We start from the raw sequence: 72089 nt of genomic DNA, 5'->3' as shown, positions 1-72089 counted from the left end.
TTGATGTGGAATTTTAGAAGAGTTCATTGTATGTTTATTGTACTGTATGTGTGGGAGTGAAGTCTTCTGTCCTTGAGAGAAACAGTTTCACACCTTGAGCATTACATTATGAAGTACACTTAAATATATACTTCTAAGGGTTTGTTGAGAACTGGTACTTGAATCACAGTGGGGCAGGGGCGGACTGGCCATCGGGACGTTCGGGACGAATCCCGATGGGCCGGTACTGAAGTGGGCCGGTCGGACGATGTGGGCCGGTCGGATAAGTCACTAGCACCCCCCCGTTGATAATTTACTAGTGGCAATTACTTGCGGTACCGAGGTGGGCCGGCGGTACCGAAGTGGGCCGGTCGAGAGTCCCGGGCTGATTTGTAGTCCCAATCCGCCCCTGCAGTGGGGGTTGAATATATGTTAGGGTTACATGTTGAGGACGACATAGCATTTTTATTGATTTTAAATTATCCGATTGCTTCTGCTGAGAAAATAGTCCACTGCGTAACAACAGCTGGAACTTGAAAAGAATGACCACAGCACTGATCGAGGTTTTCTGAAAGTGTAACATTTTCTTTGCCATTTACCAGTCTTTAATCACTACCAGAGCCCATACTGCTCTTATATTTTCTTTTTACTGGGGACAGATTAGCCATCATAAATCTGAAGTTTTGTAATCTCCACAAATATACAAATAAATATTCCAAAGGTATTCCACCGTGTTTTCAGATAGATGAAAACTAGTTTTTTGACATCCACAGTTCACGTCCAATGCATATAGTCCCTTGCGATGCTCCATAGGTCTGTTCTCCTTAGCAACGGTCAGTTAGGGAAAAATAGCAGACCTCTGGAATGTCCAAATCGACCAATCAGAATCCAGTATCCAACTAAGCCATGTAATAATTGTCATGATCTCAGTCAGTCTTCATCTGGTCTAATTAGCAATCATTTAACTGACCTTATTTTGTGATTAAAATGTGTATAAAAGCAACAGAAGTAAGATGAGGAAGTTTGTGGACATGAGTTCCTCTTGTAATTTTCCACTTGTCTCCATGCCATGACAGAATCACACCTGGCTCCACAACACCGTGAAGAGAGCAGAAAGTAGCAGAAATAACCGGTGTGTGTCGGCAAACTGGAACAATGTGACTGACTTTGTTCATTTTGCATCATGCAGGATATGGAGCTAGCACTGAGGATGATAAACTGTCAGTGATATGGGAAGTTTGGTTTAATATGTGACCAATGAAACTGTTCCCTCTGCACTGTGCCCCCTGATAGCTTCACTAAACACATACACCAGAAAACCATTCAAGAGGAAACTGATCTCACAAAATCACTAAAAGAAAATACATTAGATGACTACTTTATTAGGGGATGCCTATGAAGTCAAGCTTTGAAACCATCCCTATCAATATATTATATGTTTAATTACTAAGGTCATAGTAGGAGATGTTATTATACCAAACTATGTTACCTTTAGGTTTGGTGTAATAACATTATGCTCATTTTCAGGTTCATATGTATTTTGTGCCAAGTGTTTTATACTCAGATTAGGTTACTGATTAAAATATTTTACCGGTAACTTGTAATTGTAACGTAATACATTTTAAAAGTAACCCTCCTAACACTGGTCCTAGAAAACAACAGCTTTAAATATGACCTCAATATGAAAAAGCATATAATTGAAACTGTAAATCTCTGAAAATTGTCAGATGTCACTTAAAAAACTGAACATTACACAATTTGTAAAGGTGTATTTTATGGCAGAAGAGTTGTATTGACTTGCAGTATATATAATACACGTGACCTGAATTAGCTTGAAGGAAAAAATAACTGCTGCCATACAAGATACATTTTCTGATGTGGAAACAGACAGCTGTGTGCTGGATTACCAAAGCCATGTGTGTAGTTCCACATTTAATGTTTTCAACTTGAGAGATTTAAACCAATAGCCAACTCAAAAGCATGAATAATGGCAAATCAACACAACACAATAGAAACATGACAGTGCCTTGCACCCTGTGTCCTTCCTTGGTGTGAGCAAATGCAAATCCAGGTAATAATTGACAAGAAAACTTCTCTTCCCAGCTTGATTTTTACTGGAGCTACTGGAGCACAGCCCATAGTGTGTCAGTCGGTCCAACATGTGCACGTAACAGCACTGGTGAACCGTCATGGCCTTCAAGGTATTCAGAGAATACCCTGGAACACTCAGATAAAACAAAAATTATCGAATTAATTATATAAATAAAATGTAATAAAATGTAAATAAAAAGATAAATGAGAATCGTATCTGTGTTGTTGATCTGTAATATTACAGTGTTACGTTGATTTCAACTAAGGTATCCTATATCCTTGATAGAAGGCCCTGGCCCTACCTACTGCTACGCCTACGTATACAGCAATTCATTTGAAGTTTTATTGGTTTTTTTCGTCGACATGGCAACAGGTGAAGATGATGTTGTTGCGGAATTGTTATCAGTACCCTTTTTTCAAGACGACAATTCAGTGAAAAGATGGACATTATAAAAAAAGGCCGTCCAACACAAAGAGACACGGTTCGCCACTGCGTTACAGAAAACCTTGATTAGTGCTTTCATCATTTCAAGTTATGTTGTTGTCGACCGCAGTTATAGCAATACAACCTTTTTTAAATCAATAAAATCATTTAAAATCAATATTGTGAGTCAAGTAGTAGCTTTGTTTAGTATGTAGCCACCCTGTTGGTGTTGTTTTTTCATGAATGACATCCTCACTGCACATTTTCCCTTACTTCAAACTTTTAAGACTCACCAAAGTTAGCCACATTGAGTACAGTTCTCCGGTCACTATGATAAACCCCATAAAATAAATCTGTTTTATTGTGTTGCACTGTTGGAGGAGCCTGTGACCTAAGATTTTCATCGACATAACTACACTCTAGCTATGCACGAATGACAATAAAAGCCTTGAATCTGAATCTTGAATCTTGAAAACCCAACTTCCCTACCACTACTACTACTACCGCTACTGTCGACTTTTGTTACTGTCGTGTTTTGTGGAGAAATTTTTATAGATAGGAATTGCTGTCCCCCTGGCATGGGAGGAATTGTTGGAGTGGTACATGTGTTGAATCCTCCTTTGCCTCAGCCTGTTGTGCGAGGAGTTCTTTATGTGTATCTTTTATTGGTAAATATGTGCTCTTGACAATCCAAATACATACAGTAAGGTAAGTCCTTAGCCTGCATTGTGCTTGTCCCGTCATATTACATAGGCTACCTTGTAATACCTTGAGTTATTGTTATTACAACGTGACTTCACTATTATTGAACAACTCTTTTTATTGGGTTCTTTTATTTGGGGTTAAATACATTGTCAGAATAAGTGAGACATGGATTTAACTTCTGTTAGACAGCTATATGCCATACATTTTTGCATACAATCAGAGTAAATATTTATTCAGTATGATAGCTGTCTAACAGAAGTTAAATCCATGTCTCACTTGTTCTGACAATGTACTTAACCCCAAATAAAAGAACCCAATAAAAAGAGTTGTTAAATAATAGTGAAGTCACGTTGTAATAACAATAATCTCTCTCGGTTCTTTTTCTGCTTTGCCAAAAGCCACTGTGTCAAGTGTCCTAGTAGAGTTGCCGTATGTAGTTGTCCAATATGGCGGACCATCTCGCACATGCGCAGTACAGATCGGGCAGGGGGACAGATCGGGTAGTGACACTCCCGATGGCCAGTCCGGGCCTGCCGGTGAGCGTGGAAGTGTGGTCTGCCACAAGCGGGCGGCAGGAGCGGGGCTGTCAGCATCAGCTTGTAGATGGTATTTTAAACTCGATGCGCTCTGAAACTACGGGGCGGCCGAGGACAAAAATGCACATGCGTTAATCGCGTTAAAATAATTAGTGGCGTTAATTTTTTTTTGCGTTAACGTGTTATTAACGCGTTAACTTGACAGCCCTAGTAAATAAATACACAAGCAAAAGTACCTTCAAGAAAGACCTTGTGTCATATCAAGGGTTTTCTTAAAGCAACAGTACAAAGAATTCAGCATCATTTATGGCAAGGTATGAGTGTATGTAACCGAATGTGCTAAATGTGCTGTTCATTTGTGGTCAGTAGCATTTTTACCGTGTACTAGCAGTGTATCTTTGACCTTATCTCTATACGACTGATGCCCTGGCGACTCCAGCAATACTCTTGGATGATAAATTACTTGTGTGTCAGTGAAGAGGAAGTCATGTGTGAAACCCTAGTTGTGCTGTACAATAGATAAAGGACATGTCTCCATGCTTTAATGTTGAAAAAGCTCTTTATTTTTCTCATACTGCCTGTGCTGCAGCACCTCTTTTCACCCTCTGTCTGAAACCAGAGCCCAGTCTGCTTTGATTGGTTAGCTGGCCGGCTCTGTTGTGATTGGTCAACAGCTTAGAGATGTCCCGCCCCTTAGCCTATCACGTACAATGTGTTTGAGCGCTAGCCAATAGGAGCGCGAGTGTTAAAAAGTGATGTCATTATGTTCAGGAAGTAAACAAAGGAGTCTAATGGAGGCGTTTCAGGAAGACATTTTGGGATTTGAGCAATTTTCAGACCATGTACATGCACCAAAACCTATATACCACACTACAGGAGAGGGAAACCCCCAATAGGGCCTCTTAAAGTGACTGTATGGGATGCTTGAACAACATCAGGTAGATCTTCTGTCTGATGCTGAATGGTCAGCTGATCTTAATGGAGGTTCATTTAGTGTTTTAATCTCAGGCTGTCAGAAATGAGACATCTAAGAAGCCAGAAGAGCACAACAAAGAGACATCATGTAGCGTCAAAGAAAGCATGTACATGTAAAAAAAAAGAACATTAAGTATTCTCGTTCATGTGTGTGTGTGTGTCAGAGAGAGAATAAAAAGAGATGAATAGAAAATGAGAGACATTAGTTTGAAAGCGGAAGAAAAGTGGAATAAAGGGAAAAGGGTAAAAGAGAAAAAAGGGTAGATGGAGAGAACAAAAAAAAAGGAGAAGTGTAGAAAAGGGTTTTGTAATCTCAGTATAGTGGTGTTGTGCCGTCTCCATGGCGACAGGCACAAAGGCCCGTGGTTGGCCATTGATGGCTAATTGTATTCTTCACAGCTCTTTTGTTAATTGTTGTCTGCCCAGCTCCCACTTCCTGCTGGGCCACGGCACAAAGCCACGAACAGGAGGGATTAGAAATGGCACATCAGCTCTCTCTCCCCTCTCTCTCTTTTTCATTCTCTCCCCCTTCTCTTTGTCCCTCTTTCTTTCTCTATCACTCTGTCCCCATAGCGCCTCGCCTCCTTTTATCTCCCCCTTCGCCGTGTGCACTCCCATGACCTCGCAGATTCTTTCTTTCCCTTCCTTTATTTCATTCTTGATATGAGGTCTTCACTTTCTTTTCTGACACATTTTTGTGACGTACTGTCAGCTTCTGCTTTGCCTTTCTTCACTGCCTGCATTATTTACACAGATGCAGATCAGACCGCTTACTGTACAACATTGTGTCTTGATATGTGTCTGTTGATGTTACACATGGAGCTGCTGTGATGCAAGTCAAATTTCAGACTTGATCTGACCATTAAAGTATTATCGTATCGTAACAAGCCCACACTAAAGCAGATTAAAAGAGGTACATTATATATTTTTTTAAGTACTGGCTTCTCTTATCTTAGTTTTCAATACTTGATCTTTTTGGAAACACTGACTTATTCTTTTACAGTCATGTACAGTACTACTCAGTGTGCAGCAACGTAAACAAACAAGGAGTTGACATTGTCATGTATGAAAATAAATGTGATAAAGATAAATTACTATTCTATAATCTCTTTCCTCTAACATTTGAAAGAGCAATCATCAATGACAGTAACTTCTGTTCGATCAGGTATGGAGTAGTGCAGTAACAAATCCTAAGACCTGGAAAAAGACTTCACATTTACTGCTTCCTGTTCCCTTGTCTGGAAGTCAATCATTTTTTAAACATGTGTGTGGTCAGAGAACCTGAAAAAGGGTCTATAGTTAAAACAGGGTGAAGACATTTTTCACCTTTTGTCCTACAACCTAACATTACCCCACCTGTGATGGTAAATACCGCAGTTACATCACCACTCAACGGGTAGGAGGAAGGACACGAAATCTAAAGGAACCATTAAATGAGTTACCTAAAAGAGAAAAAACGTTTATTTAAGCTTATGGTGTATTACTAGATTGGAGGATCACTATGCTTTAGTGGGCTGTAAAAGATGGGCTTAGTTCTCTATTAAAGGTCCCCTATTCTACTGTTTTTCATCAATGTATCATAGGTCTCAGATCTATACAAAACATGTCTCTGAAGTGTTTGGCTCCAAACACCAAACAGATCATTGCAGCATCCCATAATCCCCTCTGTTTCAGCCCTGTTTCAAAAGTGCAGATTCTCTGTCTGTTACTTTAGATGAAAATAAGGAGCCCCTCCCCACGCCCCTCTGAGAGATATTTGGTTAAAAAGAACACAATGGTGCTCTAGGAGGAGATTCAGGTGATAAGGGGGGGGGGTTACCTTGGTTGGTGATTGGCTAATGGTTACACAAGCCGTTATGACATCATAAAGTGGCCAAAATCTGATCAGCTCATTTTCAGACAGGTTTTTATATAAATGGATCAGGACAAAAAGAGAGAGAATCTTTTTTCCTGAAACTTTCAGAGTCTCTTTCCACAGAGGGGACACATGTTGATGTAGAAGAGACATGAAGAAATGGATTTTGCATAATAGGTGACCTTTAAAATCTGTTGAAAGTTATACAACCAGTGTATTCACGGATGCATTTCCTGTCCGATGGCAGAGTTTGGAGTACAGGCGCCAGTATAATCCATCAGACTTTCTCTTCAGATAATCAAAACAGCTTTTAAAGGTGCCATGCGATTGCTCCCAAGGTCCATTTTTTGGAAACCCCAATAGTCTGAAAAATGTCCCATTGGACCGAAAGCACTTTTTTCTGACAGTTCCCTAAAACAAACATTGCTTTAAACAAGTGATTTGACCCTACACAAAAATGACCCGTATTAGAATAATGTGCACACACACACACACACACACACACACACACCACACACACACACACACCACACACACACACACACACACACACATACACACACACCACACACACCACACACACACACACACACACACACACACACACACACACAGACCACACACACAGACACACACACACACACACACACACACACACACACACACACACACACACACACGCGCACACACAGACACACGCACACACAGACGCAAACAGTACATACAGAAATGTTAGATAGCTAGTTTTAGCTAACTATAAACTAAGTAAGCTAATTTGTTGATACATCATAACAACATATTCTTTCACACAAGAGTCATTAATGGCACGAAAACACATGAATGTGAAAGTTTGTTGTTAAAATATATCATCTCTTCTCCTCTCTCCACTCACTTCCATAGAAAATGCATGTAGGTCATTTTTGACCCACTTATGGAAGCTTGGGGTAGTAATACAAATACTACAATTTCTTAAAATATAAGTTGAACATTGTATGGCATGATATCAAAAACATGTTTTCTGAGGACTAGCTGGAATATGAAATGATACAAAAATGTAATTACGAAGATACTTCAAGAAAACCACCTCACCGGGTCATTTTTGACCCACTTATGAATCTACAGTAAGGGTTAAAGGCCAATTGCTGCGAAAATACAACAAACTGCAACAAAAAGTGATTATTTTGGATATTGGCTAAGTATGTGGAGGTTAGGAAGAAAGCTGGGTTTACATTTTACCACCTTTTTTTTACATTAATCACACCAATATTTCTTTGACTTTTGGTGTGAATATGAGTGCAACCCTATCAATGCCTTTCACAAGAGGCTGTCTGAAGATGTGTTAGTTTGGATTGATTTTTTCACCTCACTCCTCTCAAAGATGTTTGCCTTCTTACTTGGAGTGTGGCTATTGGGAAAAACTAACACATTTCACTTTCAACATAGTTAGATGAAAGTAGTGCGAAATACAAAATAGATTTCTGACATAACTCATCTTTAAGATTTCGGTTTTGTTTTACTTTTACCTGCAAGTTTAACCGGTCAATCCAATAGAAAGACTCATTCACAGTTCACCTTTAACACTCTTTAAATTATTGTAAGATAGATGGACACATTAATGAAGTAATGGTACAATTTCTGCCTGAGGTTTAGCCCTACTGTTTCCAGAGATACACCATATGAAATATCAAATGATGCGGCCATAAAGTGAAAGGATTTGGGGTTAAAAAACGCGTTCATTGTAATCATATAGAAATGAATGCGTGATACATATAGGGTGGATATATCGTGTGGATGTGTTTTGTTATATTTGTGGGGAATAGAAAGGAAATCAAATGAACAGATTAGAAGGTAATTTTCCCCCAAATCACACAAAAAGTTGTGAAGTCTAACCATGGTAATATATTTTTGTCGGTGAGAGTGTTGAGTCAACATTAATAAAATGAAAGTGAAATAGAACCATGCTTTGTTGTTCAAGGCGTAACAACTTTAAAATTATATTTTGAAAAGACTTGCCTTTGTGAGGAAAACTGATTTTTTTCGTGTCACAAAAGAATCTACAGTGGATTATTGCTGTTGAATTTTAGAAATGTAATTTATTTTGTTTGCTTTGAGAAGCACAAATACAATTTATTCTTCTCTTCTGTTCCATTATTATTATATTCATCTTATTTCATAGTATTCGGGTGATGGTAGATGTTTTGGTGAGCTATGGCGAATAAAACCAAAACTGGAAATACACATTTTGAAAAGATTGGAAAACTTTTTTTTTATAATTATATAAAACAGAATCTTAGAGAAGGAAACTTTTTGGTTGATTTATCCACTGGTTGATCGACAGAAAACAACATTGTTGTGATCCAATAATAGTTTGAGGCAATATTTCTGAGATGGGGCTGTTGGTAAGAAAATGTAAGGGACTGTATGAAAGAAACTCTGCATGTTGGGTGGACTTTTTTCAGTTTTTTAATGCAGCAAGATCCTTCCTAACTGTAATCATATCTTCTTTAGACCCTACCCTTGACCTAATCAAATCAAATCAAATCAAGTTTTATTTATATAGCACATTTATAAACGATTTTTGGTCGAGCCAAAGTGCTGTACAAATAGTAAAAATACCCTACAGTAAAGACATTTTACAGCTAATACAACAGCACAGTTAGTTCAGAATATCAGTATGAGAAAAAAAAAACACAGTTTAAAGGGAAAAAATGGGAGAAACCTCAGGGAGAGCAACAGAGGAGGGATCCCTCTCCCAGGACGGACAGACGTGCAATAGATGCTGTGTGTAAATCGAAGAGATAATACGTGTAAGACCTAAGGTGAAGCAAAAACCCTGGTAAACATATCTTTAAATGAATATGACAAGTTTGGACAAGAAGTGGATGTGGAATAACAGAGGATAGGGTGTGTGTTTAAATCACCTGAAAACATGAAAGTATAAATGGTCCTATTAGCCTTAGTCATTATGTTTCATCTCACGACACTAAGTAAAACAACTGGCAGTGTGTGATGACTAAATCTTATTATCTACAGAACGGTCAGAGATGCAATACCAGATATGACCCACATGTATTTTGTTTTCAAAGTATCTCAAAAAATTGGTCCTATTAGCTACTTATTTGATTAGTATGGGAACATAAACCCTGTTATAAAGACATACGAGCAAAGTAACACCTGTGGTGAACATGTTAGCTATTGTTTTGATGTGACTATTTTAGTGTATTCTTCTTTATATATAATTATTTTCCAGCTGGTCTAAAATGTGGTGATTCAAGAATGTCTTGAGCAAAAAACAAAAGTTGCACCCCAATAATGTTAGTACCTAAAAGGTCACAGTGGGCATCAAATGTAGTGATTAAAACATTTGATATAAAACTTTTCTGAAAACATCTGAATCTCTGACATCTGGCAAAGAAAGAAGAATTATAATAATTTAAAGATGTGTGTGGGATGTTGTTGTACTGAATAAACAACTAATGGATTAGTTGAAAAACTATCCATAGATTAGTCGATAACGGCAATAACACTTATTAGTTGCATGGGAAGTTGTGGTTTGTATATTGTTTTTACTATATGGCTGTTGTTTGTATTCTTGTTCATTTTGTATTTTTCTGTACAGCACTTTGGTCTGGAGGTATTAAAGTAAATAAAGTTGGATTTTATTGGTCTAAAATTGTGTGAGAAAATAAAGTGTAAAATAAAATAAATAAATATATAGAAAGACTTTGTAAAATCACCTGACTGGCTTCTTTAGGCAAAAAAACCCCCAAAAACCTGATGCCCACTTCGTACAGTCCCTTAGACATTTAAAGATGTCATTGGGATGTTGCTGTCCAGATAAAACAACTAATCGATTAGTCATTAACGAAGATAAGACGTATTAGTTGCATGAATAGTTGTTTATCCACGTTGGTAGCGGAGTGAATTGAACTAAACTAAGAAAAACAAATAGATATTGGATTGGATATGGATTTAAAGGAGGAAAAAAGCCTGTCAATTATCGGGAAATAACCCATCAATAGTCGGATCGATGCGTGTAAATGTGACAAGAAGAAGACAGTGGCAGATTAGATTTATTTCCCTGTCCACACACCGCCACCACCTGGAAATCAGTCCCTCTCCCTTTAAGTGGGAGGTGAGCGTTGTGGACGGTGAGTGTTTGGAGCAGAGACCGATTAGTCAGAAAGTCACCACTGCGCTCTATGTCTCCAAAACATTTACGCACGCCAGCTGAACACCTCGTTTCCCCGACATCCAACCACCAACACCCGGCTCTTCTCCACTGTGAAGGACCGGAGCCTCCGTCCCGAAATAAGAGCCCCGGTGCCGTGAATGCGCTGAGGAATTAAAGCGGGAGAGGACGGACGGAAGTTTTTTTTCTTCTTCCCCCGTGGAGAGTTCAGGGCACACCGGGACTGGTGAGTGAAGTCTTGATCACATTAAAACACGAAGCTTTGTCATTAACTAACAAACAAACCAACTGAGTGTGAGTGTCGCGCGGCGTTTGGGTTCAAAACTTCTCTGTGAAGTCAGGTGCAGAGGAGGAAGAAGTAACTTACATCCTTTATTTAATAAAAGTAGACATAGTTCGGTCTGAAAATACTTCACTACATGACTCCTTAATTCAAAATGTTACTTAGAAGATTAGAACAATGATCCCTTCTATATTGCTTGTTGTAGATTGTTCATATTAAGACCATTTACGATGTGTTTTTAATATAATGATACTGCATGATATCATATCAACATGTCATGTTTGTTTACATGTAGCCACCAGTAGCTGGTAACTATAAGTGTTAAATACATGTAGTGGAGTAAAAAGTACAATAAATGTTCCAAGAAGCACTGAAATACTCAAGTAAAGCACAAGTATGACAACATACTACTTCAGTACTTGAGTACATGTACATCCTTACTTCACACCCCTGGTCAGGTGTGTTTCTGTGGAATCATTAAATAGGATTTCTTAATAAAATTCCACCTTTTTAGGGATTTCCAACTCCTTAAAATGTGTATTTTTGCTTTTCTTCTTTTAAATTCAACAGTTTATTCTCACTTGCACTCCCTCTACTGTAACTCCTCTGGTGACATGTTTATTTATCCGCCTCTGAATGTGTCTGGTAGTACATATGATGATTAAGAGGAGGATGATGTCAGTTGTGTTGGCAGATGCAAATGAGCAGATATCAGCAGGTTCACCGAGAATAGTTTGAGGTGTCAACATTTCACAGTTTCAACACCTATATTTCTGCTTGTTAACTTTGGCTTTTACACTGCAATGGAAGAATTATGATTATTTTCTCCTGGCGATTAAAGCTGTGAATGTATGAGGCTAAGGTTGTCACAGCTGTGGAAGAAATACTCCGATCCTTTTCTTGAGTTAAAGTAGAAATGCTTTGGTTTTTAAATACTCCTTTACAAGTAAAAGTGCTGAACTCAAGTAGAAGTACAGACATATTATCAGCAAAATGTACTTTATGTAACCAAAGTAAGTAGTCAGTATGCAGAAGGGACTTTTCCCCATTATCTTAGAATATATTAATATAATATTCAGTTTGATCAGAAAATAATGTTGTCAATGTGGAGCCAATTTGAGTTCATTTGTAAAATACAGAGTGGATTAGTGGTGCAGTACTCCATCATATCATGAGTTGTGTAAAGTACACTATTTGACTGTGAAATGTAGAGAAGTAAAGTAGAATAACATGGAAATACTCAAGTGAAGTACAAGTATATGGGAATAGGACTTGTTCTTGTCAGTAATTGTACACATCCAGTGTTTGAAGCGCTGCCTGAGGTCTTACACAAGGGTCCTTTGAAAGAGTTTATTGGTCCCATCATGTGAAAAGGATCCAAATTAAGGGACTAATGTTTAATGGTGAGTTTAGTGTCACATCAGTTTGTGAAGTAATCAGATCATTTCAACTACTGATTTTACGATTGTCTCAGGATATAATCTAGAGGTTTATGAGTTACTGCTGTCATATCTTTTTTTTGCTTTGAGAAGCACAAATACATTCTTCTATTCTATAATTATACTATTCATCTCTTTTATAGCCTGGTGATTGTAGATGTTTTGGTAAACTATAGAACAAATAAGACAGTAGCGGTATAGTCTAGATCCAGGGTTTGAAGCATTGAGCGGTGTCCTTTAAAAGCGTTTAGGGTTACCATCATGTGAAAAGGGTCCAAATTAAGGCAGTAATGTTTACGATACAATCTAACCCAGTCTCAAAGCAGTTCTTGAAGTGGTCACGTGATTTAATCTACTGATTTCACAAACGTTTCACATAAAAAAATTGAGCGTTTTTGCCATTGAATTTTCAGAAAAGTGATTTATTTTTGTTGGCTTTCAAAACCACAAATAACTTGGAAGATGTTTTGGTCAACTGTGACAACAAGAACTGTCTGTAGGGAATACAAACTAATGCATAAATCATTGATTCATTGATTGATTGACAGGAAACTCATCTTGATAACCTATGGCTAGTTTGAGGCATTTATTGAGTAAAATAAGACATTTGCAAGTTAAGCTTCTACGATTATTGTTAGGTTTTGGGTTTAAGACAATATGAGGGACTGTCTGAAAGTAACTGGGGAGGGTGGATGGACTTTATGTATTGTTTTTCTTCACAAAGGACTTCGCAACTTTCTTGACTTAAGGAAAAACAGCAAAACCCTCGTATGGATATCAAGAAACGTTCACAAACTGCCGCGAGACAGGGTTGTACCGTCAGTGTGAAGTAGAAGTGAGTGTCAAATCTTATGGGCACTGCCACAATGGGCTGGTAGAACTTCTAGACGTGTGTGTAAGTGTGTGTAAGTGTGTGTGTGTGTGTGTGTGTGTGTGTGTGTGTCTTTACAGTGGCTGGCTGCGTACAAAGCTGTCCGTCAGTGGGGAGTCCCTGACCTTTTCTCACCGTCAATCTCCCTCGTTCGTTCCTTTCTCCCATCTCCTCACCCCCTGCTGCTGCCACCACTCCGAATCTTCTCTGTCTCTCTTTTGTTGCTTTTAAAAAAAATAAAAAAAATATATCGTAATGTTGCATCTGTTTATCCTACAAATCGAGTGCATACACGTTACCCATGATGCTCTCTGATCTCAGGACGGAGCAGTGCAGATGTAAAGCAAAGAGCCTCTCTGTCTTCACCTATCTCTTTTTTTCTCCTACACACACACACACTCACACACACACACAGGATAATCTCAAGGAGTGGTTTGGCATTTCACCTCTGCCCCCCCCCCCCCCCCCCCCTCCCCCTCCCTCTCCCTCATTCTCCCTCTTTTGGAGCGTTGTCTTCCCAGGTGAATGGGTTCATGGGAGGAAAGGTGACCCAGGTGCTCACTCTGCTCTCTTTCTGTCGCTCAGGTTGAATGTTTGTTCAAATCAAACATCAGCTCGTACTCCACTCACTCAGTAACTTTGAGAAGTGTCTGCCGCTCATGCGTTGCCAACTCAGTAAAGTCCCATGTCCATACATCCAAAATAGTTGAACAAATTCAATAAATGTAGCGCTCTCTGAAGATTTACCACAGGTTTAAAGGTATCAATCACATTCTTAAGGATAACATCCACTGTTTGATACAAATAAAACCTTTTTTAACCAGTTTACCTGCTTTTCTTAACATAATTATATATGGTAGCAGTTTTTTTACATACATTTTCATTTAAAACAATTTAAAACGTTTTTTTTTATGTAAAACAAATATTCTGACAGCTGATATATATTTAACAGAATTATTTTTTATATTTAGTGATCGCTATAATTCAGTCCACAGGGATCCATTATAGAAAAATAATGGACTTCACCGTACCATTATTTTTAATGATAGACACTTAGCCGTCTGTTATCTTTCACATATATTTAGATATTTGGGATTCTTTTCATTCTCTCCGAAATGATTTGTGTGTGTGTGTGTGTGTGTGCTGTTTCTTACACATCGGACGTCTCCATAAGGGCAGCAGAGCAGACAAAGGTTTTCTCCTCCTGACCTCCTATATCCTCTCCTCATTGTTCTCTGAATCCCATTGAACCAGAAGTGCTGTGTGTGTGTGTGTGTGTGGTGTGTGTGTGGTGTGTGTGTGTGTGTGGTGTGTGTGTGTGTGTGTGTGTGTGTGTGTGTGTGTGTGTGTGTGTGTGTGTGTGTGTGTGTGTGTGTGTGTGTGTGTGTGTGTGTGTGTGTGTGTGTGTGTGTGTGTGTGTGTGTGTGTGTGTGTGTGTGTGTGTGTGTGTGTGTGTGTGTGTGTGTGTGTGTGTGTGTGTGTGTGTGTGTGTGTGTGTGTGTGTGTGTGTGTGTGTGTGTGTGTGTGTGTGTGTGTGTGTGTGTGTGTGTGTGTGTGTGTGTGTGTGTGTGTGTGTGTGTGTGTGTGTGTGTGTGTGTGTGTGTGTGTGTGTGTGTGTGTTTTCGCGCAGTGTGAGGCCAAGCCAATCACACAGAACAATGGTGTGCTCGGGGAAGCCGTATGATCTCTTTAAATAAAACCCTCTGCTGCTTTGTCTCCTTTGGTGGAATCACAAGGAGTGTGAGCATTACAGCCCACACACACACACACACACACACACACACACACACACAGACTTCACAAGGAGTCAGAACATTAACACACTCCGCTGGTTGACTGACTGATAAACACACTGACAGTTTTATCCTCATTTGACATCTCTCACAGAAAACCTTTAGTCATTTTTCTCACGTGTTTAAAACTCTTTTCACCTTTTTAATAGCTAATCCATATCTATTCATTCCTTAAGTATTTTTTTTGACCCATTTCAAGCATCTGTCACCTCCCAAAATTACAAATGATTAGATAATAAGAAAAAAAAAGGGCTGCAACTAAAGATTATTTTTATTATTGAGTTATTTACCGATTATTTTCTCGAGTAATTGTTTGGTGAATTTGGTATTTAAGAGGCTGGAAATGGCACTTGCTTGAAAAATTACATTAAAGATTGTTTGATTATCAAAGTAGTTGAGTAATGGTTCCAGCTTTAACAAACAATTGTATTACTTTACAAGACATTTTGTAGACATGTGCCATGCTATGAACATTTGTATATTGTGATAAGTACTCCCTTTCAAATTGCTCAGATATATACATCTTAAAAAAGTCAAAACAACCATTAAGATACAAAAGCATTGATAAAAGTAATTGGACTGCATATGTATAGCTTTATTTCTGATTAAGTGACTTGAGCTTGTCTTTAAAATCCTTCACTGGTTTTGAAACATGAAACCTAGCGATTTCCTTTCACTTTTTACAATTGTTTGAATAAATATTTAGCTTTTTAGGTCCAAAAATACAGAAAATAAAGGGTGTGATTATATCAGGTTCAGCTCATTTTGTCCGCAGACCAGCAGCATCACTATTGAATTGGAAGTAGTTAATTTATTGATCAAGAGGAAAAGTAATCTGCAATATAGTTGGCAGTTTCAGTAGGTTTTCACGCCAAAATACCAAAAGGCTATCAGCTACTTCTGCTCTCTGTGTCTTCTACTTTTTTCACTCCACTACGCTTTTAAAAGGACAAAATAATTCAGAAATGCAGGTCATAATTGGCAGTCTTAAAAATTCACAATATTCTGTAACCAGTTAAACACGTCAGTAAGTTTTCTTTGCCTTATACTGAACAGAACATCTCTGTGTTTATTTAAATGTCACCTGTAGCTCTGGAAAATGTAGATGAACAATTCTCCCTGCCTTTTTTCACTCCACTACGCTTTTAAAAGGACAACATAATTCAGAAATGCAGGTCATAATTGGCAGTCTTAAAAATTCACAGTATTCTGTAACCAGTTCAGTGTTTCCATAGGATGGAGTCATAGCAGCGGTGCTAAGGCACGTGGGCCCAGAATAATGTGAGCGCTGCGCCGCCGCTATTTGTATATAGGGGAAACTAGGGCTGTGCGATTATGGCAAAAATCATAATCACGATTATTTTGGTCTAATTGATATCACGATTATTAAATACGATTATTCATTGACTTTGAAAACATCCATTTATTGAACTTTTAAATACAAATAATCATTTGAACAGTATCTTTTTAACTGTTGATTTCCCTGAGCGTATAATTCAACTGAAAAACCAATACAAAAATAAATTAAATGATACATTTATATCTACATTTATATAAATAATATCAAAATAATAAATACCAATAAACAAGATCAACAAATATTTTGGAGCGCACTTCAACAAGCTACTAAACATATATAAATATGATAAATACAAATACATTAGATCAAATATGTTGCAGTGCACTGTCACAACCTAGCAAAGCAAAATAATCGTTTTTTCCGATTATATTGTTTTCGTAATTGTGGCAGGCCAAAATCGTAATTGCGATTAAAATACGATTAATTGCACAGCCCTAGGGGAAACACTGCAGTTAAACACGTCAGTACGTTTTCTTTTGCCTTATACTGAACATGAATAATCTGTGTTTATTTCAATCTGTTCACCTTGGCTCTGGGAATAGACATTTCTTACTGTCTTTTACTGTAAAATAATTCAGATATAAGTGGAAGTTGTGCCTTGAAACGGTGACAGTGTCTTTCCTAGACTTACTGTGGGGTAAACCATGAATTCAAAGTCTATAAAATCACGTTTGTTATTCAGGCAAAGGTGTTTCTCCTCCACTCACTGACTCTGAAACGAGTATAAAGTGAGATAATTCAGGTTAATTCTTCACTGCATCCTTGATAAGCGCGTTCTCGCAGTCACTTTGTATGCCTCACAATGTTCCTCTTCTCTTTATGTAACAGCCCTGCTTTCCTTATGTCCTGACCCCTGAGTGTGAGTCTACATTAAAACACAAAGACAAAATCCAAGTGCTTCTGAGTCAGCCTCGCGTGGAGACGCACCTCGTCTGCATGTGTTTCTTTATCGTTAAGGGCGAGAAAGAGCAGTAGTTATGCACGGAGGAGCTCTTAACGAATACACGTCTTTGTGAAGGAAAAGCAAAAGTGGAAAGGTGCATTGAACATCTCCTACTCGAGACTTTTTAAAGACTTCCCACCTGTTGCATTGGAAAAAAGACGACTGTAGGAACTTCATATCTGTGACTAGAGGTGGAAGAAGTTATCATATTATTTACTTAATTAATGTTACAACACTACAGTGTAAAAATACTCAAAAATCCTGCATTCAAAATTCTACTTTGAGTTCCAAAAGTACTCGTTATGCAGAATGGCTCATTTAAGCACCACATTTTATGTCTTCTTATAATTATTGTTGCATTAATTTGTTCATCACTTCGTTGTGGCACTTGGTAAAAATTGGGTTTATTTGAAAACTTGATATACTACTGGGTAGCTTAACCCATAATAATGTATTTATATTGTGTATTACACATCTACATCTGCGAGGTAACTAACTACATCTATAAAATAAACCCTTAACCCTAACTACAACATTTGCCTCCAAAATGTAGTGAGTAAAAGTAGCATAAAGTACAAATACATATTTTACTTAAGTAGAGCACATCCTAGTACATGTTTTTAGTTAATTACACCACAGGTTGTGACACACTTCTACTGAATGTCATGTAGGGCGTGTGATGAAGCTTCATAATGATCATGATGTACTCTCACACACACACGTAGAGACACTGCAAGCATCTACACACACCTTCAGGTAAGATTGGATGACATTCAATGCATGTTTGTCAATGCTCTTGAGGTGCAACTAATGACTTTGTATACTGCAGGGTCGCTTGTGAATTTACTCCAGGTGGAACTAAAGATTTAAGAGTTGATTATATTTCACATCATTCATCCACATCTGTAAAGTAACTAAAGGTATTAAATAGTTGAGTACAAGTACACCATTTACCTCTGAATTGTAGTGGAGTACAAAGTAGCATACAATGGAGATACTCGATAACGACTTCCATTTTAATGTTTTTCTGAGGCACCTGACGGCAGCAGAGTAGTGTGCACAAGTAGTAAAGCTAAGGGGTTTTAAATGATATTTGGAGGATCTGTTTGGGTCCACTTTAAGTCGTGCCAGCTGCTCTCTGCATGTGCGCTCACTCGTCCGTGAATGCTGTCATAATCTCCCAGTAATGCCGCGGCGGGGCTATTTATCAGCAGCTGTAAATCAGTTTTTAAGAGAAGAAAAGAGCGGAAGCTGCCGTGCATTTCTCTAAACACTTTCTAATCCTTCAGAAAGAGGAACACTTGTGAACCTTTCCTCTGTGAGTGTGTGTGTCTGTGTGTGTGTGTGAACATTCGGCACGCGATGTCAGAAATGCAAGCTCCTACAGGACCAAGGTGTGTTTCATTAAACACGGCTTTTGTCGGGAAGTATGTGGGATTTTCTTTAATTCTGATGTTTGTTCATAACTACAGGTTGCCTTTGTCTCGCTGTTCTCCTTTATGCTCGTATTGTTGAGCGTTCGAGACAAGAATGAACATGTGTGACCGTTAATCGAAAGAGGAAAAACGGGAATAACAACTGTGATGTTACTACTTTAACAAGTAACAGATCTGAGTACTTTTATCATCAGCTGATCGTAACACAATTGAAGGAGAAACCACTCGCATAAAATCATTTCAAAAAAGTTTTAATGACTCCACTTCTATAAAACAAAGACTATGTGAAGAATGTAGAACTTTTTGCAAAAAATTCTAAAACAATGTTAATTTTTTTTTACTAGTTTTTAACAATAAAAAGCACAGAAATTGTAATATTTAAAAAGTAGAAATGTTAGTAAATACATTTTTCTTTTTTTGTGAATATATCTTAGAAGTTGCAACTGCTGGGGATCACATATCCTACTTAATTTTGTTTAATTATTTATAGATTTGAATGTTTCAGTCACACAAATAATAAGGATAATGAACTTTTATATTTGTTATTATTTGTTTATTTTACTAATTTAATTCAATATTAATTAATTAACTATTTTTAATCACATTTCTTTCAAGGTAAACCAATACACAAAGACAACAACTTTGGGGTAGCTTGTGACTTTACTCCAGGTGGAACTAAAGGCTGATTTAAGAGGTTTTAACTAAAGGTATTTAAGTCATTTAATGGACACCATTTACCTCTTAGTAGAGTAGAAGTACAAAGTAGCTCAAAATGGAAATCTCAAAATTGTACTTAGGTACTGTACTTCAGTAAATGTACTTAGTTACTTTACACCATTGATAACACCTGGGAGATTACGGTTAAATCCTTTCCATAATTTAAGGAATAATAAGGACTTAAAACCTGTGACAGATACATCATCTTAGTCTTTAAGTAGTTTCCTGAACTCTTGGGCGCTGTAGTAATTCATCAAACTTGACTGAAACAGGAGGAAACAGTGCATGTGTGACTGTTAAAGTTAATTTAAATCAAGAACAAAAGTCTCCAGAGAGTTTTCTGAGTAGCTGAGTGATGGAAAAAGCGCGTTAGATGGAGACATAATAAAAACAGTTTGACATGTCACTCAACAGCTTGGACAAAAAGGTCCTTTTACTACGTTTCCTTTATGACTTTTTCAGCAGCAAACCCGCAGATTTGCATCGCCATCAGAGACGAGAGCGAGCAAACAGACGTTTTGTTGTTCGCCGTGAAAGAGCATCCCTTTTTCGAGCCGATTTGTTTATTTCTGTGCAGATGATGAGAATTCACAAACACGCTATTGATCCGTTTTCACAAATAAAAACACATTTCCTGGTTCATTTACATGACTCCTTTCCCTCTGGAACAACGCCGCTCTGTTCTCTTATGAAACCGTATACTTTATTTCTTTAAAACACACTAGACTCCCACTCCACAGCAGTTTGTTATGACCAGAGACCGTTTGTTTGCTCCACACCATGCAGTCCAGTGGCAGCATTTGCATTTTTATTCAAAATCTGTGAAATCTAAAGCGACAGTAGGCCATTATGTGACGCTTTGTATAATGGCTGCTTTTTTAACATTATGATATGTGTACAATATACAAAACAGCTCTATGAGAATATGACTTATTATCAGCGGTGGAAAATAACTTGGTATACTTACTCAAGTCTTGTGCTTTTTGACATACAGTATGTAGTTTATTTACTGCAGGCAAATATCATACGTTATACTCCTTTGTTCATATAAGATCAACTTTTATTACTTCATCTATTATAAATCCCCTTAGTTTCCCAAATCTAGCCCCTGCATTTTAACCCAAATTAATACAACCACATAATATGCTGATATGTTTTAATGCAGTACTAATCAGTGGTGTAATGAAGTGAAGCACATTTACAGAAGTGATGGATTTAAGTTCAATTTTAGGGTTCTTTTACTTCTCCTCCAGTACAATTCGGAGAAACATATTGTGCTTTCCCATAAGTACTTTTACTGTTGATACCTGAAGTACATTTAGCTGATACTACTTTTTATAACTCTGAAATGGGCCATTGTGCAGAATGAGTACTTTTACTATTTGTACTTTAAGTATATTTTGGTGCTTTTGTACTTCGACTTTGGGACTTTAAGAGCATTGTATTTGTACTTTTACTTGAGTAAAGGATCTGAGCACTTCTTCGAACACTGCTCATTATCCTTAGTGCATTTAGGGTGTATTATAGTCCACAATAAATGGAACAAAAATACATTTTGTTAACATGTTTGTGTCAGACCTCAGAGGATATAACAGCAGCTTTTTTCTTCTACTTCTTTATCTCCCGCTCACCACATCTGCACGATAACTTCTTAAAAAAACATGCGCTCACTTCTTTACGTCCTGTTCAGTGAAACTGTGAGATATATCTCTGTCCTCGTCAGGTTTCCTCTGCCATTTTCAACATTTCAATTTAAATATCAAACCTGTAAAGTCAACAGAAAACAGAAAGGACGTGTATCTAACTTGTTCTTAAAAGTGAAAGATTTTCCCTGTGTTTTAATGCTTTTTCATGTGTCTTAGTTTACATGTACTAATTTAAGGTTTTTCTACTTGTGACTGAAATTAGAATTGGGAGGGATGAAACCCTCTTTTAATGGTCACACATGCAGAGCACACAGCACACACAGTGACATTTGTTCCCTGCTTTTAACCCATCCTAGTGCCAGGAGTCTAGTGCTAGGAGTACAGCGGATAAGCTCTCATATTATAACAATTGTGCATTTTATGAGAAAAGCATGACATTTCTTACATAGTTAGAGCATACCATAAGGTTTATTTTCAGATGTGGAGGGAAGTCAGATTTGACCTGTGAGGACCGTGAGAGGTCAAATCCAAGATTGCCGCCAGTCTCTCGGGCAAATGTTCAAACACGCTTAAAGAAAAACATTTAAGGTGTCATATCCAACTAAATTAGGGATGCCCAATCATTTGATGATACTTTTGAGATTGCCAGAATTCAAGAAAATGCATTTAGGTGAAGATAAAGGTAGAATTTGAACAAAAATAGTGTGTGTGTGTGGGTGTGTGTTGGTGTGTGGGTGTGTGTGTGTGTGGTGTGTGTGTGTGTGTGTGTTGTGGTGTGCTGTGTGTGTGTGTGGTGTGTGGTGGTGTGTGTGGGTGTGTGTGTGTGTGTGTGTGTGTGTGTGTGTGTGTGTGGTGTGTGTGTGTGTGTGTGTGTGTGTGTGTGTGTGTGTGTGTGTGTGTGTGTGTGTGTGTGTGTGTGTGTGTGTGTGTGTGTGTGTGTGTGTGTGTGTGTGTGTGGTATTTATTTTTTGTTGCACCTATCTATTTTCAAACGTTTTATTTAGCTATTGTTGCAAAATCGCTACTGTATATTTTTTACACGAAATATTGGAATATTTAGCATTTTTTTGTTATTTACTCTCTCATGATTTTAAGTTATTTCAGGTTGAAAATATCCCGGACAACCACAAATTAAAAAGGGCTTCGGTACAGGATTAGTGTAGCATCAGTGTGGACATTTATCATGTCTCTGCTGTTATGTATGGGTTGTAGATCTTAAGAGGATGACTACAAGGGATCCAAATTAAGTTTATTATCAGAGATATTTAAGTTAATTGATTTTCTACATAAAAGGAAGGCTCCTTGCACATTTGCTTGAGCTTGAATTTAGTTCACCTTATAGTATAGTCCCTGTTCATCCCTTTATAACCGTTTATTGCCACCACGACAACGAAATGGTGTGCATAATATATATTTTAAAAGTAATAATTCCAATATTATGTCCTGCTCGGATAAAACTTGTTATATCCTTAGAGTCATTTCAAATGAGTTTTGTTCTCCATACCATGGAGTCTAAATGGGTAAACCTTTGTATTTGTAATTGTACAGCCAGGCTAGGACAAACAAAACCCCTTTGCCCATGTTCTCTCTGCACTCTCTGTCACACACACAACATACATAACCCTTTCTTTGCATGACCTCTAAGTGTCCATGTGAGCCACTAAAGAACAGAAAAAAAGCTGCGCTACCTTGGCTTTATAGGTGGACAGGCAGGGAAACGAACCCCAACTCTCTATAAGTGGAAAGGGACAGCGGTGAACCTTTTAGTTGAGGGCAGCACTTTGTTAACAGCGAGGGTTAAGAGAGCTGTTTGTGCTCTACATGGAACTGTTTTCCATCTCGCTCTTTCAGCATGTTGTCCCTTTCTAAACCTGCATCATTATTTTATTATAGAGTTCCATCCATTTAGACATACTTCATCCTCCTGCCACGGAGTTCAAGCACTTAGACTTAGAGAGTTGGGCAGGGAACAAATATTATGCTAGTCACAATCATGTACGTATGTATTTGAAGACAAAAACAACCCAAAAACAAATGTTTGCTTCAGCATGCAGACTGTGCCAAGTAAAGCCATATTCCTCCAGTCTCTGTAGTAATGCTAGCGCTGGGTCACCATAAATCCACTGGAATATACTATACCACATCACTCACATACACACACACACACACACACACATTTAGCAAATTTCAACTGATTGACAGCTTATTTTTGGTCAATTTCTACCTTTATCTTCACCTAAATTCATTTTCTTGAATTCTGGCGATCTCAAAAGTATCACCAAATGATTGGGCATCCCTAATTTAGTTGGATATGACACCTTAAATGTTTTTCTACAATGTTTGGTTCCAAAATTAAGCGTGTTTGAACATTTGACCCGAGAGACTGGCGGCCATCTTGGATTTGACCTCTCACGGTCCTCACAGGTCAAATCTGACTTCCCTCCACATCTGAAAATAAACCTTATGGTATGCTCTGACTATGTTAGAAATGTCATGCTTTTCTCATAAAATGCACAATTGTTGTGCTTATCTGCTGTACTATAGGAGCAGTGGGCAGCTATTGTACAGCGCCCGGGGAGTGAGGGGGGAAGGGGGGGTGTCCAGTGCCTTGCTCAAGGGCACCACGGCAGGGCAGGAGGTGAACTCGGACCTCTCCAAGTAGCAGTCCACACTCCATATGTAGGTCTGGTTGGGGGCTTGGACCGGCGACCCTACAGTTCCCAGTCCAAGCCCCTACTGACTGAGCCACTGCCGGACGTACTGTGGTATCACTCCTTTAACAAGCTCAAGCATGAGTATAAGCTAATAGTGAGTATTAATGACAACAGGGCAGTGTGTTGGGTTGACAGGAAATACAATGCGTGTGTTCATTAATGAAGCTGTCACCTGTCATTGATGATAGTAGTGTTTGGGCTAGAATGCAGATCTGTAGCACACAGATTACGCAATACTGTAGTTGGATTTGTTGGTTTTGGTTGCTTTTTCAACAAGAAAATAAAATCAGCAGCCTTATTATTTCAAAGTTAGCTGTTTGGTTAGGGCTAGGGTCGCTAACCGATGCCTCCATATTTATAAAACAACACCAAAGACTACATGAGCTTTGTTTTTTCTGACCTTGATTGAGCAGCATGGTGAAACGTTTGGTTTGTAATTGGGTCGTTCATACTGTAGTGCAAATTACAACAGTGAGTTTTAACCCAATTATATCCTCTGGTACATGCCGATCACTACCGTAGGTTTCCGACTAAACTCCCATCACTTCCCTTGTTATACTGACACTCGGATGTCCTGCTTTTCTTACAGACATGTGAACTAACCACATGCCTTGATGTTGTACTGTCAGCAGTTTTCCAGACTATATAGAAACACTTGAATAGATATTATTTTGTCAGTTTTGTACAACACATCATTCATTTTGAGTAACATTCGTATCAATCCGACGACCTTAAGTCCAATATTTGGTGTCTTATTTTGTATGTTTTATCCTACCCTGAGGGACATATGTCTTCCTGTATGTCTTCCAGTCTCTATCTATGTCGTCTTTAGTGCTGCTGCAGCTTTTCAGAGCTTTTTGTTGAGTGCTCAGCGACTGTATATGTTCACGGCCCGTGCTTTCATCTTTCTTTCTCCTTCTTCAATGGCCTGGCTCTTGACATTGCCTCTTTTGTCAGGGTTTCTAAGCAGCACCAAAATATTCAATGGATTTCTTTTTTTTAACCCCCATCAGTCTTCTTCCTGTATTCATTTTTCATTTTATCTTCTGCACATTTCATCCCCTCTGTCCACCAGGCCTGTGTGTGTTGTGAACTGTTTGTACTTCAAGTCTACAGTATGTTGTATTTTTGCAGTGTAGTATTTCTACGTTAACATAAAAAAGGATCTGAGAAGTACTCAGATCCTTCACTTAGGTAATCTGCTGCACATGTCTTCCCCTCTGTCCACCAGGCCTGTGTGTTTTTGTACTTCAAGTCTACAGTATGTTGTATTTTTACACTGTAGTACTTTAACTTAAGTTAAGGAGTACTTCTTCCAACATTGCCTATTGTCCTGGGTAAGTCAAAGGTGTATTTTAGTCCATAGTAAATGGAACAAAAGGACATTTTCTAAAGTTAAGCAAAGACATGTTTCCGTCAGACCTCAGAGGATACACCAGCGCCTTTCTTTTTACATTTGTATCTCCTGCTGAGGTCTTCCTGTATTTATTTCTTATGTTATCTTCTGCACATTTCTTCCCCTCGGAGGACCAGTGTGTGTCGATCCAGGCAACGTGTCATTACCTGCACCTTCAGACATGATCTCCAGCTTATTGCAGCTGGTTAAGACCTATGGCACTAAGTTGTTTGTGGCATGAACAGCTACACACACACACACACACGCACACACACACACGCACACGCACACACAGCAGAGACCCCCTGCGGTGCCTCAATGCCGAGATGAACCGACCCGCAGCAGAATCACCTGTTGTGCTCCTTACTTTGCTCCAAGGCGTTTCCATAGAAACGCCTCAGAAGCCCTGGCCCCTTGGTCTTTAAGACCCTCGGCAAACATAGACCCCACTATACCGGTGTTACAAACTCCATCACACACACACACACACACACACACACACACACACACACACACACACACACACACACACACACACACACACACACACACATGTGGGTGCTCTCAAGAAGCAGCCGTGAATGGAGCGAGGATATAAAGTGTGCCGGGGTAAAAGGGGGGGACATTGTGCGAGTGAGAGTGAGGCCTCTTTTGTCTGCGCTAGCCTGAAGGAGTAAGGGGGAGGAAAAGGGAGTGGGTCTTTGTGAAGGAGGAGAAAAAAGGTGGCCTTCATACACATCCTTTCTTTCCGTTCTCTTGTTCTATCTCTTTATTGGGAGTGTGTTTTGTCTTCTCTCCCCCTCTTCCTCCCTCCTCCTCCTCCTCCTCCTCTCTGATAAATGCCACAGTAGCCTTTCGCCGGCCGCCACAATAGCCGACCTGTTTCAGAGAGGGGCAGATAGAGGGGGGAGAGAGAGAGAGAGAGAGAGGGATGAGAGCGAGGGAGGCAGGCATGAAAAGAAAAATGGCTGCTTTTTAACCTGTGCTTCTGAAAGGCAGGAGAAGAAAGCGGCCGTGACTAAAGCCGGAGTCCTGTTCCCCCCCCCCCCCCCCCCCCCCCCCCCCCCCCTCATTTATGTTCTTTCTCCTGCAATTCTTTGTGCAGGGCACGTTGTGTCATCGGCCTATTTATACATCTTATTTAGAAAGCCTTGAACAGAGAGAGAGAGAGAGAGAGAGAGAGAGAGAGAGATGAAGTGTATGAGGGCAGGATGGATTTGTAATAGTATGCCTCATTCATTTAGAAAAAATCTAGTTTTGATGTATTATTATTTGTATATTTCTTAATTTATTTTGACTGATATTGCAACAACAATATGTTAATCACAACATTAGGGGTAATAATATATATTTTTTATTCTCAATTTGAGTGAAGAAATATATTAAAATAATAATAATACAACATTTAAAATAATCTTTCTTTATATATAACATATGTATCAGTTTATATAACTTGTTGACTTATTGAACAAGCCCTACTTCAATCTATAGCAATGGCTTCTATTTCACAGGATGATCATGTTTTAATTAATAGACACACTTTTCTGTTCAAATCCATTATCTTGGTGGAGGTCTGCGCTCTCTCTTTAATTCTAGTTTAATGAATTGTCCAGCAGCGTCTCAACAAAGACTCCCTTTGCTAATCTTTGGCATGCAAACTTCTTCTCACTTTAATCTCTTTCCTCTCTATATATATCTTGATGTCCGTGGCTTATCATATCAGACGAGTAGCAACCAATCAGAAGAACAAATGACCATGTAACCGTATGTGTTTTTGTGTGCAGTTAAGAAAATAGGGCCGGTGTTAGAGCTGTTCTGACGGTTTCCAGTAACATTTTGTGTCCTTTAGAGTTTGTTTTCCAGGTTTAAGATATACTGTAGTTCAGGGTGGATGTACTGTAGCTAAGCAGGTAAATGGGTTTCTATCAATCAGAGGGTCAATGGTTAGGGTTATTTAAAGTATATGAAAAATGTATTGCACAGTAATGTAATTAACCCTCCTGTTGTCTTCGGGTCAAATCTGACCGATTTGCTACTTTCATCAATCATAACTTTTTTGTTTTACATTCGATTGCATTAAGGCTTTATGATATCCTTCACAGTAGACATGTGAACATATCAAATGGCTGATCACCACTTTCATTGAATTTTGGATGATTTAGTCAACTTTGTAACACCCATGGTGTTCCCGGTCAAAAATGACCGCCATAAAGAAAAGGAATTAGTAACCATCCGGATCAGATAAAACACACACACGCACTCACACTCACACTCACACTCACACTCTCACACACACACACACACACACTAGATGTGTGCCCATCCCCCCACATGGATCACACCTGGCTCAATACATGTTCAGTGTCTATTCTTTGTATATTTACTACAGTTGTTCATGTATACCAGTAGTCTGATACAATATTTACAGTTTGAAAGGGTGTTTAAAATATATTTGGTGATGATTAATGGTTTTTGTGTTAATGTAATAGCAGTTAAAACAGGACCGGTCAAATTTGACCGCGAACACCAAAGTAAGGGGGGGAAAGAAAAACAATAGGAGGGTTAAGTCATGTACAAAATACTTCCAACACATTTCATACCCATCACCAGCAATGATGACACTTTGCAGGGCCATAATGTTCACTATAGTTGTATACTGCTTTCATATCGTCTTATTTGGCTGATATTACAGCCTTTAGTTTGTCGGATAGATTATAAAAGTCATGTGTCTGATGTACAAGCAATGTGTCTGATGTCCTTTTATATTTTTAGCCAAAGGACCACATACTCACAACTCTATCTGCGGCTACAGAGGTACAACATTTGAGCCGTGTAACCGGTCCCTCCTGTTGTTTGTTGTCCTCTTGACACTGAAACACTCATTTTACTGAAAGTCACTTACAGTCTGAGCCTAAAAGCATCGGAGCAGCTGCTGTCTGGAGAGGCTGTGAACTCCGAACTGTGCACTTACCTCCAGTCGAACGCTGGGAAGATTATAGTCCACAGAGTCTTTTAGATATCACCCAGAAAGCCTCAGTTTATGATATTTCGGTGCTTCACAAACAGTTGTTTTGTTAGTATTGAAAAAGCACATTAAAACACAAAGACTGTTGCCCAAATGATTCACTGTGTTCATCTTTCTGCTTTGCTTAACGATGCTCCAAAATAATCTTTAAGCAAATTAGCTTTGAGCAAATGTTAATTACTTTCTAAACTGCTGCTGGATATTTTAACATTGAATTATGAGTCAATTATTTGTAACCCTAACCCTAACATGACAGGTTTAATTATATTATGTATTTGTTAACGCATATCTGTAAAGTTATATGTAATATTTTATTTAAAAGTAGGTAATTGGTTTCCAAAATGTCGGAGTAAAAGTATCAACAAATAAGTACAATACTTGAGTAAAGCACAAAACAAAACGCAACCATGCCACGTTTCTCCATCAGTAATCCACCCTGATTAGGATGCAAATTGTTATAAATGATGTTAATAATCAGTCATCATTTCATCAAAAGATTATATTTAGCTAACCCTAACCCGAGTGTCCAAATTCAAGTTATTAGGAGAACTTTGTGTGAGCGTCTGAAACAAAACCTGATTCATTCCTGTTCCTTTATCTAAATACAAATAATCTTCATTGATCTCCTGACAAGTCTTTGTGGTCGTTTATAAGAAAATGAGCCTATCTCTGAGGTCAGAGTCATGCACTCATTATAGGTCCTTGTTAAAATGTTAGCAGAGATAAAGTGGCAGAGAGGAAGAGTAAAAAAAGAAGAGAAAACGTGTGTTCTGTGAATAGATTATGGGTATGGCAGTTGACAAAAAACCAAGCCAAAAATATCCACCAGTTACGCAACACGTATCATAATGCTAACTTTGCATGTTGTCGGTTAATACATCCAGGATCAATCAAATCATTGTAATGCTAACTGTTAGCATCCATAGCGCTTATGTAGTTAACAAGAGTCTTTTAACTTGCAATGAAGAGAAGAGAGCATATATTCAGAAAGTCCTTAAGACATACACTTTTAGTAAAGGGGAGCTATAGCTATTAAATATGGGGGGCGTGTGGCGCAGTGGGTTAGTGCGTTGGTGTTCGGATCAGGGGAGCACAGGTTCAAACCCCATTGCAGTCAGCATGTCGTTGTGTCCCTGGGCAAGACACTTCACCCCAAATTGCTCCTGTGGGGATTGTCCACAGTATTGAGTATGTAAGTCGCTTTGGATAAAAGCGTCTAACAAGTGACATGTAATGTAAAATATCTATTGACAGAAAAAGACCCTTCATTTCGAAACCCCATTAGTCCAATGTGTATCCCTTTTTTTTGTGATTGATGCAGCCTTTACCCTCTTGAGTTATGTATGGTTGGTTGTTGGGGTACACAGTTATTTCTTTGTCCATCGAAGTTGCATAAAGTAACAGTCTCAGTAGCATTATTAGTAAAGGAGAGCTAGCTTTAAAAACATCTATTGATAAGAAAATATCCATTATTTGGAAACCCCATTGTCCCATTTGACTGAAAGCCTACATTTTTTGTAATATATGATGTAAAAAAAAATCTAAATTCATAACTTTCTGTTAATAAAGACTTACTGTAAATAATTTATCTACAAGAAAAACCGACTCACAATCCTCCAGTAAAAGCAGGACTTGAGTCCAACTTTCTTTTAAATGTTATTTTGCTGAATTCTCTTGATTTTTCTTAACAAGTCTTCCTCAGTTATTGTGTTTATTTGGAGTCAAACTACAGGTCCATAAATTACATCTCCACCCTAGTCTCTTCATAAAACACTTATTGTTGGCCTGTTTTGCAACGAGTCACGCATTAACACGTGTTTCTGCTGTTGGGTGCGTGGTGTGTTTTGAAGCTTACATTTACTACAGCTGCCATTTTACCCAAACAAATGGTCTTTTCATTAGAAACAGAAACTCTGTGATCACACGGCTTGAACGTCCGTTGTAAATAATTTGCTGCTGATAGATAGATAGATAGATCAAAGTAAGAATGTGTTGAGCGAATTGGTATGGCACTTCTTATTCCTTCATTATTCTCACTTCTTTATGTAACTTCTACCTCTTCTGGGTATGGGGGAGTACTGGGAATAGCTGAGTGTGTGTTCATGTGTGTGTTTTCAGTGGGCGGGCATCAATGGGGGCAGCCCCGGATCTCCAAATCGGAAAAGGGAGTAAAATGTAGTCTTTGTGATGTCTCTATCACTCGAGTTCCCAACACTGCTCTTTGTGTGATGATCTGTCCAATGAGCGCAGAACAACAGCACCTTATCAGGGCTTTTAGGTCTCTGTTTTCACACACACACATACACATACACATACACATACACATACACATACACATATACATACACACGCACCCACGCGCTCATTGCCAGGTAAAGAACAACAAGCTCACACACACTATTTTATGAACATATAGGTTCACAAGAAAGTGAAAACCATAAAGCAGATTCAGTAGAAGTAAAGTGTTTCAATAAACACTATATGCTCTTGTTAGATGTTTAGTAAACATTGTAATCCTGCTAGTAATCCCCAATTGTTTGAAATGTAACAGCAATCTGATATCTTTTATGTAAATGTGAGGGGATACAGTTACTAATTGTCTTATCTTGATTACATTATCCCTTTACATGTAATCCATTACTCCCCAAGCGTGGTGGGTTTGTAGAGAAGAAGCCTAACTTTGTGATTCTGTGTCATGACTTTAATTTATTCGTGCAGCTTTAAACACACACACACACACACACACACACACACACACACACACACACACACACACATACACACATACATACACAAGCATGAAGACAAGGTGCAGTAGAGACACAAAATACATATATGAACCTAGAAAATGTCCTCAAAATAATAACAGAATAATGATGTACTTCTGCAGACTTACTAGAGGGATAAGGCTGGATATTTATCTGAGTATCAGTGTATTGGAAACAACATTCAGATCGTGGGACAGATTCTTTTGTCTTTTTCAATTAAAATGTAGGATTTAAGAACAAGGTTTTGGCCCTGACACACACACATATGCATACGCATACGCATACGCATACACATACACATACACATACACATACACATACACATACACACACATACACATACACACACACATACATGCTCATTGCCAGGTAAAGAACAACAACAAAAAAGAGGGAACTAAGTGTATTCTTGATGAGCTTATTCTTTGGAGTGCGCACTATATGGCTCGGTACCCTTGACATCAAAAGGCCAAGAGAACAGAGGAGGAGAGGGGAAGGAAGGCAGAAGAGGGCGAAGGCTTTTGTGTCTCTGAGTCCTAAGAGCTCATTCACTCACTAATGAGGCCAAGTCCGCAACGCAAGGACGCTTTTTGTTCGAGGACTGTGTGTGTGTGTGTGTGTGTGTGTGTGTGTGTGTGTGTGTGTGTGTGTGTGTGTGTGTGTGTGTGTGTGTGTGTGTGTGTGTGTGTGTGTGTGTGTGTGTGTGTGTGGTGTGTGTGTGTGTGTGTGTGTGTGTGTGTGTGTGTGATGTGTGTGTGTGTGTGTGTGTGTGTGTGTGTTGTGTGTGTGTGTGTGTGTGTGTGTGGTGTGTGTGTGTGTGTGTGTGTGTGTGTGTGTGTGTGTGTGTGTGTGTGTGTGTGTGTGTGTGTGTGTGTGTGTGTGTGTGTGTGTGTGTGTGGGTGTGTGTGTGTGTGTGTGTGTGTGTGTGTGTGTGTGTGTGTGTGTGTGTGTGTGTGTGTGTGTGTGGTGTGTGTGTGTGTGTGTGTGTGTGTGTGTGTTGTGTGTGTGTGTGTGTGTGTGTGTGTGTGTGTGTGTGTGTGTGTGTGTGTGTGTGTGTGTGTGTGTGGGTGGACGTCTTTATCGACCTGTCCAATAAAACATTAAAAAAGACCCAAATCAATGCATTTCAATCTCAATCTTTATTTATTTATATAGCACATTTAAAACAACCTCAGTTGACCAAAGTGCTGTACAGGGAACCAATACAATATATAATAACATGATAGGAGTAAAACAATAACTAGAAACATATAGAAATGTCGTGGTCAACTCGTATTAAAAGCCAGGCGAAGAGGTTCTTTGATATGTCCGCTGTCGATGTGATCGTAAAAGTATTCTGTTAAAGGCTCTGTTTATTTTTATATTTTATTCATGTTATTGTAGATATGCAGTTTGTGTTTGGTTGTCGTCTACAGTCCTCTCTTCCCGAACATTTGATTGGATGATGGCATTTAGGGTTGGATGAAATACTTGCCGTTCAAGATTGAAATGCTGCCGAGACACATTTCAAGCCAGGTACATTTTAATAGTATACTTTTTTGAAGAGTAAGATTCCAGTTGGATTGTTTCTGATTTGTGTAATCCAAGCATTTCCAGTAACTCCAGAGCGTTGGGGAAACTTTTGTCAGAGATTGATGCATCCCTTTTTCTTGAATTCACATGTGTGTGTATCTCATTAAGTATACTTCTTCAATACATACACATAGTTAATTCTTTCATAAACAGTTTGCTCTACCACTTGTTGCAAATGATTACCCCCAATGAACACATTTTGGTAGGATTGCAAATTTCAGCTGTTTGTCTCGTAAAACTCAGTGTTACACAAGATGAATCCCTCCTCCCCTTTTCTATACAGTGAGTTCCACCACTATAACTCGTGCTTACCGTTAATGCCAGGAGATTAGTCTTGGCACTTTTGGAGGTCAACATTTGGTTAAAGTCAGGGCTGCTGAATGTTACAGAAAACCAGAGCAGTATGCGTCAGTTGTATCTTGTGCAACAATGTCCAATTAAAGGTGGGGTAGGTCATTTTGGAGAAACCAGCTCGAGATCGCTAGAATTTGAAAATACACAGCCGGAAAAAATCTGCCACTTCCTCACAGAGCCCCTCCTCCAACACACACAAACGCGCACATGACCAATGAGGGCACGAGATAAGTTTGTGCACATATGGAAGGCTGACAGGCAGGTAGGCCATCCAGTTATTTTAGCCGGGCCGGCTAAAATGATTGGTCGTGCTTTTTACAGTACTACGGCTTCCACAGATTACATTTTTTTTATGGATTTTTTGTCAAAGCACTTAAGATATTCATTGCTATCGGGATGTTAAGAGCATTCCATGGAATATAACAAAAAGTGTATCTCGAGCCAGTTTCTCAAACTTACCTACCCCACCTTTAAAGTACAAAAGGAATTGAAAAAGTTACTTTTTTTTGGTTTTCTGTCCAAAAAGTCTAAGAGCAATTTATCAGAAATGAACTTTTGTGACTACCTTATTTAACTTGCAACTGTTTTTGGTTTCTTTACTGACTCGAAAAGAAGGAAACTAGTCTAAGGACCAGAAAACACATTCATAAACACCTTTTTCTTGCATGAGTGATTTAATAATCAGGGTATTGTACATACAGCTATAGGATAACATTTGATATCTCATTATAATACTACACAAACCGTATTAACAATTGAAGTCTGATTCTATCTCACTCTACATGTTGCCTTATTTCCTGGCCTGACAATCCACGTCTTTGTCCTTTTTTATGACCTGTTACCTGTCCAGGAAATCATCATATGAAAGGATAAAAGCTGACTTTGTTCGAAAGTGTCAGGATCTGAAAAATGCTCTTATCAGTTTGACATCACACCTGTTGGGTCTGTATCGTGCAGACCGACGGTTACCTGAAACAGCACGCTAATTATGCAAATGAAGCCCCTGAACAGCAGAGTTTGAAGAGGCTCTTTGTACTTCCCCTCTTGAGAGGTTAGAGGTAACGGGAGAGTACAAAAAGAGAGGCGTTAGTGGAGAGGGAGAGCAGTCACTATGGCTTGTGTCAGCAGATCTGTTCCAGTGAGGGAGCGCTGCTGGGTCTCCTCATTCCTCCCAACCAGGTCAGTGCAGAAAACGACACGTCTAAATACGTTAATATGTGATTTTTACAGTCACATTGTGTTACTTGATTGCCTTTTTTTGTGCAATTTATTGAGTTAATTCACCCAGATCCAAAAAAAACGTTTCTTTTTTTATTCGTTTTACTTGGATAAGAACAGACTATTCTTGCTATTCTTGTGCCAGAGTTACAAAATGTACGGAGCAATGCCAGGAGCAACTTTTTGTTGGGTTTTATCCACAAGTTTTCCTCGCAGATTACAATTTATACACTGAAAAAACTGAAACTTTGACCCTAAATAAACATATTATGTCAACAGATTTCCCATATCTGTATTCGGTTAGTTGGAAGCAATAATATGAATTTGATATAACATAATTAGGTTGATCTTAACATTATTAAGTGTCACCGTGTCTCAGTACTGTACGATGCCAGTCACCTCTGTGGAAACATTGGTACAACTGCCTTTTTTAATTTATATTTGAGTGTCTTTTAAAAATGGACCTAGAGTCTCTTCAAATAAAGCTGATGATGATTATTGCTTTCAACTAACCTAATACAGCTATGTAAAACTTGTTGACATAACACGTTTAAACAAAGTCAATCTTTTTCAGTTTTTTTCCAAGTAAGAAGTTCTTGTACACCAGAATGAACAGATCCGTAGAATCAAAAACTCTTCAGTGTTAAAACGACCAGGAATCCTTCAGACTGTCCATCACTTTTATGAACTACCAGTCATCCAACTGAATATGTGAGTTCATTTCAGAGTCATAAGAATCCACCTACTGTAGCTCAGCTGTTAAACACAAATTCATCAGGGGTTAGAAGAACTTGTTTTTCACTTGGTTTCATTGAAATGAATTGCCTTTTTTTGTTTGTTCTTCTTTACTATACTTCTGTTGCATTGCTCACTTTTCTCTGAATCCAAGAAAAGCCACATTGATCACCAGGTGTCAATCAAAGGGAAAAGATGCAAACGAGCGCCCCGATTAGTCACAGATTTGAGATGCGATAGGGTGTCATTGGTGTTTGTTAGCTGGAGGCCTTTAGAAAGGTTAGCATGATTTAGGATGAGCCGCGGCCTGTGGGCAGACAGACACGCACTGGATTGCTTTATCATCTCTAATCAAATACTGCTAGGTGGGAAACATTTCCCTCAACATTTGTTTATATATTAGTTAATAAATGGCAGGTTGGAAACTTCCACGTTAGAGCGCTGTCACGAAAGATGGTCGATGAATGAAGACAGTTAGAAAATGTGTCTGTGAAAAAGAGAAGGGAAATCTACATTGTTAGAGAGACAACAAATAAAACACTTCAGATGAAGGGCATACACACAATATTTATAATGGAAATGTGAAGTGTTTACAAGGTACACATTCATTCTAAAAATGATTACAATTTACAAGGTACACATTCGGGTAGAAAAAGTAGCAGCAGCAGTATTTATAGAATAAATTAAGTGTAATATGTGGTGTGGTAGATGCTAGGTAACAGAAGCAAAGTTATATATTGCACAGTTACTTACACATTCTTGTTCCAGTATTTCAGTTGTCAAACTAAGAAGGCAGCCAGTAATAGGTAGATAAGGCACATAAGTAGTATTGTGCAACAAAGGTGTCGTAATCTGGTTTGTTTTGTTTTAAAATGTGCAAAAACCAGCATGTAGGATATGTAACTTCAGCTTGTTCTGTTTTGACTGAGACATGATTTGTGGGTTTTCTGCCTTTGATACGTTCCTGCTGGGAAACGTCTGCCGTTACAGCTGTCAGTCTCACGGTTGACAATGAGAATGTCTTTATTTGTTTATCGCCATGTAAACCTGTTTTTATGGCTTCACTTCATCCTGAGACAGAGTCCTGGCACTCTCTCCTTGTCTATTGTGTGAACTCTCTGCTATTCTGCCTCAGGCACAGACATGGACGATATAAACCGACCAAGCTGCTTCTGTCTGGAGGCGGGAGGGAAGGGGGGGAGAAAAGAAAACAGTGAGAGAATGAAGGAGGTAACAAAGGAAGAGAAGAAAAGAAAAGGGAGAACAACAGTAGGGATTTGCATGGCCTATCCGCCCGGGGGGAGATTTGACGTGTTACAACTTGTTGGGTAACTGAAGGTTTTGTGTGAAGTGATTCTTGTCTCGTGGGAAGTGTAAGGTTTCAGTGTTTTGGATTTTTATCTCTGTTCCCTCCGTCCACTGTCATCCTCCATCGCACCCCCAATTCTTATTTTCTGCTGAGACAGGAGCATTTACTTCCCAGCAAGACAAGTGTAGCCATTACTGTGGTCAGCAGAGGTGGGAAGTAGTGGAGTACAAATAGAAGAAGAAGAAGAAGAAGAAGAAGATGGACCTTTATTAATCCCCCGAGGGGGAAATTCAGTTTCCACTCTGTCGTACACACACATGCGTTTTTATACAGGTAATACAGTACACACAGTACACACTTTTTACATCATGCACATACATATACAAATACACACACAGTTATATGCACACATGCACATGCAGTTGAGAGGTCAGAGCGGAGGCAGCCAGTCTAGCCGGCGCCAGTTTCTGTACTTAAGTACATTTTTCTGGTATCAGTACTTTACTCCACTAATTATTATTCTGACGACTTTTACTTTCTGCTTCTTACATGTTGAACACAAATACCTGTACTTTCTACTTCTTACATTTTCCAAACAGGCTGGTTCCTTTAGTTTGAATGTGTGTTTGGTGGCGTGATCATTATTATTTAGAGTCATTGCGTGCCTATTGATTTGAACACGATCCGTGTATCCATCATTTCCTGGTCTTCTCTAAAGAAGAGGGACCAATGAAAACGTTGTCATGTTGCCGTTGTTCAGCATGGAAACATTCATTAGCTAACAATGACATTATTGTTCTATTAATATAAAGGGAGGTCAGGTACTCTTTAAAACAGCTGCTAGTTATGGGTACTTTTTACTGAAGTACATTTCAAAGCCCTCTTTACTTTTACTTGAGTAAAGAAGTTTAGTCAGTACTTCTACTTTTACCAGAGTATTTTTAAACACGAGTATCTGTACTTCTACTTGAGTAAAGGATGTGTGTACTTTTGCCATCTCTGGTGGTCAGTCTGACAGAGAGACACAATTGGCTTCTACTTAAGGAGTTACTTCAAACCAATCACAAAACAAATTTCCTTTTTGCCTGTCTTTTATCCAGAGTCATTTGTTGGATTTTATCCATAAGATTGTGTAGCATTTATTAACAATCCGACGTCCATCACATCAAATCCAAGTTCATTCAGAGTCATAGGAATTCCCCTTTTGTAGTTCAGCTGTTAAACAACAAACATTATGGGGTTAGAAGAATTGACATATTTGGTTTCTTTTTGTTTCCTTAAAACTAATATCAAACAGGCACATGTGGAAACCCTTTTCTTGCATCAAACAATGACAAAGTCTTGAAGCAAATAAGATGGTTTAGATTTGTCTTTTTAAGACTGCATTCCTTAATATTTAGGACAAAACCAAAGAGACCAAATGCACTGGGTTAGGGTTGCAATATTTGTACCAGTCACCTATTGTCTAACAATGATTAAGCTGTTTTTTTTGGCTTAACATTTGCTTGTAAACTGGCTACTGATGAAACAATCCAGTCATAGACGTTATCTCTCAACTCCATGTCCATTCTCGTGCAAAGTTTCACATTTAAAGGAAGTCTAGAGTCTTGATATCTGCAAGTGGCTTGTAACACCAGAACCCCATACATATTGGCATTGCCCCCAGAAACAAAACCATCATACATTGCGTTTCTAATCTACAACTTGAACCACTATTGATATAAAAATACAGATCAGTGAAACTAAGTATTTTTCGAAAGAAAAGTGTCTGGAAACAAAAGAAAGCTTGACAGTTCGCCAACATGACCCAGTGACTCCATGAACAAGTGTTTGTTGCAAGTGCTTTAATTGACCTTACAATGTTTGCCTCCTTATCATGTTGTATAGTTTCTATTTTGTATACTATTCTTATTTTAGTTTGATAGACCTCTCATTATGAGTTTTGTTTACTGTGCTTGTAATGCTGCAAACAACTCAAGTATTAAATCGATAGAGTTGTATCTTTTTCTTCTTTATTGGATAGCTAGATGGGAAATGCAAAGCATGGGAAAGAGAGGATGACATGCTGGAGTCAGTTTCATATATCCGTGTGTTTATCTCATCTAATTTGTTTATAGTGTACTTTCGTTTGTTTTTTATGGAATCATAGTGATCAGCAACCTGTTATAAAACAAACAGCGCTTGATTCCCCAAACACACTTATTTGCATCGGATGCAAAGATGTTTCATGTTCGGGCGCTCTTTCCAACCAACAGTAGTTTTTGTTCACTTTGTTTAACTTTGTTTAGCTCCACAGCTGCTCTGAGTTCTGTTTTATTGAGATTTGTTTTCTGGCGGCATGTGGTGGGCGCCTCTGAACGCTAACAACGCTGTAGGTGGTCGGAAAACAGGCCACAATCAGATAACCTCGAAATAAGGCAATGCTATTCAAATCTTGCAACACACACACTCTACATAAATACACATGGTCAGGTTCCACATGGGTGCAGTCAGCTGCATGTACGGTTAAGTGTGTGTGTGTAAGTAGATGAAATGAACTGATGTGAAGGAACACAATGCCCTAGACTGGTTCCCATTGTTCTTAGCTAAGACGTTAAAAGCATTGTTCAAAAAACAAACTATTGTGCTCGTAAAACACTCTTGACACATTCCTTGCTGTCAGCAGCTCTGTTGATCGCTGAGATTCAGTGCATACCTCTGCAGTGAGACACACACACACACACACACACACACACACACACACACACACACACACACACACACACACACACAGTCTGAGCAGAGGCGTGTGAAAGCCACCTGTGGCGGCTCTACAGTGGAGGGGAGACCCAGGAATAACTCGCCGTGGGACAAAATCTTGCCTCTAACGGACCCCCCCGCGTCCCATTTCGCACAATCAACCCCTCGCTGATACCGACGCTGGCTGATTCAGTGTTGGCTAAACAATTCTCACCTCTCTATCTTCATCCCTCCCTCCTCATTACTACCTAAAGAACCACACAGAACTGCTGGAAATACAATCACATGATTAGGCTCGTTCAGATCCCTGTTGCCATGCTGATATGTAAACCCTGTCTTATATGAAATAAAGTTCCCGTATAAATAAACAGTATTCTCAATTAGGTTCAAAGGGAAACATATTTTATCTCCTGCATCACATTTGCAGTGTTAAACACATATAAACCATAACCCTAGGCAGCAATACTGCTTGGTGAAAATGTGTTCAAGGTTCAAGGTTCTTTATTGTCAATCTGACATAGCTACAGAGTAATTATGCAGTTGAAAATCTTATGTCACAGGCTTCTCCAACAATGCAACATAATAACATAACATAATAACAATAAGAGCAAGAGCAATACAAAAATAATAATAGTTATAAAAATGAAATAAAGTTATGATGTGGAATAGTGCAGTATGAGTCTATATACAAGTTATTGGAATGATATATATATATTAGGTATTAATATATATATATTAGGTGTTATATAGGTTTTTACACCTCCATTGGACTCCTTTGTTTACTTTAGTAACATAGTGACATCACAATGTAGCACTATTGCTTCAATTGGCTAGCACTCCTATACATTGTATGTGATACAATATGTATCAATGTATGTGGCTAAGGGGCGGGACATCTCAAAGCAGTTGACCAATCACAAAAGAGCCGGCCAGCTAACCAATCAGACCAGACTGGGCTCTGGTTTCAGACAGAGGGTGAAAAGAGGTGCTGCAGCACAGGCAGTATGAGAAAAATAAAGAGCTTTTTGAACATTAAAGCATAGAGACATGTCCCAGTAGAGACACTACATACTGATATGAACCTATAAAAAAGTCTATAAAATGTCCTCTAAATAATAACAAAATAATTATGTACTTCTGCTGACTTACGAGAGGGAGAAGGCTGGATATTCATTTATTTGAGTGTCAGTGTATTGGAAACAGCATTCAGATCGTGGGACAGATTATTTTGTCGTTTTAAATTACAATATTGGATCTAAGAACAAGGTTTTGGCCCTGACACCATCTGACACACACACACACACACACACACGCACACGCACACGCACACACGCAACTGAGTGTGATATTGTGTTTAAAGTCAACAGTAGTGTAGCAGGTGGCCTCTAATGAGTCGGACTGCTGTTGTTCTCCACTCCTACAGCTGTATTTAATGTGCTAACGGGCTATTTAGTTACCATCAGCTGTGTGAAATGGTTTTATTATGATTCAGAGTTTGAATACACACACACACACACACACACACACACGCACATATATATTCTCACACACCTTGCACAGGTCTGAAAGCTCTGGCAGACAGGTGGCTTGGTGTTGGATTGCAGTAACAACAGTGTTGTGTATTTGGCAGATTGTTGGCCTTTTTTCATGTCACTTGTTGTAAGAGAGCACCATGCCAATCTCCTCGAGGCTTCTCTCCTTATTTGTAACACTTGGTTTCTTTCACACTGAGTAGGAAGTAACAATGAGAGAGGTGTAGAATGATTTGATAATTCCTTTTACAGTTTCAAGTTATTTCCCTGGAAGAAATGTAATAGTGGTCGTTTGCTAAAAGATGATGTTGGAGCAGAATAGTGCTAGCTTGTAAATACGGATGAAGCAATGCCCGTTACATTACGTTTCATTTAGCTGAGGCTTTTATCCAAAGCAATGTCGAATGAGTGCAATACACCATGAAGACCAAGACAAGTAACATGCACTTCTTTTCACCCTCTGTCTGAAACCAGAGCCCAGTCTGCTCTGATTGGTTAGCTTACCGGCTCTGTTGTGATTGGTCAACCGCTTAGAGATGTCCCGCCCCTTATCCTATCACTTACAATGTATTGGAGCGCTAGCCAATAGAAGTGTGACTGTTACAGTGTGATGTCACTGTTACGGGAGTAAACAAAGGAGTCCAATGGAGGCATTTCAGGGAACACAGGGATTTTAGCCTTTGCAGACCATTTACATGCACTAACACCTATATAACACTTTTAGCTGTCCTTATATCACTGGGGAGCTCGTTACACCATTTTGGATCCAGGATAGCAAACAGGGTTTTTTCTTGTTGAGGAGTATCTGAGTCAGTGTACACAAACGTTTGCATTTGAGAACGGAAAGGCACTGAATACATTTGTTTGGCCTCAAGGACACACAGAGGGAAACAAAGAATGTAAACAGAACTGTAAACTTACAAGAAAACTCTGCACCTTTAATCCTCAGAATTAAAGGTGCAACCTTCTTAGAACGAACAATAGGGGGATTGTGTTGAGCTGTCACCAACAATGCACACAATCACAGAGCTTTAACTTGTGTGACTTGCTGTTAGTTCAGTCCAAATATCTCTGTCAATCTTGTTTGATGTCGGGACGATTTCAAGCAGTGACTTAAAGTGAGTGGGAATTATCTGCATGTCAGGGTTGAGAGGGTTACTTTAAAAATGTAATCCATCACAATGACTAGTTACCTGTAAGAACTGTATTCAGTTACCCAATCTGAGTATCAAAATATAAAAGTAATGTTACCTTATTACTTTCCTTTACGTTTGGATTACCTCAATTTCAAATGTAATGTCATTTTAACTTGAGTGTAACTTGTGTAGGACAAGCATATTCAGGCAGTAACCTACAATGAAACTCATGAGCACACACTACAGTTTAAATAAGCAGAAATCAAATCTGAGCTGACAGAAAATGCACACAGTTAAGCTCACACACACTATTTTATGAACATATAGGTTCACCTGCTGAATTAAAAACAGAACAAATGAACCAAAGAAAGTGAAAAGCAGATTCAGTAGAAGTAAAGTGTTTCAGTAAACACTATATGCTCTTTTGAAATGCTTAGTAACATTGTAATCCTGCTAGTAATCCCCAATTATTTAGAAATGTAACGGCAATCTGATATATTTTATGTAAATGTAAGGAAATACAGTTACTAATGTTGGTATCTTGATTACATTATCCCTTTACATGTAATCCATTACTCCCCAAGCGTGGTGGGTTTGTAGAGAAGAAGCCTAACTTTGTGATTCTGTGTCATGACTTTAATTTATTCGTGCGGCTTTAAACCCACACACACACACACACACACACACACACACACACACACACACACACACACACACACACACACACACACACACACACACACACACACACACACACACGGATATACATCACGGAGGTTTGGAGCCTTGGACCCTGGCAGACAGGTGGCTTTGTTCAGAAACAGAACAGGCTGGGAGAGCAGGGTGAAGTGGAGGGGGGGCAGGGGGGGGGGGGTTTCTAATCATTATTATGCTTTCCGCAGAACGGTGGCGCTCCGCATTTTTTTTGCCGTGTTCCCGAGTTGGTCGGCACATTCCGCTGGCATTGTTATCCGGCCCGTTTCCTGCGGCCGCCGGCTTTTGTCAGCCTCTCCCCCATTGTCCCGGCTTCCTTTGTTCCCCGGCTCAGACAATGGCTTTTTTTTTTTGTGCCTCTTAATATATATGTGCACTTTTTGCCCTTGTGTGTTCTGTTTGTTTTGTTCTGCTGTCTGCTGTGTTTTTCTTTCCTCCTGCTGCAGAGCTGGGAAATAAAACACACACGCATACACACATAGACACACACACACAGACACACACACACATAGACAGACACACACACACACACACACACACACACACACACACACACACACACACACACACACACACATAGACAGACACACACACACACACACACACACACACACACACATAGACAGACACACCACACACACACACACACACACACACACACACACACACACACAAGCCTGAGTGGGTATGCTCAAGTTCACTGTGGTTCAAACCTCCCTCACACAACCTGTCCTCTCTTCCTTTCTCTCCCCTTTCTCCCTCCGATATCTGTCTCTGTCCCCCTGTAGCTTCCTATTATTCACTGTCACACACACACACACCACACACACACACACACACACACACACACACACACACACTTAGCCAATCATCCTGGCTGTGACTTTCGGTCGGGGGTAAAACAAGCACCAACTAACCCTTGACCTTGACTTCAGCAATGAATTAAAACTGTTCCTCTCAATCATTTTCATAAAGACCACCCTTAAAGACACATCGGATGCCAGAGACCCCCCATGTTTTGGGGGTTTGGGGACATATTTTCTCAACTGTTATGCATCACTTCAACTGTGAGGAGAAGTCTGCGGTGACAGTGATATCTATGGATTCATCAGTTCGACATTCTCTATTTGAGGATTATTTGTAGCACTTGTGAAGTGAAGTTTAACTATAATTCTTAAATAGTGGTCGAGTATTTAACTCCAGAGAAAACCAGGCCTTTTTATGAAACAAGCTTATAATAAATGCTGTCTTTTAATTCTAATTTCTACTGTTTACACATATATTTTATTTAAAAGGCTCCCTGTTGGCACAAAACTAACCCTAACCCTTGCATTGTGCATACTAAATCCTTCAATTGACTAAGTTATACCACGCTGCTGCTCTAAGTTTTACATTTGAACAGAAACACAGTTCTTACTCATTATTAAATTCCACTCTTTCGATATAACTTTCTGCACAGATGTTTCACTCGCATCAGTCAATAGCCAAGTTTAACAGATGGTGGGTTAGGAGAGAATTTAGTTTAAAAGAGAGCATACAATTATGAATCATGTAAGCCATAATAGCACAGGTTTTTCCACACACCTGTATTACATGGCCTACATTTACTTATCCATGCTGATCAAATATTAAAAAAGGATTTATAGCCGTCTTCATTTTGCCCTCCTTATGGACCAGTTGATAGCAAACATGGCTGACATAATGGTTACATTTTTATCCACGCTATAAAATTGCTTGTCAGTTTCTCATTTGGTCAGTCATCCAATTGCGTCAGTATTGAATTATCTACTAACTACTATGATGGGTTGCGGTTGTTTTTTGTACATGTATTCATTGTCCCTAGAGGATGACAATTATGTTGGGTTGAAATATTGTGACGGTTCCCTCCACTGAGTCAACCAGCTCATTACCTATAGCTGTTTTAACTTGTTCACTCTGAAGAGTTGCCGTTCTGGTCTCAATCTCTGTTCTTTGCTGTAATTACATCAACTACCAAAATCAAAATTGGCATGGGAAGTGCCCTCGCCTCGCCACACCCAAATGACATCCAGTTTTTTGTGTTTTCCTTCAACAGAATGGTTGAGCCAAGCCCTAAAGCATTGCACCTCCTCTCAGGTGGGGATGTCAGCATGGCCTGTGTCGGAGTCAAAGTAGAACAAGAGGAGTCCTGCGGAGGAGTTGGAGTCATTACCAATGCTGAGCCTCCTAAGAGGTCTCCGTCACTTGATTGGTCGGGAAATCATCCACTGGAAGCCCGCCAATTGACGCCACCGCTCTCCCGCTCCCCCTCGGTAAGGATATTGCAAAAGACATTGGAAGTTGTTGGAAGTTTTACGGATTTAAAGGTCTCCTATCATGCAAAATGCACTTTTTAATGTCTTTTATACATAAATATGTGTCCCCGGTGTGTCAGGGAACTCACAAAGTGTCAGAAAACAAAACCTTCTCTCTTTTCCTCCGTACCCACATCTCTAAAAACGGGGGAACAACGGAGCTGATGCAGATTTGCATCCGATATGACGTAATATCTGAAATGTGGACCCACGGCCCTATCAGAAACGTCGCTATCAGAAACAATGCCCGACTGTTTTAGACGTAATATGGTCTGTGTTTACATTAGCATCGCTAACACTCAGAGCTACTGTAACCTGCACTGGATATTGCAAAAGACATAACAGAGGGAGAAAGGTTGTTGGACGTTTTTTTTATTACTGCCGAATTGTATACCATATTTTATTCCGTTTTATTCCATTATATTTCTATGTAATTACTGCTATATTTTACTTCTTTTTTTTTTTAACTGTGTCTGTGGGTATGTATTATTATGTACACTTATTTAAAAAAAATTGTTTGGCCTTATGATGGCTAAAATGTGTTTTGTTTTAGTTTAGTTTTATGTATGTTTTGTGTGTGTGAGGACCCCGGGAAGAATAGTCAAAAGTCAAAGTCAGTCAAGTCAAAGTCAACTTTATTGTCAATCTCAAAATATGTTTGTACACACAGAAACATCGAAACACTGTTTCCCACAGTCCCGAGGTATAAAATAACACATTCGAATACAAGAAAACTCAATAATTACAAAAAAACACAAAATAACCGTTGTTCAATGCTCATGCTAGTGCTAATGGGGATCCTAATAAAGAATAAGAATAAGAATTCTGCTCTGATGTTCCCTTTCTTTGCACCAACAGGAGGGCTCTCCAGGTAAAGAGCTGCCTCACAGGCTGAGCCCACTGGGACTGAAGGAAGCCAGGACACATGGTAGAGCTGAGGGACACTCCAGCTTCAAGGAAGGTATGTCAAAACTCCTAAAATAGTCTATATAAGTTCAGTTTTTCAGTGTCCTGACTAGTGTTGAAAGAGCTGCCATGTAATCACATTTAGATTGACAAAAGAACTTGCCCTAGTAGGCTAATAATCATTTAATGGATTGAACTTGTGTTTATAAAATATCCCCAGTACCGTCACAGTGAAACACTATTTTCTATCTTGCCTTATTAACTACTGATTTGTTATTTTTAAATTCATTAAAACATTTTTTTAGATACCAAAGGGTAAATGATTTAACATCTTTGGTTCTGTTTTACGAATGGCTTGAATATGTTGATTAACTATTGAATGAATCTCAATGAAATTTGGTTCAGGCAGTCAAGGTCCTCACCTTGTAATGTCTCTTTCCTCAAGTGCACCCGGCATGTTGGCATTCTTAGTTTTTTGTGAAATATCATGGAAATTGAATGGATCAGTGTGCAAAACCTAGAGAATACATTTGAATTTGTTTATCCGCTAATTTTGCTTTTAGCCCCACATGACTACAAATACCTACAAATATACAGCTGGACTTATGTTTAGCACATGTTAGCATTGTCATCAGAAGCATGTTAGCATGTAGACGTTAGCATTTAGCACTACTCACACAGGTCCTAGTGTGGCTGTAGTGCTAACTGTAGCCTTGCTGTAGTTTTGTTGCCTTCAAATGAAAGTGTTAATCTTATAGGACGTTTTTTTAAACGATTCGCTTGATGGATGAGTCATGAGAACACTGCTGCTAGTTAATATATGTCGGCGTTCAGAATATCATGGCGGCTAACAGGTTAGCGAGCTAAACCATTTCTGAAAATGTCAACAAACACATCACATCTCATGAAGTCAGACCTTTAAGGACTTTTCCACAGGTTATGAATATCATTAAATAATATTACATTTAAATGTATGTTGAGGCTATCTCGTGAAATTTGGTGCAGTCAATCATTTCGGTGTAAAATCATTTTGGGTGCTTCCTCTGCAATGGAGTAGTAGAGAAGTCGTAAAAAAGTTGGACATTTCCAATCTCTCCCACTTAGTGCCTTTAATATTGAGTAGGCTATGCAGCACTGCAGTTATGTAAAATGTGTTAAAACATGTTGTTTCTGCAGCACTCAGTAACGTGAGAGACTGACTTGTCTTCTGATCTGCACTTATTTCACCTCAACATTCACCTGAATGTAAAACATTGGTATCAGTACACCTCTACCATTTGTCTCCTCTCTGCACCTCCGTTTTATTTCCCTTTATGGGAGTCTTTCTCTCTCACTCACACACACACACAAGTCTATACAATTTTTTTATAACCGACCACACTTTGACGACTCCATATCTTAAGTGCACTATATTCTGCTGCCATTCAACATTAAACAATGCAGTCTGCTGAAAATCGATGCGTAGTTTGTCTAGCAAAGCGAGGGTGTTGTTTTGGTTCATGAATAGGTCTGGGAGGGGTATCAGGTTTTTCTTTATTTATGTTTCTACAGATTTTGTTCAATCCCTCACATGTGGAGTAAAATGCTCTCTGAGATGCTCCCGAAAGTCTCCGTGCCCTCGAGTCTTTCACCAGCCCGCACTCCTCACCTTAAAATGTTCTTAAATTCTCTCCACTAGCTGACCTTGGATTGTTCTCTGTCCAAATATTGATCCACTCAAACACTCCAAAGTTCTCCCAGAAGCACAAACAACCTCTGCCCTTCGCCACCTTAAAAGTCTTCTTCAATCAATGCCATTAGAAAGGCAGCAGAGAGGCTGAGAAAGTAGTTTGGTGTCAAATGTATTTTTTTGTTTTTTTGACAGAATGTCTTTTTCTAGTGTAACCTGTTGTGTCCTGTTAACAGTAATGCCGACCATTGAGAAGCTGCTGAATGCTGACTGGAAGGAGAAACTTCTGGATAAAAGCTCAGTGGGAGCAGGACAACTGAAAGGTCAGTTTTCAAACACCACTAACATTCCTCTATTTACAACATGTTCTACTATTGTCCAAATATCTACCACTATTTCCCGCTATGATCTTCATATGCTTAAACTGAATAACACCATGAAACACATTTGATAAGTTACCATGCGGTGTTCCTTGAAAAATAAGGATAAGTTGGGGTCAAATATGAAAATATGAGTCACATCTAGAGATACAGACACAGGAGGATTTGACTAAGCAAATGATAGATGTTATCAATGGCTTTTAAACTGACACTCAGACAGACCGAGTTGTCATTGTGTAATTATCGCTGTCCATTTGCTGTTACCACACTTACCTCTAATGTGTGTTTGGTGCTGTTATCTCAGGATCTATTCTTCTCTATTATTCCTCTCGGTTTTCTCGTTGCTTGTCGTTTTGGTCGGTGATTAAAAAACATATTGGCATAAAATAAAGATATGTTCCTCTTGTTGGAATGAGAATAGATTACAGCAGGGGTGTCAAACTCAAGGCCCGGGGGCCAAATCCGGCCCGCGACTTCATTTTATGTGGCCCGCAAGAGCTTGCAAAGAATATAATATGTTTATTATACGGTTACATGCCACTTTACAGAAGCAGGTTGCCCATAAACTACATGTCCCACAATGCATCTCGTTTTGTGACATGCGCACTGAAGAGACTTGCAATTATTTGCACTGGACTTCTGCTTTCAGACGTAGTTAATTACGAAGTTATTATCCTATCCAATAATAATCCAATTCAGAGGCAATAATGTAATATAATACATTATTTTATATATATATTATATATTTATATATGTATATTTATATATGTATATTTATATAGTTACAACCGGCCCTTTGAGTGCAACCATAATGCTAATGTGGCCCGCGATGAAATTGAGTTTGACACCCCTGCATTACAGTATTGAAAAAGTTAAAACTGAAGGAAATATCTGCTCTTTTGTGTCTTAAAATGACAACCAAAACACTAAATATTCGTGTCAGAAAAATACATTTTCATGCATTATGAATTCAAAAGGAGATGCTCACTCATCCAAATATGCCGGTTGCAGTTGTGTAGGAGAGTATAATACAAAAAAGTATAAACACGCACAATTCTCTGCATCCCAATATATTGGTCATATTAACGATTAGCCCCGACTTACTTTAGAGTATTTTAATACTCCTGTAATACGCAAAGAACTATATGGACAATACATTGTGTTGTTGAGCGAGAGCAGTTTGCAGGATCTTATTTTCTCAATACATAGTGGAGGGAAGCGTGTGGCGTAGTGGATTAGTGCGTTGGTGTTCGGATCAGGGGAGCACAGGTTCAAACCCCACTGCAGTCAGCATGTCGTTGTGTCCCTGAGACACTTCACCCCAACTAGCTCCTGTGGGGATTGCCCACAGTATTGAGTATGTAAGTCGCTTTGGATAAAAGCGTCTAACATGTAATGTAATGTAATAGTTATGGTTAAAATATGTATTTATAGCTGCTTTAAAAATACCCTATTACGCTTTTTGGGGTTTTTCTCTTTTCTTTTGATTCAAGATTCAAGACTTTATTGTCATTTGCCCATTAGTGCAAGTTATGGCAATGAAACACTGAAGTCACAGGCTCCTCCAACAGTGCAACATATAGGACATTGAACAAATAAACGGATACAATATTGTGTTGTACAGGTTTCTTTTAATGTAAATGGTCTGCAAAGGCTAAAATCCCCGGGGAATTTAGCCTTTCAAGGGACCCAAGGCTGCTTTACATAGTGAACAAACAAACAAACAAACAAAAGGGGCCCCCCCCCCCAGTCAAACTGTCAGTCAGACTGTTAAACAATTGAACTGCTGAAACAACTTCAAAACATTCATCTGCTACTCAGTAATATGTATCTAATATCTAATATATATCATTCCAATAACTTGTATATAGACTCGTACTGCACTATTCCACATGCTCACTTTATTTTATAACTATTTTTCTTTTTGTATTACTCTTGCTATCTGTATTGTTATTATGTTGCATTGTTGGAGAAGCCTGTGACATAAGATTTCCAACAACATAATTACTCTGTAGCTATGTCAGTTTGACAATAAAGAACCTTGAATTGGTGTCGAACCGCCACTGCCAAGTGTCCTTCCTGAATTTGATAAAGAGTACTCCAGCTCATACATCTCCATGTCACCTAAGTCACATGTTCTACTCGTGTCCAAAGTTAATCCATTTTGGCAGGGCTATTTTGACACTACGTCTAAAATATGTAAGATACAAATAAAAATGTGACCCTTTTATTGCAGTATTTGTTGGCCCGCAAGACTGTACCTCAAATCAGTTAGCCACTTTAGCATTTACTTCATTGTTAGCAAGAAGGCTACTTCTGCTCCGGTGGAAATCTAATAGAGCCCCATCCACCTCTCAATGTTTGCAGGATGTTATGAACTTCCTAACATTTGAAAAGATCAGGTACAAATTGAAAGGAAAGGAGACGTTTTATGGGAAATGGCAGCCCTTTATATCTTATTTTAATTCATTGAAAGTCCTACCCCCTGACTAAGTCTATATGTCCCCCCTCTAGTTATCCTTTTTTTTCAAATGTAATAATTGTGTGTGTTTTTTGCTCTTTTTGGAGTCCTCCAGCAGCTGACCCTCTGACCTTTCCCCCAGGTACCCCCGAGGCTCTGGCAGAAAAGGAGCTCCAGTTGCTGATGATGATCAACCAGCTGAGCGGACTGAGGGAGCAGCTCCTGGGAGCGCACTCTGAGCAGAGGAACATGGCCGCCCTGCTGCTGGAGAAACAGCAGCAGCAGATGGAGCTGGCTCGACAACAGCAGGAACAGGTGACAGTCACACAACTACAGACATATAGGCTTCTGGAGGATCGAGTTTTAAAACAGCCAAAAGACAAACATTCAAAAGTGGGACAAAGTTTTTATTTTTTATTTTATTTTTGGTGCAGTTCAGCTCCATTGCAACATTTTACATATAAAATGAGGTAAAGGTCATGGAGAAGTCATGGAAAAGTCATTGAAAAACATTGGTGAAATATTGTATGAACCCTGTATATAGTAAGTTTCTGTAGTCAAAAAGGTAAACACTGGGTCAACTCATGCTAATGGTGTAAGATCAGTCAAAGCTTGTCAGATGAACAACATATGTAATGTAAGAAAAAGGACAATTTACATAACTGTACATTTGTCAGATTCTTGGGGAGATTCTACTTTATTGCATCGTTTTATCACTTATCCAGTTCTACGTTAGGAATTGTATAGCAATGCATGTGCATTTCACATATTTTGTAATTATAGTGTCAATGTACAATGTATAAGATAATAGAGTTTGCGTTTGTACATTTGATACAATAATAATAATAATAATAGATTACATTTTTATAGCGCCTTTCAAGGGACCCAAGGCCGCTTTACATGATGAACAAACAAACAAACAAACAAACAAGAAGGGCAACAAATAAAGTACAGATGAAATAAATAGCATTAGGAGTGGAAGCAGGGGGACTGTGATGGGTTAGAGGTCGAAGGATACAGGATACGATTCATTCATTGCATTTGGTGGGTTGTCATTGGATCATGATCCCCTCCACTTTTTGCAATTGTGTGTGTTTGCCACATACATACAGCACGTGATCTGTGTGATAATGACCATGTGTCTTGTGTCTCAGATCGCCAAGCAGCAGCAGCAACTGATCCAGCAGCAGCACAAGATCAACCTTCTTCAGCAGCAGATCCAGGTCAGCCTTCAGACATATTCACCTACCAGCAGCACAGATATGGGATGTTAAATGACAACAGTTTCAGACCAATGAGATCAGTTCTTTTCTGTAAGGTGTATCTGTTCTGCCTCGTCCCAGCAGGTGAACATGCCCTACGTGATGATCCCGGCTTTCCACCCCAACGCACAGTCCCTCCAGGTCTCCTCTGACCAACAGATGACTTTACCTCTGCAGCCAATCCCCTGCAAACCAGGTCAGTCTTTTGGGGAAGTGCAAGTCTTGGGAAAAGTTGAGTTGGGACACACTGGGGGCCAAGAAACAATACATCCAAAGCTGGAAACATTTAAAGGTCACCTATTATGCAAAATCCACTTTTTCATGTATTTTCTACACAACCATGTGTCCCCTCTGTGTAAAGAGATTCTGAAAGTTTCAGGAAAAAGATTCTCTCTCTTTTTGTCCTGATCCATTTATATAAAAACCTGTCTGAAAATGAGCCGATCAGATTTTGGCCGCTTTATGATGTCATAACGATTCTTTGGCTTGTGTAACATTAGCCAATCACCAACCAATGTAACCCAATTTGTCTTTATTAAAGTTTATTACACTCTCTGTTGCAAGACAGAATGAACACTGCAAAGACTGTGCTTTTAAAGCCTGACACTTCGTGCCAAAAAGTCACCAGCTCTGCAAGTTTCCATCTCGTCGTGCAAAGTGTTTTTTAAGAAACTTAAAACGCACTTCAACTCAAGGTCTACTTTAAAGGAAATTAAAGCCATCAGCTATAAATGTAGAACAATAACGGGTTGAAAGTAGCTTTCACACACTACAGTTAACAGCTTTGTGCAGCCGTTGTTTCTTCTCCGTCTTAAAAAGCTTCGCTCGAGGCTGACCTTCTCTAGTCTATATCTTTTCAAACCTGAAAGACACAAGGCCACTCTTTAAAAACATTGTAGGTTGAATTTAAGGTTAGGTGTGTGTGTGTGTGTGTGTGTGTGTGTGTGTGTGTGTGTGTGTGTGTGTGTGTGTGTGTGTGTGTGTGTGTGTGTGTGTGTGTGTGTGTGTGTGTGTGTGTGTGTGTGTGTGTGTGTGTGTGTGTGTGTGTGTGTGTGTGTGTGTGTGTGTGTGTGGTGTGTGTGTGTGTGTGTGTGTGTGTGTGTGTGTGTGTGTGTGTGTGTGTGTGTGTGGTGTGTGTGTGTGTGTGTGTGTGTGTGTGTGTGTGTGTGTGTGTGTGGTTGTGTGTGTGTGGTGTGTGTGTGTGTGTGTGTGGTGTGTGTGGTGTGTGCTGTGTGTGTGTGTGTGTGTGTGTGTGTGTGATAGGAAGCTACAGGGGGACAGAGACAGATATCAGAGGGAGAAAGGAAGAGCGGCCTTCATCATTTCTGCCTCTTTTGTTGCCGTGCTACCGGAAGCGGCATTCATATTTTCAATAACAAACTCGCCTATCATTACGAAAAAAATAGATTACGCTATTCAAAAATAAATCGAATACCCCTTTTGGTATTGAACAACTAATAATCTAAATGAAAATAATTATTTATCCGTCCGTTTTTATCAGTTATTATTAGTTTTACAATCACTTACCATTAGCTAGCAAGTGCTAACAGACACCACACGTTATGGTACACATCTTCAATGATATCAGAGTAACCTCACAGCTGTTGGAGTGTTCTTGTTTTTCATACATCACTTTTTGACTTCCTCCAGCAGTGGACTATCCCATGCAGCTGCTCCCAAACCCTCACGCCCCCCCCGCCAAGAGGAGCAGTGGTTCCTTCCGACAGGTACAGTGTTGTGTGTCAGCCTTTTGAATGTTCATCACAATGGAACAGACTCATCATTTATCACTAGTTAATCTATTACAAATGTAATCTAAGTATGCAAATGACTATTTTTTTAGCATTAAGCATTTCGATGTACAGCATTTCACGACCACCTTGTAAACAAATTATACACTGCACAGTTTTGTTAATTGTTGAATTAGGCATTTTGGTTTCATTGATTTGAACAAAATCAACAGCATGAAAGTATTATTCTACATATCACTAATACTTTCAGTATGTAGATAGGTACTCCCCAACACTGTACAATATTCATCCAAAATGTTAACAGCAACTCATGGCAGTGTGTGTGTGTGTGTGTGTGTGTGTGTATAAGTGTGTATACTGTACGTGTGTATTTTAGGGGATGTTAAAGAAAGTACTTCCCTTCAGATTAAACAGCTAATGTATTTTTCTGGTATGTGTGAGGCTGAAAAAAGCTTTCCGAACGCACCGCACCCTCTGTTCAAATGTGTGTGGTATAGGTGTGTGTTTGTGTGTGTGTGTGTGTGTGAACTGTATTTGCACGGCTGGTTCTCAAGCAGAGATAGACCAACAGGGCTTAGATAAACAAAAGGATGATGTGAGTGTGAAGACAAAAGAGCAGGAGATTCTACAAAGGTGTGACAGATGTGCTCCGACATGCCAAATCTGCCGTGCAAAACCGGAATACGTGCACACCCTTGCCCTTTGCGGTTGCCTCTGAATGTGTGTGTGTGGCCCAACCCCTGCTCATCTGCTATGTGTGTGTGTGCAGGAAGCCAGTCAGCCCTTGAACCTGACCTCCAAGTCCAAGGGTCATGATCTGGGGAAAACCCTGAGTCCACTGGGTCTGGAGCTGGGGCTGCACGGAGCGTACCGGCACCGAGACGTCCAGAGAGAAACCACCAGAAGCCCCCAACGAACCACACTCAGTGAGTTGAACTCTGGAAGAAGTACTCAGGTCTTGTACTTGAGTAAAAGTAGAAGTACTCAGGTCTTGTACTTGAGTAAAAGTAGAAGTACTCAGATCTTGTACTTGATTAAAAGTAGAAGTACCAGAGTGTAGGAATACTCTGTTACAGTAAAAGTCCTGCTTTCAAAATGTTACTCAAGTAAAAGTAGAAAAGTATTATCATCAAAATATACTTAAAGTAGCGACAGTAAAAGTAGTCATTGTGCAGATTGGTCCATTTCAGAATAATATATATGATATGTTTTATAATGATTGATCATGAAAGTGTTCTCAAAGCTGGTAAAGGTGCAGCTAGTTGTAATGACTTTGTATACTGCAGGGTAGCTTGTGGATTTACTCCAGCTGGAACTAAAGTCTGATTTAACACTTGGTTATATTTCACATCATTCATCCACATCTGTGAAGTACCTAAAGGTATTAAATACATGTAGTGGCTCACACACACTAACCTCCTCAATGACCTTTCATACAAACATGCAGCCCATATGCTTCATTGGAAAAAGCGGGAAAACCCCAGAAATAAACTACGAAAAATAATAAAATGTTACAAAATTCGACAAACACAAGTCAATAGATAAGTGTTAAATAAAAGAAAATTAAAATACAACTTCAGCATCACTCCAAATAGAAAGGTCTTTATGTTTCTTTTAAAAATACAAAGCGATCTTGCCTTTCTAATACCCAGAGGTGGTGAGTTCCACAGTTCATGGAGCAAAACAAGAGAAGACACTCACTGACGCCGTTATGGGACACATCAGGAACATTTAAAGGAAAAGCAGTGGAGGACCTTATTGATCTGGCTGCAACATGAACGTATGTTTGGTGAAGCAAGGTCATTCAAGGCTTTCAAAACCAAATAAGAAACTTAAAAAGTAAAATAAATGCAATGCTTGAGACACCCTCTGTGTTTCTGGTTTGTCACAGTAACAGGGTCTCCTTCATGCTGATACCATTATTATAGAACAACTAGTACATGATATGCTAAGGGGGCGGGACATCTCTAAGCGGTTGACCAATCACAACCGAGCCGGCCAGCTAACCGATCAGAGCAGACTGGGCTCTGGTTTCAGACAGAGGGTGAAAAGAGGTGCTGCAGCACAGGCAGTATGAGAAGAGCTTTTTGGACATTAAAGCATGGAGACATGTCATGGCCCCCTTTAATGAGCGCTATCAACCACATCAGCAGTTCAATCAGGAGAGACGGTTTTGATGTAAGAATACATATTTATTGCAGAGATACACAAATGAATGTAATGGTGATTTTGGCGATTAGGCCCCGTTGTGCAGGAGTCTCATTCGGGAGGGGAGAACCGATCCGATGAAACCCCCCTGGGGTCTAGACACTGGTGGTGGTGAATGGATAGTTAGGTCCGGACTGAAGGGGAGTGGCTTAGCTTGACCCTGGTGTTGGTGAATGGATAGTTGGGTCGGTCTGAAGGGGAGTGGCTTAGCTTGACCCTGGTGTTGGTGAATGGATAGTTGGGTCGGTCTGAAGAGGAGTGGCTTAGCTTGACCTGGTGTTGGTGAATGGATAGTTGGGTTCGGTCTGAAGGGGAGTGGCTTAGCTTGACCCTGATGTTGGTGAATGGATAGTTGGGTCGGTCTGAAGGGGAGTGGCTTAGCTTGACCCTGGTGTTGGTGAATGGATAGTTGGGGTCGGTCTGAAGGGGAGGGGCTTAGCTTGACCCTGGTGTTGGTGAATGGATAGTTGGGGTCGGTCTGAAGGGGAGGGGCTTAGCTTGACCCTGGTGTTGGTGAATGGATAGTTGGGGTCGGTCTGAAGGGGAGGGGCTTAGCTTGACCCTGGTGTTGGTGAATGGATAGTTGGGGTCGGTCTGAAGGGGAGGGGCTTAGCTTGACCCTGGTGGTGGTGAATGGATAGTTGGGGTCGGTCTGAAGGGGAGGGGCTTAGCTTGACCCTGGTGGTGGTGAATGGATAGTTGGGGTCGGTCTGAAGGGGAGGGGCTTAGCTTGACCCTGGTGGTGGTGAATGGATAGTTGGGTTCGGTCTGAAGGGGAGTGGCTTAGCTTGACCCTGGTGGTGGTGAATGGATAGTTGGGTCGGTCTGAAGGGGAGGGGCTTAGCTTGACCCTGGATTCAGAGGGACGGGAGGTGAAAAGGGGTGGAGGAGGGTTGCGTCGAGTCACCTGAAATGACAGCTTTCAGAGGGGGGAGAGCAGACTTAAAAGGTTTGGCAGAGCGCTATAATAGGCTCTTGGGAATGGAGCGAAGTGATTGGTTAAGCTGGAGAGTGACGCCCCCGATCACTTATTGAGAGGAGAGAGAGTAGTTACATGGGAATAGTAAATGAAGAGTAAAGAAGGTCTTCCTGGTTGAACTTACGCTGAGCTTCATTAGTTCACCTCCTAGCAGGATGTATATACTGAGGAAACAGAGGCTACGTGAATACATAATCTATGACTAGTATTACAAATGTAGTCTAAGTTTGCAAATTACTCATCATTTTTTAAATTGGGCAATAAAGCTAACCACCTTGTAAACAAACTATAAGCTGCACATTTATGTTAAGCCCTATTCTGATTTCAGTTAGACGAAAAAAAAGTAGAATTTCGAGCACTAAAAGGCATTTTGATTGCATTGATCTGATTAGCAGACGACGGGCAAATTCAAACAAGAAAACCAATCAAAAGAAATCAATCAAAAAATGCCAAAAGAAGTGCAGATTCAAATCAACGGCATTGAAGCATTATTCTACATAAACACATATTCTTCATGTATGTTTTTATGTTCTTCCATTGACCTGTGTTATTGTTGTTAGGTTTCCTTGGAGACGGAGACGTTGTCACCCAGGCGATCCACGACGCCCAGCAGCTCCTGAGGGGCCACGGCAGCCGAGAGAGGGACATGGAGAGAGAGAGGGATGTGGGAGCAAAGATGGTGAGCTGATGTCCAAACTGATTTAAAGATGTTCAAGCAGGGTGTCCGCGGGATCTTAAAAAGTATTAAAAGTTGATCAAATCAATTTAGCGAAAATGAAGGCTATTAAAAAGTATTAAACGGCATTTCCCAAGGTATTACATTTTGTAGCTTGTTTTCAATAAGTATATAAATTGTCCAAAGAGGTTGTATTCTACAGTCTGCCTGAATGTAATCATTGCGTAGGTGTGTAGTGTGATTCTGTGTAGTTTATTTATGGCATCCCGTTGGATTTGACGTCATCTGAACAGGACATCGCACGCTCACTGCTTGATAGCGCGCGAAGGTCCGTTTACGCCGGTTGTTAAACAACATCGTTATGGAGAAATGCAAGTTTGCGTCCAAATAGTTGGAAGATAAGGAGGGAGGACAATCAATACTGTATATAGTCAATGTGAGGTAAAGTGTGTCGCCAATGTAACCGGTTAAAACTCCAAGTGGCGATGAGGTCTTAAAATGTATGGGAAGGGTCTTAAAAAAGGTCTTAAAAGGTCTTACATTTGACTTCAGGATTCCTGCATATACCCTGTCATATTGCTTCGACTAAGAACAAATCCCAGAGCCCATACTGTGTTCCTGTTAGTGTTTACTTCCTGTCTGTCTTCTTCTGCTGTTCCCTTTGATGTTTACTTCCTGTCTGTCTTCTTCTGTTGATTTCTCTGACGTCCAGCTCTCTGTCTTTGAACCTCTTTCCTTTTTGTTGCGCTCTCTTTCTTGACTGGGGACAGTTTAGGCATCATGACTCCAAAGTTTCGTGATCTCCACAAATATAAAAATGAATAATCCAAAAGTATTTCATGATGTTCTCTGATGGAGAAAACTAATGTTAGTTGTCGACAGCTGACGTTAAATTGACTTCTTTCTGTGGATTGATATGACTGCACATAGTCCCTTGATCCCCCTTAGCAGTGATCCGTTAACAAGTATTAACCACCTCTGAAATGTCCAAATTGACCAATCACAATCGAGTATTCAACTAAGCCATGTAATAATCTTTACTAACATGTGCTTGTCTCTATATTTGATAAGCTGACTATGTTGAAATACCTCGTACAAGCCCACTACAAACGATTATGCTTTTACTGTCATTAGCCAGAGTTTGTAAAGTGAATACCATCTTACTGAACAAACTGGATATGAGGAATCCCTCCCAGTCTGTCTCTGATCCTCCAGCTGACTTCTAGGGGTCTAATGGGGGGTTTTAGAGTCTGGTTAAGAGTCTGGTTTAGGGTTTCAGGGGTTCGTGCTTCTCCAGAGGATTCAGAGGCTGCAGAATATCCCAGCTGCACAGAAGCACATTGTCACGGCTCAGTATGACCGGTGTTGCCTTCTGGAGAGTAAACAGTGTCTGGAAAAGACAAAGAAGTTATGTGTCTGTTGTTTCTATTCTTAGTAATTGAAAAAGGGTGTTCAGTATCCCCTGACAAAGATGCTATCGAGTGTTGTTATTCAGCTTTGTGCGAGTGCAGTCATGCGCTGCAGTGAAAGCTCAAAATATTTGCACACATGACACAAAATGTGACAAAATCAGTGATAAAAGTACATTTACTCGATTACTCTTACGAACTATTTTGACCTACTTGAGGATTTCTATGTAATCCTACCTTCTACTTCGCTATGTACATGAAGTACATAACCTGGTAATAGTTCTAGTTAGTGTGTAACATTCACGCTTCTATTGGCTAGCGCTCCAACACATTCAACGTGATAGGCTGAGGGGCGGGACATCTTTACATTACATTACATGTTATTTGTTAGATGCTTTACTTACATACTTACATACATTCAGAGTCCAGAAGTCCAGCACTTTATCCACTGAGCCACAGCCGCCCCATGTCATCTTTAAGCTGGTCGACCAATCACAACAGAGCCAGCCAGCTAACCAATCAGAGCAGACTGGGCTCTGGTTTCAGACAGAGGGTGAAAAGAGGTGCTGCAGCACAGGCAGTATGAGAAAAATAAAGAGCTTTTTGAACATTAAAGCCTGGAGACATGTCACAGTAGAGACACTACAGACTGATATACACCTGAACATCAGCAGGAGAGGACTCTTTAAAGTAGAGACACTACATACTGATATACACCTGAACATCAGCAGGAGAGGACTCTTTAAAGTAGAGACACTACATACTGATATACACCTGAACATCAGCAGGAGAGGACTCTTAAAGTAGAGACACTACATACTGATATACACCTGAACATCAGCAGGAGAGGACTCTTTAAAGTAGAGACACTACATACTGATATACACCTGAACATCAGCAGGAGAGGACTCTTTAAAGTAGAGACACTACATACTGATATACACCTGAACATCAGCAGGAGAGGACTCTTTAAAGTAGAGACACTACATACTGATATACACCTGAACATCAGCAGGAGAGGACTCTTTAAAGTAGAGACACTACATACTGATATACACCTGAACATCAGCAGGAGAGGACTCTTTAAAGTCGAGACACTACATACTGATATACACCTGAAATTTAGCAGAATAAGCCCCTTTAACTAAAAGATCTGAGTACTCTGCCTTCAGAACATCTTGCACTTGTTGTTCTACTTCTCCGTCATCTATAAATTAGCATTACGTGTTTTGTCTGGCCCGCGACTGTGAGAACCATGGCTGTTATTTTTTGTTTTGCTTCTTGTAAAAATTGTCTTCTATTCTGGTCTTGGTTGTTCATTCTCGGAGGTGGCTGATACTTTGCTCTCGGCCTGGCGGAGGAACAGCTGTCGCAGCGCCACAAAGGCCTCTGAGTGGCATTGAAAGAGCCACCTGCCCTGGCTCTTTGTCCAACACTGTACTCTGTGGCTCTCCTCCATTATCACTCTGCATCTCTATCGCTGCTCTAACACTGATGACTGACCTATTTTGGTATCACACTCCACTGGATGAATACTGTTTTACAGCACGATAGACGGTGCGATAGTTTTGTTACATTCCCATTTCTCCTTCACCTCTCCTCCCTCGGACAATAAACACCATTCTTCCTCCTCCATGGCGTTGTCATTTCCTTCCTTTGCATTTACAGCTCTGCATTTAAACAGCAGCTGATATGGAGAGCGTGCCGTGTCTTTACCTTAAATAGCTCTCTGTGAAACACATGCGTGCCACAAGCATCGGGTCATCTTTTTTACTGCAGCAGAAATTCAAATCGTCCCTTTGTGCTCAGTGTGAATATTTGTGTGGCTTAACTGCGTGTCTGACTCCATCCGTCTTTGTCTTTTTTATGTCTTCAGGAGTATAAGGAATGTCCTCGCAGCGAGAGGATTACTCACGTGGAGAGAGGTGAGGAGCACCTCAGCAGTGATTCTGAGGGTAGGTGTCCCTGAAGGAGCCTGCCTCATGAAGATAGCATTCTCCATTAATGTGTTTATGTACAACCTCCTATTTTAAAATAGTAGTAAAAAAAGGTGCCTCAGAATATCAGATTGATATTTAAATATCCCAAAATAACTCCCAACACCACCTCGAAGTTCAGCTGTATCAGAAAAGTTCAGTATCATCTGGAAGTGTGGCAGCTTTATTGAAAACTGAGCATAAGATGTGCCGAATTGAAGATGGGGAAATGTAATCTTAACCTCATCTGTAATAGAGTTGTGCAGTGATGACGGTGTTTTTGTAGGCCGACCTGTAAGTTAGCTTCCTCGACACAAATCTGGGATTTTTCCATTGGATTTCAGTATATTGCAGGAAATAAGTTATCTTGCAAACACACGTTTATCATACTTCACACCTTTTGTAGCAGGATCATCTTCACCACTTTGCGATGTTCTACGTGTAAATGCAATCGGCTAGGTTACAAACAAAGCTGGCGTTGCTAAGCTAAATGCGGCTAATGTTCAGGGCGTTTAGTCGTCTCTTTTAGTCATTTGTTAACAAACGTTGTTTTTATGACACATAGAAGCTCCTGGGTTTAATTTGAACCCGTTTTAGCAGGATCTTTTTGTGCAGACCTTTTATTTTTGAAGACAGTACATTCGTACGATTTAATAAAGAAAAAAAGAAGTAAACACACTTTTAGGGCAGGTTGAGGGGTTCAGAAGACCCATCCGTTTGCTCTGCTCCTCTGACTGTGGCCCTCTCTCTCTTCTAGGGGCCCTTCCCAACTCTGTCCCAGGAAACTACACTGAGACCCGCCCCCCCCCCCACCTCCGCACACATCAAGAGACCCATGAACGCCTTCATGGTTTGGGCCAAGGACGAGCGGCGGAGGATCCTGCAGGCGTTCCCCGACATGCACAACTCCTCCATCAGCAAGATCCTGGGTGAGCACCATGTGGGAGGGGGGGGGGAATGTGCCTCTATTCTGAGACGCTGTCTGGCACATGGGAGGGCACGGACAACCACCTGCCTGTCCTCCAGACACACACACACACACACACACACACACACACACACACACACACACACACACACACACACACACACACACACACCACACACACACACACACACACACTGGCATGAATCCCTTTTCTTGGAGCAAACATTTACATTCCATTCTATTGTGGAGAGCTTGTTGTTGGAGCAACTGCCCTTCACTGAGACACACACACATACACACACACACACACACACACATACACACACATACACACACACACACACACACACACACACACACACACAAATGCAGACGTGAACACACACATGCATGCAAGTTATGCACATTGTAACAATGTTGATTACTGACATACCTCATGTCAGTTTTACACAATATCTACAGTGGTTTATGTCTCTGGATGGTTCTCTCGATGTGTTGCGATTTAGTGCCCAGACATTTTTATGGTGAAATGTATACAAGCCCAAAACATTTCTTACTCAGCCAAACATCCAGAAAGTGAACCATCACATGACATAGAAAGCCAGCTAATATTACTTACTAATCCGTAGAGGCTGATGAACCTTCCAGCGATTTAAACCTCCTGTGTCTGCAGTGTGAACACTAACTCTATCCCTGTGCTTTAGCGTTAGCAGCAGTTAGCAGTTAGTCAGCTATTTAAATAGGACATGTCATGCTCATTCTCAGGTTCATAATTGTATTTTGTGTCTACCTTGCTTGCTAAATATTGGCATCTGCCATTGAAAAAATATGTATCGGACATAAACTGGCCATGTTAACTTTATGTTGCACTCGCACTTCTATTGGCTAGAGCTCCAAAACATTTTACATGATAGGCTAAGGGGCGGGACATCTTCAAGTGGTTGACCAACACACAATTCTGCTCTGTTATGGCTCTGGTTTCAGACAGAGGGTGAAAAGAGGTGCTGCAGCACAGGCAGAATGAGAAAAATAAAGCGCTTTCTGAACATTAAAGCATGGAGACATGTCACAGTAGAGTAGACAAAATCCAGACCCAACCTATCACTGAAACGTGCTACTGATTCACGTTCTGCTATAAAAGCCATTTGCTCTCCCTCATCATCTTTGTACCGATGTGTGTCTCCAGGCTCCAGGTGGAAAGGCATGTCCAACCAGGAGAAGCAGCCTTACTACGAGGAGCAGGCGAGGCTGAGCCGGCAGCACCTGGAGCGTTACCCCGACTATAAGTACAAACCCCGACCCAAACGCACCTGCATCGTGGAGGGGCGGAGGCTGAGAGTGGGCGAGTACAAGGCCATGATGAAGAACCGCAGACAGGAGCAGAGAGCCACCTACACACACAGGTAAAAAAACACTGAGTGTGGCGGCTCAATTTCCCGTTCAGTTTGAGACGCAGAGAGGCTAAGCTTGGCTATAAACTGTGACGCGTTTTCAATGAGCAAGTTCATACTGAAGTAAGATAGTTTGACGATATTTAATAAGCAAAATCAACATACAGTAACTATAGGGACAAAACGTTCAACAAAAGAAGCTCACCCTCTGTCATCCGCACTCGACATGAAACAGGTGACCTAAATACACAAACCTCACCCATGTGACAAATAACGGAAGTGCTAAACAAATACAAATAAAAGTGACGTAAACAAATAATAATAATACAAATAATAAACTCAGGCTACTGTAGGTAACATTTTGGCTCCTACTGTACACTGAGACTTTACTCCATTGACTATTCTATCCTATTCTATTTTATTTGTATTTACTTTTTTGCACATTATCAAAATATCCTTTCGCCTCTATCTACTTGTCTTTCATCCTTTCTTTATAACTAATGCTGTTGATGTATTGTGATTTTAAAAAGGTGTCTATTATCATCTGGCCGGGGACAACATCTGGAAATTAGCAATGTTGGCTAAAGCTGCCCCATTTACTGTTCTTTGTGACAGTTGATCAATGGGGACTGTCCACAACACTATAAACATTCATGTTGCACTGTTGGAGGAGCCTGTGACTTAAGTTTTTCATTGCCATATCTACACTGTAGCTAATATGCAAATCAAATCAAATCAAGTTTTAAAAAAGCACATTTAAAAGCGATTTTTGTAATAAAAATACATTACTACAATCACAATAAAAGACAATAAATTACAACAGATATATATAAAAAACACAGGGAAAAGTCAGGAGTCGTGCTCCGCTCTAACTAGAAGGCCAGAGAGAAGAAGTGTCAATGACAATAAAGCCTTGAATCTTGAGGGTTCTCCGCACCTCCACAAACTGTAGTCAATTCATACAGTTCCCAAAGCTCGTCTTTTATTCGTGAAGACACAGAGTGAATAACAGCCCGACTGAGGTATCAATACTTCTCTGTCATCGACGATGAATAGCATCCTGCGGCCATTGTTTAGCTAAATCCTCCGACTAGTTAAGCTGCAGCTGTCAACAGTGGTTGGTGTTTAATGTGTTTTCTGTTTCTTCTACCTCTGCCTCCATCTCTTTCTCTCTATTGAGAAATAAAACATAAATAACAGGATGTCGCAATGGCCTTCGACTTTATCTACATCGCTTTATTCAAATAAGTTTAAATGCACCTTGGGAGTTTTATTTAACTTTCCCTCGCAACTTTTCAGTACAAAAGCTTGTACCTTTTGTTGCAAACAGAATAGCAGAAGTGTTTATATTCTGCACTGAATAGTTGGAAACCTCCTTCATAACTTTGTTGAATGCAAATTCAAAACCAACATTTGTTTTTGCATGTCTATTCCTTCAGTTTAAACCCGGTATTTGTGCACAGTTGCAGACAAAAGTTAGTGTAAATATTAGTCTTATTATGATATTATTTGTACAGTCCAGTGCTGGATGTGTTGGACTGTTTATGATCCAAACACTTCCAATAACTTTCAATAACTAAAAAATATTTTACATTTTTTTTTCAAACTTCCCACCATGTCTTTATCGAACAATATGTACCTCTTCAATCTGTATTTGTTTTTTATTTGTTTGTTTGTTTATTTATTTAAAGGACAGTGCACATTAATCAACATTGCTGTAAACGTGCCAGTATTAGCCAGCAGGCTAATTTTCAACTGTTGTCCTTGGCAACCATGTCATTTGATGGTGTTTAGCCTTTCAAAAACATGATCATCCTGATAAAAATAAATAATAATAATTCAGTCAGACAACTCACGTGTTTCTTGATATGTATATTACCTACACTTAATGTATGAACAGGAATTTGTATTCTACTCAAAATGCATCTGTTAACGAACTAAGTTTAAAAAAAAAAGAAACAGATTGAAGGTGATTGCTCCCACAGATTTATTAACGAATGTATTTCCTGTCTTTCAGTCAAACGGATCCTCAGCAGCTCCACTACCCTCACAGCGAGGGTCCGTACCCGGGTGCTACCGGCTCAGTTTCGGTGGCGAACCTCACCTTTCACCCCGCGATGCTGGAGCATTACCTGCCGCAACCCCCGCCCACTCTGCGCCGAGCCGAGGGCCAGGCCACGCCCACTTCCCTGCCCAGAGAGAGAGAGAGGGAGAGAGAGAGGGAACGACCTCCGTACAGCGAGGGGGAGGAGAGCGATGGAGGGGAGAGGAGTGAGGGGGAACTGGTGCTCCTCACAGACTGAAATGGGGAAAATGGAGATGGAGGTGAGGGATGAGAGGGGGGGGAGGAAGGGTGATCTTCTGTCAGAGAAGAAGAAGAAAGGAGGATGAAGAGCTATTGAAAAGTGAAGACACGTCATTGTCACACCCTTGTAAAGTAATTGTTTTTAGTGACCTACACACACACAAAAAGGCAAGCTCTTATCATTTCCCTTCATTGACATGTCATCGGTTACTTTGTTTCGTCATATTTGAAGGTATAATGTAGAAAGTTTATCCTTTAATCCCCTTAGCTTCTTGTTTTCCTCCCCGTGTTGACTGTTTGCAAACCACAGGGGTTAGATTCAGGAGGAGAGGCTTACTAGCATCCCTGTTTTCACCTGTTAGATTTGTAATATGTCCGTGCTGCCCCCTGCTGGTGAAGGCTGATTTATTACATAATGTAAACACCCCAGAGGAGTAGCATTTAACAAATGTAAGGCATAGGGCAGGTTGTGTGGATAGTGTGCCACCTGGAAATAAGCTAAATCTAATTTAAAAGTGAAGATTAAAGGAGAAAAATTAACAGATTGAAGGTGTTTTTCAGCTATTTAGTATTGCACTTCTATAAGAAATCGGGGGAACAAGTTTTAACTTCCAAACATTTTACAACACAAGACATTTGACTAAGTCATTTTGGGGCTTTGTTTGACATTTCTTACCGTTTTCTGACATTTTTCAGACAAAACAACGAATAATGGGCTGATTCATTGACAACAATTACGAAAAATAATTGTAAATTGCAGCACTAGCAGCTGTCAATCATTGCTTTACAGTCGGTTAGGAATCTGTGTGGTAAATGTTCCAGTCAAGGCAAGGCAAAGTTTATTTGTATAGCACATTTAATCAGGTTTAAAAAAAAATGCATTCAACCAGGAAGAAAAACAGAATTCAATTATTAAAATGCTAATTTCAAGAATAAAAACCTATTAAAATAACAGAATAAGTGAGGGATCTAACACTGCAACCAATGTTTACAATCAGACGGCCAATTTTGAAAGTGTCCTTTCCAGATAAAGTACACAAACGATCAATTTAACCCTCCTCTTCCTCATTCTCCCACATCATGCTGTTCAGTTTCGCTGTATCTGCTGTATTTGTGTTTCCATCAGTTGAACTCAGCCTCACCTGTTTTTTTTTATACCTCTATGTTTGCTTCTTTGAGTGTTAATTGATTGTCGTGTTGAGCACCTCCTATCTGTCTCTCTCCGAATGTCAGGTGTTTGTTTTTTGCCACTTTTGAGATGCAGCACTGCAGAAAATATCCACATACTATACAGATATAAATGTTGTATGTGGGTATTTTCGTCATGTTCTTGGTACTATAGTGCATCAGGAATTATTCCAAGATGTTTCACTGGAAATAGTTAAAACAAAATTATAATTTTTTTTGCAGTGACAGATCAATCGGCCTCCTGTTAGATTAAGGTGAAGCTCCATCTGTTGTCTTCTTAATTCATCTTTCATTTTCCTGTTCGACAGAGATCTAACCATATGTCACATGTTGTTCATTGTTAGGATGTAGCCTAACTAGCTAGAGTGGCTACAAAGATGGGGTAAAAAGGTCAATTCATGGTTATGAGTTGTTGACAGTGCTACCCAAAGTGAAAGGATTGGAAATAGAAGCAGGAGTTTTGGGTAACGGACACAATGTTTAACTTAATGAGAACACCGACACCAAAATCATCCATGTAGTACATTGTTAGCTATGATGCTACGAGCTAACATTTTAGCTTGCTGAGGGATATTAGGCCCTATGTTAGCACTTAGCATGCACTATGGTATTTTATAGCAATTACTGATGGTTGGAATCAGTGTATTGATGTTCATTGTCTTAAAAGTATGCTAAAAACTTGTGTTTCTAAGGCATACAAGTTTGTAAAAGTAGGCTTAGGGAATGTAATCGCAAGCAGTAAAAAAGTCAGGCTAGCTAAAAACAAACAGTCATCACAATTATGCTACAGTTTAAAATCCACTTAAGTGACTTAAGGATCCAAATAGACGGATTTAGTTTACCTACAAGCTTTAGGGTCGAAATAAATCTTAAATGAACAGTAGCTTCTGTTGTTGTTTTATTAAAATATCACAGTTTAAAGGTGGGGTAGGTAAGTTTGAGAAACCGGCTCGAGATACACTTTTTGTTATATTCCATGGAATGCTCTTAACATCCCGATAGCAATGAATATCTGAAGTGCTTTGACAAAAAATACATTAAAAAATGTCATCTGTGGAAGCCGTAGTACTGTAAAAAGCACGACCAATCATTTTAGCCGGCCCGGCTAAAATAACTGGATGGCCTACCTGCCTGTCAGCCTTCCATCTGTGCACAAACTTATCTCGTCCCCTCATTCGTCATGTGCACGTTCGTGTGTGTTGGAGGAGGGGCTCTGTAAGGAAGTAGCAGAATTTTCTCCGGCTGTGTATTTTCAAATTCTAGCGATCTCGAGCCGGTTTCTCCAAATTACCTACCCCACCTTTAACCTAAATGTAAGATATACAAAAGTGTTAATGACTAGCTAGCATCTGCTTGACCTCTTTCCATTTCATGTGAGGAAGTTTTGGAGACTGTTTTATCCTAAATCATTGTTGTAAGACATAAAAATAAGGACCAGGAATACACCTGCTAACATCATTATCTTCACTATGTCTAGCTAGTAGCATGTTGCTATTAGCCTGTAGAGCTACTTTGCCTAGCTCTTCTGAGCACATGGCTAGTTTTGGTGTCTTTGTTCTCATCACGCCATAACCACATTGACCAATACAACCATTTAAATAAACCATAGTGTCTAAATAGCACTGGGTCAATCCACCTTTAGCTAACTAGCTAACCGCAAGGATGACAAATCAAAATGGAGGGAAAAGATACATTTCAGACATCAGGGTTTGGGTTTCAGGGCTGTGTAAAAGATGCTGGATTTAGTGCACAGAGATGGATATCAGAGGACAAATGTTTATCTTATTTTAGTGGAGATATGCTGAGGAGTCACCTGTCTTTACCCCCTGCTGATGTAAATATAGAAAGAGACTTATTTTGTTTATAAGAGCCTGTGTAATTTAAAGGTGTACGTTTCTTTATGTTTTCAGAGTTTTGTGTTGTTGTATTTTTTTCTTTCTTGAAAGACAATAAATTGGTTGTGCTAAATGTGTTTGGAGTGAATTATTTGTATACATATGAGTGTGTGTGTGTGTGTTTGAGCAACACAGTCTCACGGCATTTCGTGTTATAGTCACGAAATTAATCTATTGATTCGTGTTCACCAACACGATTTCGCCATTTTTTTTCGTGTCACACAGAACGATTTTAAAAGCAATGTAAATAATAACAAATTAGAAGGAAAAACAGATTTAAAAAAATACAGATTTAAGTATTCTGACACAGAACGATTTTAGAAGCAATGTATTTATATTGGTAGTATGTTTTGTGCCTGCACCAAATAATAACAAATTAGAAGGAAAAAAAGATGACATAAAATACAGATTCAGTATTCTGAGGCTCTGAGCCATTTATTTTCCTCACTGATGGCAAAAAAACTCAGACATTATACAATTTAAAATAAAAGGGATAGGGTTAGGCTTAGGGTAAGATATTGAGTAAGAACATGTTTTTATGAACCACACAGCTTCTGGTCTTCCAAGACCCGACCGGACAAAAAGACGTGTTGCAGGCACGAAACATACTACCAATAGAAATACATTGCATTTAAAATCGTTCTGTGTGACACGAAAAAAAGGTGAAAATCGTGTTGGTGAACACGAATCAATAGATTAAATTAATTTCGTGACTAATAACACGAAATGCCGTGAGACTGGGTTGGTTTGAGACAGGGTTGTGTGTTCAGCTGGTTCAGTAATAACTCTGCTTCATAACTAAGGTCTACCTGAGGTCGTTCCCACAGTAACACTCCGCGCTCTTTCCAGCTCATCCCTGCATTTAAACATTACATTAGCCAACAGCGTATTCTTTCCATGCTGTATTTTCCCCTGAAGTCTCTCAGCTGGTAAATGAGCATGTCATATAAACTGATTAATCACATTGGATACGCCTTGGTCGACTGTAATATTGTCCCTTTACTCTTAACAGGAGGGAAGTGGACAGCTGTAACTAATAACACTGATTACAGCTGCACTTAAATCAGGTTCAGAGTGTTCTGCATGTTGTCTCACTGGAACTGATACATCGCAATGTGTCAGAGGTTAAAGGTGGGGTAGGTACGTTGAGAAACCGGCTCGAGATACACTTTTGTTATATTCCATGGAATGCTCTTAACATCCCGATAGCAATGAATATCTGAAGTGCTTTGACAAAAAATCCATAAAAAATGTCATCTGTGGAAGCCGTAGTACTGTAAAAAGCACGACCAATCATCTGAGCCGGCCCGGCTTAAAATAACTGGATGGCCTACCTGCCCGTCAGCCTTCCATCTGTGCACAAACTTATCTCGTGCCCTCATTGGTCATGTGCGCGTTCGTGTGTGTTGGAGGAGGGGCTCTGTAAGGAAGTCTGAAGGAAGGGGCAGATTTTTTCCGGCTGTGTATTTTCAAATTCTAGCGCACTCGAGCTGGTTTCTCCAAAATTACCTACCCCACCTTTAAGTGTTATTAATCACACGTGTGCATTTCCTGTATGAGATAAGCTCAATAACTTTTGTTATCATATAGCTCAATCAAGGTCACATTTCCATTTTCTCACCTGGCTTCGAACTACATAAATACCTGCAACACATTGACATGAATGGCAGCTGTTAATACTTTCTGTTTTGTGCCAATTAGTAAGGGGATACACTTCTGGTTGATAACATTTCAATTAAATATGACCCCATGCAGTTCATTATTATATCAGGACCATATTCATGTTTTTAAGTTACGTTTAAACATGCAAATGAGGCATTATCTTGCTATATATGTACATTTGCATACATTAAGGCAACAGACAACTATGTAAAACTTAGTAAAAATACATTAGAAGCCATTAAAAACATTTATGATAGGCTTTATATTTGTTTAAATATGCAAATGAGGATTCTACCAACACCACATGTATCTGTGGCCGCTTCTCAATGTCGAGTAAGCTGCTGCAGAGCCACTATTTCAAGTATACTACGTCATCGAGTGGCGCCGAATGCTGGGCATTTAAACAGTCCTTCGGCGCCACTCGATGACGTAGAGTAGTATACTTGAAATAGTGGCCTTTTCTCAATCGCGAGGATATTGGCTTCCAAGCCAATATTTCAAGGATGCTACGTCATCGAGTGCCGCCGAAGGACTGTTCCAATCTCCAGCATACTTGGAATTCCCACGAGGCCCGCGTCCTTCGTTTGGGGGAAAATTTCGAGGCTGCACATGGTAGACTTCGCGTCCTTAAAATCCCCACAATGCTTTGCGCATGGACCAATTTCCCCAAAATCTGTGGCGGAAGATGTAAGGCGGGGCCTCTCATATGACGCACACCTGCACACTTGCTAGCCTGTTCCACTCTTTGTTTTCCGAATAGCAGGAAGTATTCTTGCCTTGCTTCTGAAGCAAGACGCTCGGCTCGGCTGTGCTACCAAGCCAGCATCCTCGCGATTGAGAAACGGCCAGTGGCTCTGCAGCAGCTTTACTCGACATTGAGAAACGGCCCGAGTGTGTGTTTGTGTTTTGTCATGATTTCCCACAGCTAAAAGTTGTCTCCTTCCTTCTGCTGAGGCCAAGTTAGCAAGTCAGCTGACAACCACATAAGCTAAAGTGTCAATAAGTCTTATTTTGGTACTTGTATGTATTCCCAGAACTACTAAGAGCAGACAAAAGAAAACACAGACATTGTTTGTATTATTTATACATTTTAATGGAAATATTTACTGACAACTGTTAAATATTTAATCTTGCCACTCCTACAGAGGTGTGAAGGATCACTGTACAGTAAGCTTTCACAGTATTTCTTACAGTATTTACATCCTCCCTCCCCGTTAGCAGTGGATGAGCACATTTACAACTTCACATCTGCAAGCTACACGCCGGCTCCCTTCACACAGCGCTTCAAAAGCATTTACAAAAAAGTAAATATCAGCGTACAAAGAGAACAAAATAATCAGTTATCTGTACAGTGTTTCTTCAAGATTAGTCAAATCACACACAAAATCTCACGTGAACTGCAATGCAAACCCTCTGAAGCTAACCATGTTGGTATGATTAGAAAAACAGAAAACACGGTGTGAAATGTTAGATTCACTCAATAAATAAACCCTGTTAAAACAACATATAAAGCCCTAACATTAAGAAAGACGCATCGAATGTATGGATGATTATTATTAGTACGTCTAAACACACACCAACTTCCCGTTTGGATTATTTTCAATTGTTAATAAGAGGTTTTAAAGTACGACAATGATCCCTAAAGCATTTATTATTCAGATTTGATTGTAATGATATGGTCTGTAGAGCACAACCTTACACTAACTTTTTTGGTTAAGAAAATAAATTACAACTAAGAACATTTAGAAGAGAGATCCGCTTTTCCCTCAGTTTAGTGCCTAGGGATAATTAACTATAGATGTCTGTTATATCCACATTTGGGATTTAGGATTTAGGCTGGGTTGTACCAACAATAATTATAATTTTTAAACCTGAACCAAACGAGGTTTAAATCACATTGCACTAAAATGTTAGCTTTGAATTAAAAAAAAGTCTAAAATGTAAACCTCTCTTTTAGTTTTTACTCTCAACGTAGATTTAATTTGCTTTCCTGTAACCCAATTCAGTTTTAACTTAATTTTTAAAATCTAAACCCAATAGAGGTTAGTAATGTTTCTGAATCTGTTATGGAGACTGTACAGAAGAGGATTAGGGCCACATGTGAAATAGTTCTCAGACAAAAGTCAGAAATCTGAGATAAAAGTTGGAATTCTGAACAAAAAAGTAAAAGAAAATCACTTTTGGTCAGAAAAAAATAAAAAGAATCAACATGTGACCCTCATCCTGTCCCATAGGACTTTCTGTGCTTCGGCC

The 72089-nt window shown here is 39.6% G+C and overlaps 2 protein-coding genes across 2 annotated transcripts in view; one reads left to right on the top strand and one right to left on the bottom strand.

Annotated features, from left to right (window-relative positions):
* Positions 1-34146: 34146 nt before the first annotated feature.
* On the top strand, positions 34147-65957 carry LOC117475525 (transcription factor SOX-13-like). The gene is given in 15 exon segments (XM_034121769.1): positions 34147-34253; positions 44532-44748; positions 45649-45751; positions 47602-47688; positions 50349-50521; positions 51361-51429; positions 51553-51664; positions 53122-53195; positions 53989-54145; positions 56967-57085; positions 60368-60446; positions 61225-61271; positions 61273-61396; positions 62582-62798; positions 64804-65957. Coding segments are annotated over 15 exon segments (1932 nt in total). The 5' UTR covers positions 34147-34185; the 3' UTR covers positions 65090-65957.
* Positions 65958-70904: 4947 nt separating this feature from the next.
* etnk2 (ethanolamine kinase 2) overlaps positions 70905-72089 on the bottom strand; it is a 31159-nt gene continuing 29974 nt past the window's right edge. The window contains exon 10 of the mRNA XM_034121773.1: positions 70905-72089. This exon is cut by the window's right edge and continues 2737 nt beyond it. The gene's annotated coding sequence lies outside the window, so the exon portion shown is untranslated.

The sequence above is a fragment of the Trematomus bernacchii genome, unplaced genomic scaffold, assembly GCF_902827165.1.
Source record: "Trematomus bernacchii unplaced genomic scaffold, fTreBer1.1, whole genome shotgun sequence".
NCBI lineage: Eukaryota > Metazoa > Chordata > Actinopteri > Perciformes > Nototheniidae > Trematomus > Trematomus bernacchii.
Note: the sequence above shows the minus strand (reverse complement) of the source record. Positions and strands in the feature narration are given on the sequence as shown.